Here is a 72089-nt window from a genome sequence, read left to right as displayed (position 1 = left end):
CGGAGCAGTTTGAGGTAGAGGGCCACTCTTGAACCGCTCCTGCAAACCCAGGCACCTGTGTGTTGTTACGTAGACGTCTATATCGGTCCCTTCAGACACATCCCGTACTGAGTTGCTGAGTACTAGGGGAGAGGGTGGTGCCATGTTGATGGAAAGACGGGAAGAACGGAGGGGGAGTGATGAAGTGCTAATGAGACTGGAGGGCTGAGGAGATGGTGTCCCAGGAGGCTGGGTTGATGTGAGCCTAGACTTGGTACCCAGAACCCGGTTCTGAGTCTCCTGATCACTCTGCCTCCGTATGTGGCCTTGTTCTAATCTACATAAAAGTATCAGAAGGCTAGAGTTCGTTGTGGTAGCGTCAGGCCGTATAAATGGGGCCAAAGAGGGGATGCCAAGGTGGGCAGGGTTCTTATCCAATTTATATTGGATTATGTTTTTCCAAAACTTGAAAGACATTTCTATTAAAGGGTCAGAAGTGACAGACTGCAAGAAATGTTTTGTCTGTTGTGGAAGGGAGAGATGGAGAGGATGATGAATGCAATTACGTTCGGGTTCTACTGTTTTCCCTGGAAACGGTGAAGAGACTTCCTCCTCTGCTGCAGCCATAGGCTCTAGGGATTGCTTTTGCAGCCAGTGTCCCTTCTCTAGGGACTCATAGAGGTGATGGGCCAAGGCTGTGTTCTGCATGTCAGGTAGATTAAAGGTTTTCTTCAGGCAGAAACTGGGAGAGACATGAGAGAGGGAAATTCTGGCAGGAGAGTGTGCACAGCAGAAGTGACGGACCATTTCTGATTTTCTTTGCAGCAGCAGTGGCTACGGTTTCGCCTCCTATACCTGGTCACTACCATGTCCTCTACCGAGTGTGTGGAGAAACGCAGTTGGGCCGGCATGGGGAGACATACTGCTCCGTTGGTGGCTACTGGGCCTACGGGGCTGTTCCTTTGGCCACGCCAGCAAAGGTGGAAGCAGAGAAGCCAGTCTGCAGACGTGCTCCCAAGACAAAGCGGACTCCGGAATGGGCGGAGAAAGACCTGGGTTGCTCCAGACTCCAAATCCGGCGATTGCAGCATTCAAGCAGCTCAGGAATACAAGGTGCTTTGATTCCCAAGCAGGGTGGCCCAACCTCTGGGCACATCCCCTCTGCAGCAGCCCCAGTAAACGAATGTCCCATCTTTGGTGTTTCAAGGTCGGCAACAGGGAGTCCCCTCCTAAAGAAGGTTCTCTCTCATTGGCACAGTATCAAAGGCTGCCCCAGGTGTGGTTCCTTCCTGTGGGCCTGATCAGGCTAAGGGCAGAGTTGTCTCTTTCCTTCTCTGAGTCGGACCAACTCGTCTTCGGAACACCTCTTCACCCTGTTGACCACGTTTCTCACGGGGGCTGCTGCTGAGCCTTTATCTCATCCTTTCATGGTGGAGAGCGAGAGCATTCTAATGATTTTTACGTCTCGGGGAGAGGGGAGTGTAGTGATTAGGTTGTCCTTTTGTATTATGTCCTTTTGTCATGAATTTGTTTTCAATTTCATGTTCAGATGGGCCCACCATTCCCACTTGGTGAGGTCAGTCAGCACCCTCGTTTTGCACCTTTAACTTCTCTCTCAGTATCACTTGGAAATGTTTGAAATGGCGTGAGCTTGTCCTCACATTCCTATCAGCTGTAAATCCGGAGCCCCGACATGAACGTAACCATTGAGCAGAACACCTCTCCACCACCTGTGTAACACTGGGTAGGCCCCCTAACGTCTTGTTTTTTTAAGTCCTCAATTGTAAAAGTGTGAGGGGGTTATGAATTTATATTTGGGGCAGGGCAAGGTCGAGACGATGGTGTCTTTTCTCTTATTCGTCCAAACTGGAATGTCTTCCCTGTCTTCCCCGTGGGTCCAAATCTCACTTGTCCTTCAGGCCCACCGCCAAGAAGCCTTCCCTGATTCCCCCGTCCACACAAATCTCTGCCTCTTAGGATCAGTGCCCTACAACCTAGCTGTCTCTTCTGTTAATCTTGCCTGTCAAGAAAATCTCAGAATGTGGGTCTCTCTTGCCCACCTGGTGCCCCTGGGGCTGGGCCAGCACACCGGCCCGCCACACGTGCGGTGTCTATTAGACTAGGGCATGGGCTGGAAGGCCCATGTGTGAGGGGCCGTGCAGAGTACCTCCGCCCCTACACTGTACTCCTCCACAAAACTGCCCCTCCTCCTGAAGCCTGCCCCTCAAGTCCCAGGTTCTTTACATGACCTCACTGTGTAGTGATGCCCTTACAGGCCTTCTCACAGTTCCATGGCAGGGTGACTATTGAAATGCGCTGCTCTCAGAGAAACTTCCCTACCAGTTCTCCACCAGATACCAATCTGTTTGGTTTTCTGAGAGAGAGTTTCTCAGCGGATAGTGGATATGTACTCTAATCTGTGCTCTGTTCCCTGGGTGGACAGTGCAGCACGTGCACCCAGACCGGGCATCTCTACAGGAGGTATGGTGTACACACAACCTCAGCTGGCTGGCACATGTTCCTGTGGGGCTTGCCCACCACCTACACCTGAGCACTTTCCCAGCTCTAAGTAATGCCAGTGACCTGGGACACCTTCAGTGACCCCCAGTGCTCACTGCTGAGGACAAGTCAAAGGTCATCCCTGGACAAATGTGCAGGAGAGTTCTGAGCTTTATAAATGTAGCCTTCCCCTTTGGGCTACAGGATGCTTCCATTCAGACCCTTTCGTGATTGGCCTCTTAGCTAAAGACGAGTACATTTTTATTGGCAAATGGTAAACGGAGCAGTTTGAGGTAGAGGGCCACTCTTGAACCGCTCCTGCAAACCCAGGCACCTGTGTGTTGTTACGTAGACGTCTATATCGGTCCCTTCAGACACATCCCGTACTGAGTTGCTGAGTACTAGGGGAGAGGGTGGTGCCATGTTGATGGAAAGACGGGAAGAACGGAGGGGGAGTGATGAAGTGCTAATGAGACTGGAGGGCTGAGGAGATGGTGTCCCAGGAGGCTGGGTTGATGTGAGCCTAGACTTGGTACCCAGAACCCGGTTCTGAGTCTCCTGATCACTCTGCCTCCGTATGTGGCCTTGTTCTAATCTACATAAAAGTATCAGAAGGCTAGAGTTCGTTGTGGTAGCGTCAGGCCGTATAAATGGGGCCAAAGAGGGGATGCCAAGGTGGGCAGGGTTCTTATCCAATTTATATTGGATTATGTTTTTCCAAAACTTGAAAGACATTTCTATTAAAGGGTCAGAAGTGACAGACTGCAAGAAATGTTTTGTCTGTTGTGGAAGGGAGAGATGGAGAGGATCATGAATGCAATTACGTTCGGGTTCTACTGTTTTCCCTGGAAACGGTGAAGAGACTTCCTCCTCTGCTGCAGCCATAGGCTCTAGGGATTGCTTTTGCAGCCAGTGTCCCTTCTCTAGGGACTCATAGAGGTGATGGGCCAAGGCTGTGTTCTGCATGTCAGGTAGATTAAAGGTTTTCTTCAGGCAGAAACTGGGAGAGACATGAGAGAGGGAAATTCTGGCAGGAGAGTGTGCACAGCAGAAGTGACGGACCATTTCTGATTTTCTTTGCAGCAGCAGTGGCTACGGTTTCGCCTCCTATACCTGGTCACTACCATGTCCTCTACCGGGTGTGTGGAGAAACGCAGTTGGGCCGGCATGGGGAGACATACTGCTCCGTTGGTGGCTACTGGGCCTACGGGGCTGTTCCTTTGGCCACGCCAGCAAAGGTGGAAGCAGAGAAGCCAGTCCGCAGACGTGCTCCCAAGACAAAGCGGACTCCGGAATGGGCGGAGAAAGACCTGGGTTGCTCCAGACTCCAAATCCGGCGATTGCAGCATTCAAGCAGCTCAGGAATACAAGGTGCTTTGATTCCCAAGCAGGGTGGCCCAACCTCTGGGCACATCCCCTCTGCAGCAGCCCCAGTAAACGAATGTCCCATCTTTGGTGTTTCAAGGTCGGCAACAGGGAGTCCCCTCCTAAAGAAGGTTCTCTCTCATTGGCACAGTATCAAAGGCTGCCCCAGGTGTGGTTCCTTCCTGTGGGCCTGATCAGGCTAAGGGCAGAGTTGTCTCTTTCCTTCTCTGAGTCGGACCAACTCGTCTTCGGAACACCTCTTCACCCTGTTGACCACGTTTCTCACGGGGGCTGCTGCTGAGCCTTTATCTCATCCTTTCATGGTGGAGAGCGAGAGCATTCTAATGATTTTTACGTCTCGGGGAGAGGGGAGTGTAGTGATTAGGTTGTCCTTTTGTATTATGTCCTTTTGTCATGAATTTGTTTTCAATTTCATGTTCAGATGGGCCCACCATTCCCACTTGGTGAGGTCAGTCAGCACCCTCGTTTTGCACCTTTAACTTCTCTCTCAGTATCACTTGGAAATGTTTGAAATGGCGTGAGCTTGTCCTCACATTCCTATCAGCTGTAAATCCGGAGCCCCGACATGAACGTAACCATTGAGCAGAACACCTCTCCACCACCTGTGTAACACTGGGTAGGCCCCCTAACGTCTTGTTTTTTTAAGTCCTCAATTGTAAAAGTGTGAGGGGGTTATGAATTTATATTTGGGGCAGGGCAAGGTCGAGACGATGGTGTCTTTTCTCTTATTCGTCCAAACTGGAATGTCTTCCCTGTCTTCCCCGTGGGTCCAAATCTCACTTGTCCTTCAGGCCCACCGCCAAGAAGCCTTCCCTGATTCCCCCGTCCACACAAATCTCTGCCTCTTAGGATCAGTGCCCTACAACCTAGCTGTCTCTTCTGTTAATCTTGCCTGTCAAGAAAATCTCAGAATGTGGGTCTCTCTTGCCCACCTGGTGCCCCTGGGGCTGGGCCAGCACACCGGCCCGCCACACGTGCGGTGTCTATTAGACTAGGGCATGGGCTGGAAGGCCCATGTGTGAGGGGCCGTGCAGAGTACCTCCGCCCCTACACTGTACTCCTCCACAAAACTGCCCCTCCTCCTGAAGCCTGCCCCTCAAGTCCCAGGTTCTTTACATGACCTCACTGTGTAGTGATGCCCTTACAGGCCTTCTCACAGTTCCATGGCAGGGTGACTATTGAAATGCGCTGCTCTCAGAGAAACTTCCCTACCAGTTCTCCACCAGATACCAATCTGTTTGGTTTTCTGAGAGAGAATTTCTCAGCGGATAGTGGATATGTACTCTAATCTGTGCTCTGTTCCCTGGGTGGACAGTGCAGCACGTGCACCCAGACCGGGCATCTCTACAGGAGGTATGGTGTACACACAACCTCAGCTGGCTGGCACATGTTCCTGTGGGGCTTGCCCACCACCTACACCTGAGCACTTTCCCAGCTCTAAGTAATGCCAGTGACCTGGGACACCTTCAGTGACCCCCAGTGCTCACTGCTGAGGACAAGTCAAAGGTCATCCCTGGACAAATGTGCAGGAGAGTTCTGAGCTTTATAAATGTAGCCTTCCCCTTTGGGCTACAGGATGCTTCCATTCAGACCCTTTCGTGATTGGCCTCTTAGCTAAAGACGAGTACATTTTTATTGGCAAATGGTAAACGGAGCAGTTTGAGGTAGAGGGCCACTCTTGAACCGCTCCTGCAAACCCAGGCACCTGTGTGTTGTTACGTAGACGTCTATATCGGTCCCTTCAGACACATCCCGTACTGAGTTGCTGAGTACTAGGGGAGAGGGTGGTGCCATGTTGATGGAAAGACGGGAAGAACGGAGGGGGAGTGATGAAGTGCTAATGAGACTGGAGGGCTGAGGAGATGGTGTCCCAGGAGGCTGGGTTGATGTGAGCCTAGACTTGGTACCCAGAACCCGGTTCTGAGTCTCCTGATCACTCTGCCTCCGTATGTGGCCTTGTTCTAATCTACATAAAAGTATCAGAAGGCTAGAGTTCGTTGTGGTAGCGTCAGGCCGTATAAATGGGGCCAAAGAGGGGATGCCAAGGTGGGCAGGGTTCTTATCCAATTTATATTGGATTATGTTTTTCCAAAACTTGAAAGACATTTCTATTAAAGGGTCAGAAGTGACAGACTGCAAGAAATGTTTTGTCTGTTGTGGAAGGGAGAGATGGAGAGGATGATGAATGCAATTACGTTCGGGTTCTACTGTTTTCCCTGGAAACGGTGAAGAGACTTCCTCCTCTGCTGCAGCCATAGGCTCTAGGGATTGCTTTTGCAGCCAGTGTCCCTTCTCTAGGGACTCATAGAGGTGATGGGCCAAGGCTGTGTTCTGCATGTCAGGTAGATTAAAGGTTTTCTTCAGGCAGAAACTGGGAGAGACATGAGAGAGGGAAATTCTGGCAGGAGAGTGTGCACAGCAGAAGTGACGGACCATTTCTGATTTTCTTTGCAGCAGCAGTGGCTACCGTTTCGCCTCCTATACCTGGTCACTACCATGTCCTCTACCGAGTGTGTGGAGAAACGCAGTTGGGCCGGCATGGGGAGACATACTGCTCCGTTGGTGGCTACTGGGCCTACGGGGCTGTTCCTTTGGCCACTCCAGCAAAGGTGGAAGCAGAGAAGCCAGTCCGCAGACGTGCTCCCAAGACAAAGCGGACTCCGGAATGGGCGGAGAAAGACCTGGGTTGCTCCAGACTCCAAATCCGGCGATTGCAGCATTCAAGCAGCTCAGGAATACAAGGTGCTTTGATTCCCAAGCAGGGTGGCCCAACCTCTGGGCACATCCCCTCTGCAGCAGCCCCAGTAAACGAATGTCCCATCTTTGGTGTTTCAAGGTCGGCAACAGGGAGTCCCCTCCTAAAGAAGGTTCTCTCTCATTGGCACAGTATCAAAGGCTGCCCCAGGTGTGGTTCCTTCCTGTGGGCCTGATCAGGCTAAGGGCAGAGTTGTCTCTTTCCTTCTCTGAGTCGGACCAACTCGTCTTCGGAACACCTCTTCACCCTGTTGACCACGTTTCTCACGGGGGCTGCTGCTGAGCCTTTATCTCATCCTTTCATGGTGGAGAGCGAGAGCATTCTAATGATTTTTACGTCTCGGGGAGAGGGGAGTGTAGTGATTAGGTTGTCCTTTTGTATTATGTCCTTTTGTCATGAATTTGTTTTCAATTTCATGTTCAGATGGGCCCACCATTCCCACTTGGTGAGGTCAGTCAGCACCCTCGTTTTGCACCTTTAACTTCTCTCTCAGTATCACTTGGAAATGTTTGAAATGGCATGAGCTTGTCCTCACATTCCTATCAGCTGTAAATCCGGAGCCCCGACATGAACGTAACCATTGAGCAGAACACCTCTCCACCACCTGTGTAACACTGGGTAGGCCCCCTAACGTCTTGTTTTTTTAAGTCCTCAATTGTAAAAGTGTGAGGGGGTTATGAATTTATATTTGGGGCAGGGCAAGGTCGAGACGATGGTGTCTTTTCTCTTATTCGTCCAAACTGGAATGTCTTCCCTGTCTTCCCCGTGGGTCCAAATCTCACTTGTCCTTCAGGCCCACCGCCAAGAAGCCTTCCCTGATTCCCCCGTCCACACAAATCTCTGCCTCTTAGGATCAGTGCCCTACAACCTAGCTGTCTCTTCTGTTAATCTTGCCTGTCAAGAAAATCTCAGAATGTGGGTCTCTCTTGCCCACCTGGTGCCCCTGGGGCTGGGCCAGCACACCGGCCCGCCACACGTGCGGTGTCTATTAGACTAGGGCATGGGCTGGAAGGCCCATGTGTGAGGGGCCGTGCAGAGTACCTCCGCCCCTACACTGTACTCCTCCACAAAACTGCCCCTCCTCCTGAAGCCTGCCCCTCAAGTCCCAGGTTCTTTACATGACCTCACTGTGTAGTGATGCCCTTACAGGCCTTCTCACAGTTCCATGGCAGGGTGACTATTGAAATGCGCTGCTCTCAGAGAAACTTCCCTACCAGTTCTCCACCAGATACCAATCTGTTTGGTTTTCTGAGAGAGAATTTCTCAGCGGATAGTGGATATGTACTCTAATCTGTGCTCTGTTCCCTGGGTGGACAGTGCAGCACGTGCACCCAGACCGGGCATCTCTACAGGAGGTATGGTGTACACACAACCTCAGCTGGCTGGCACATGTTCCTGTGGGGCTTGCCCACCACCTACACCTGAGCACTTTCCCAGCTCTAAGTAATGCCAGTGACCTGGGACACCTTCAGTGACCCCCAGTGCTCACTGCTGAGGACAAGTCAAAGGTCATCCCTGGACAAATGTGCAGGAGAGTTCTGAGCTTTATAAATGTAGCCTTCCCCTTTGGGCTACAGGATGCTTCCATTCAGACCCTTTCGTGATTGGCCTCTTAGCTAAAGACGAGTACATTTTTATTGGCAAATGGTAAACGGAGCAGTTTGAGGTAGAGGGCCACTCTTGAACCGCTCCTGCAAACCCAGGCACCTGTGTGTTGTTACGTAGACGTCTATATCGGTCCCTTCAGACACATCCCGTACTGAGTTGCTGAGTACTAGGGGAGAGGGTGGTGCCATGTTGATGGAAAGACGGGAAGAACGGAGGGGGAGTGATGAAGTGCTAATGAGACTGGAGGGCTGAGGAGATGGTGTCCCAGGAGGCTGGGTTGATGTGAGCCTAGACTTGGTACCCAGAACCCGGTTCTGAGTCTCCTGATCACTCTGCCTCCGTATGTGGCCTTGTTCTAATCTACATAAAAGTATCAGAAGGCTAGAGTTCGTTGTGGTAGCGTCAGGCCGTATAAATGGGGCCAAAGAGGGGATGCCAAGGTGGGCAGGGTTCTTATCCAATTTATATTGGATTATGTTTTTCCAAAACTTGAAAGACATTTCTATTAAAGGGTCAGAAGTGACAGACTGCAAGAAATGTTTTGTCTGTTGTGGAAGGGAGAGATGGAGAGGATGATGAATGCAATTACGTTCGGGTTCTACTGTTTTCCCTGGAAACGGTGAAGAGACTTCCTCCTCTGCTGCAGCCATAGGCTCTAGGGATTGCTTTTGCAGCCAGTGTCCCTTCTCTAGGGACTCATAGAGGTGATGGGCCAAGGCTGTGTTCTGCATGTCAGGTAGATTAAAGGTTTTCTTCAGGCAGAAACTGGGAGAGACATGAGAGAGGGAAATTCTGGCAGGAGAGTGTGCACAGCAGAAGTGACGGACCATTTCTGATTTTCTTTGCAGCAGCAGTGGCTACCGTTTCGCCTCCTATACCTGGTCACTACCATGTCCTCTACCGAGTGTGTGGAGAAACGCAGTTGGGCCGGCATGGGGAGACATACTGCTCCGTTGGTGGCTACTGGGCCTACGGGGCTGTTCCTTTGGCCACTCCAGCAAAGGTGGAAGCAGAGAAGCCAGTCCGCAGACGTGCTCCCAAGACAAAGCGGACTCCGGAATGGGCGGAGAAAGACCTGGGTTGCTCCAGACTCCAAATCCGGCGATTGCAGCATTCAAGCAGCTCAGGAATACAAGGTGCTTTGATTCCCAAGCAGGGTGGCCCAACCTCTGGGCACATCCCCTCTGCAGCAGCCCCAGTAAACGAATGTCCCATCTTTGGTGTTTCAAGGTCGGCAACAGGGAGTCCCCTCCTAAAGAAGGTTCTCTCTCATTGGCACAGTATCAAAGGCTGCCCCAGGTGTGGTTCCTTCCTGTGGGCCTGATCAGGCTAAGGGCAGAGTTGTCTCTTTCCTTCTCTGAGTCGGACCAACTCGTCTTCGGAACACCTCTTCACCCTGTTGACCACGTTTCTCACGGGGGCTGCTGCTGAGCCTTTATCTCATCCTTTCATGGTGGAGAGCGAGAGCATTCTAATGATTTTTACGTCTCGGGGAGAGGGGAGTGTAGTGATTAGGTTGTCCTTTTGTATTATGTCCTTTTGTCATGAATTTGTTTTCAATTTCATGTTCAGATGGGCCCACCATTCCCACTTGGTGAGGTCAGTCAGCACCCTCGTTTTGCACCTTTAACTTCTCTCTCAGTATCACTTGGAAATGTTTGAAATGGCGTGAGCTTGTCCTCACATTCCTATCAGCTGTAAATCCGGAGCCCCGACATGAACGTAACCATTGAGCAGAACACCTCTCCACCACCTGTGTAACACTGGGTAGGCCCCCTAACGTCTTGTTTTTTTAAGTCCTCAATTGTAAAAGTGTGAGGGGGTTATGAATTTATATTTGGGGCAGGGCAAGGTCGAGACGATGGTGTCTTTTCTCTTATTCGTCCAAACTGGAATGTCTTCCCTGTCTTCCCCGTGGGTCCAAATCTCACTTGTCCTTCAGGCCCACCGCCAAGAAGCCTTCCCTGATTCCCCCGTCCACACAAATCTCTGCCTCTTAGGATCAGTGCCCTACAACCTAGCTGTCTCTTCTGTTAATCTTGCCTGTCAAGAAAATCTCAGAATGTGGGTCTCTCTTGCCCACCTGGTGCCCCTGGGGCTGGGCCAGCACACCGGCCCGCCACACGTGCGGTGTCTATTAGACTAGGGCATGGGCTGGAAGGCCCATGTGTGAGGGGCCGTGCAGAGTACCTCCGCCCCTACACTGTACTCCTCCACAAAACTGCCCCTCCTCCTGAAGCCTGCCCCTCAAGTCCCAGGTTCTTTACATGACCTCACTGTGTAGTGATGCCCTTACAGGCCTTCTCACAGTTCCATGGCAGGGTGACTATTGAAATGCGCTGCTCTCAGAGAAACTTCCCTACCAGTTCTCCACCAGATACCAATCTGTTTGGTTTTCTGAGAGAGAATTTCTCAGCGGATAGTGGATATGTACTCTAATCTGTGCTCTGTTCCCTGGGTGGACAGTGCAGCACGTGCACCCAGACCGGGCATCTCTACAGGAGGTATGGTGTACACACAACCTCAGCTGGCTGGCACATGTTCCTGTGGGGCTTGCCCACCACCTACACCTGAGCACTTTCCCAGCTCTAAGTAATGCCAGTGACCTGGGACACCTTCAGTGACCCCCAGTGCTCACTGCTGAGGACAAGTCAAAGGTCATCCCTGGACAAATGTGCAGGAGAGTTCTGAGCTTTATAAATGTAGCCTTCCCCTTTGGGCTACAGGATGCTTCCATTCAGACCCTTTCGTGATTGGCCTCTTAGCTAAAGACGAGTACATTTTTATTGGCAAATGGTAAACGGAGCAGTTTGAGGTAGAGGGCCACTCTTGAACCGCTCCTGCAAACCCAGGCACCTGTGTGTTGTTACGTAGACGTCTATATCGGTCCCTTCAGACACATCCCGTACTGAGTTGCTGAGTACTAGGGGAGAGGGTGGTGCCATGTTGATGGAAAGACGGGAAGAACGGAGGGGGAGTGATGAAGTGCTAATGAGACTGGAGGGCTGAGGAGATGGTGTCCCAGGAGGCTGGGTTGATGTGAGCCTAGACTTGGTACCCAGAACCCAGTTCTGAGTCTCCTGATCACTCTGCCTCCGTATGTGGCCTTGTTCTAATCTACATAAAAGTATCAGAAGGCTAGAGTTCGTTGTGGTAGCGTCAGGCCATATAAATGGGGCCAAAGAGGGGATGCCAAGGTGGGCAGGGTTCTTATCCAATTTATATTGGATTATGTTTTTCCAAAACTTGAAAGACATTTCTATTAAAGGGTCAGAAGTGACAGACTGCAAGAAATGTTTTGTCTGTTGTGGAAGGGAGAGATGGAGAGGATGATGAATGCAATTACGTTCGGGTTCTACTGTTTTCCCTGGAAACGGTGAAGAGACTTCCTCCTCTGCTGCAGCCATAGGCTCTAGGGATTGCTTTTGCAGCCAGTGTCCCTTCTCTAGGGACTCATAGAGGTGATGGGCCAAGGCTGTGTTCTGCATGTCAGGTAGATTAAAGGTTTTCTTCAGGCAGAAACTGGGAGAGACATGAGAGAGGGAAATTCTGGCAGGAGAGTGTGCACAGCAGAAGTGACGGACCATTTCTGATTTTCTTTGCAGCAGCAGTGGCTACGGTTTCGCCTCCTATACCTGGTCACTACCATGTCCTCTACCGAGTGTGTGGAGAAACGCAGTTGGGCCGGCATGGGGAGACATACTGCTCCGTTGGTGGCTACTGGGCCTACGGGGCTGTTCCTTTGGCCACGCCAGCAAAGGTGGAAGCAGAGAAGCCAGTCCGCAGACGTGCTCCCAAGACAAAGCGGACTCCGGAATGGGCGGAGAAAGACCTGGGTTGCTCCAGACTCCAAATCCGGCGATTGCAGCATTCAAGCAGCTCAGGAATACAAGGTGCTTTGATTCCCAAGCAGGGTGGCCCAACCTCTGGGCACATCCCCTCTGCAGCAGCCCCAGTAAACGAATGTCCCATCTTTGGTGTTTCAAGGTCGGCAACAGGGAGTCCCCTCCTAAAGAAGGTTCTCTCTCATTGGCACAGTATCAAAGGCTGCCCCAGGTGTGGTTCCTTCCTGTGGGCCTGATCAGGCTAAGGGCAGAGTTGTCTCTTTCCTTCTCTGAGTCGGACCAACTCGTCTTCGGAACACCTCTTCACCCTGTTGACCACGTTTCTCACGGGGGCTGCTGCTGAGCCTTTATCTCATCCTTTCATGGTGGAGAGCGAGAGCATTCTAATGATTTTTACGTCCCGGGGAGAGGGGAGTGTAGTGATTAGGTTGTCCTTTTGTATTATGTCCTTTTGTCATGAATTTGTTTTCAATTTCATGTTCAGATGGGCCCACCATTCCCACTTGGTGAGGTCAGTCAGCACCCTCGTTTTGCACCTTTAACTTCTCTCTCAGTATCACTTGGAAATGTTTGAAATGGCGTGAGCTTGTCCTCACATTCCTATCAGCTGTAAATCCGGAGCCCCGACATGAACGTAACCATTGAGCAGAACACCTCTCCACCACCTGTGTAACACTGGGTAGGCCCCCTAACGTCTTGTTTTTTTAAGTCCTCAATTGTAAAAGTGTGAGGGGGTTATGAATTTATATTTGGGGCAGGGCAAGGTCGAGACGATGGTGTCTTTTCTCTTATTCGTCCAAACTGGAATGTCTTCCCTGTCTTCCCCGTGGGTCCAAATCTCACTTGTCCTTCAGGCCCACCGCCAAGAAGCCTTCCCTGATTCCCCCGTCCACACAAATCTCTGCCTCTTAGGATCAGTGCCCTACAACCTAGCTGTCTCTTCTGTTAATCTTGCCTGTCAAGAAAATCTCAGAATGTGGGTCTCTCTTGCCCACCTGGTGCCCCTGGGGCTGGGCCAGCACACCGGCCCGCCACATGTGCGGTGTCTGTTAGACTAGGGCATGGGCTGGAAGGCCCATGTGTGAGGGGCCGTGCAGAGTACCTCCGCCCCTACACTGTACTCCTCCACAAAACTGCCCCTCCTCCTGAAGCCTGCCCCTCAAGTCCCAGGTTCTTTACATGACCTCACTGTGTAGTGATGCCCTTACAGGCCTTCTCACAGTTCCATGGCAGGGTGACTATTGAAATGCGCTGCTCTCAGAGAAACTTCCCTACCAGTTCTCCACCAGATACCAATCTGTTTGGTTTTCTGAGAGAGAATTTCTCAGCGGATAGTGGATATGTACTCTAATCTGTGCTCTGTTCCCTGGGTGGACAGTGCAGCACGTGCACCCAGACCGGGCATCTCTACAGGAGGTATGGTGTACACACAACCTCAGCTGGCTGGCACATGTTCCTGTGGGGCTTGCCCACCACCTACACCTGAGCACTTTCCCAGCTCTAAGTAATGCCAGTGACCTGGGACACCTTCAGTGACCCCCAGTGCTCACTGCTGAGGACAAGTCAAAGGTCATCCCTGGACAAATGTGCAGGAGAGTTCTGAGCTTTATAAATGTAGCCTTCCCCTTTGGGCTACAGGATGCTTCCATTCAGACCCTTTCGTGATTGGCCTCTTAGCTATAGACGAGTACATTTTTATTGGCAAATGGTAAACGGAGCAGTTTGAGGTAGAGGGCCACTCTTGAACCGCTCCTGCAAACCCAGGCACCTGTGTGTTGTTACGTAGACGTCTATATCGGTCCCTTCAGACACATCCCGTACTGAGTTGCTGAGTACTAGGGGAGAGGGTGGTGCCATGTTGATGGAAAGACGGGAAGAACGGAGGGGGAGTGATGAAGTGCTAATGAGACTGGAGGGCTGAGGAGATGGTGTCCCAGGAGGCTGGGTTGATGTGAGCCTAGACTTGGTACCCAGAACCCGGTTCTGAGTCTCCTGATCACTCTGCCTCCGTTTGTGGCCTTGTTCTAATCTACATAAAAGTATCAGAAGGCTAGAGTTCGTTGTGGTAGCGTCAGGCCATATAAATGGGGCCAAAGAGGGGATGCCAAGGTGGGCAGGGTTCTTATCCAATTTATATTGGATTATGTTTTTCCAAAACTTGAAAGACATTTGTATTAAAGGGTCAGAAGTGACAGACTGCAAGAAATGTTTTGTCTGTTGTGGAAGGGAGAGATGGAGAGGATCATGAATGCAATTACGTTCGGGTTCTACTGTTTTCCCTGGAAACGGTGAAGAGACTTCCTCCTCTGCTGCAGCCATAGGCTCTAGGGATTGCTTTTGCAGCCAGTGTCCCTTCTCTAGGGACTCATAGAGGTGATGGGCCAAGGCTGTGTTCTGCATGTCAGGTAGATTAAAGGTTTTCTTCAGGCAGAAACTGGGAGAGACATGAGAGAGGGAAATTCTGGCAGGAGAGTGTGCACAGCAGAAGTGACGGACCATTTCTGATTTTCTTTGCAGCAGCAGTGGCTACCGTTTCGCCTCCTATACCTGGTCACTACCATGTCCTCTACCGAGTGTGTGGAGAAACGCAGTTGGGCCGGCATGGGGAGACATACTGCTCCGTTGGTGGCTACTGGGCCTACGGGGCTGTTCCTTTGGCCACGCCAGCAAAGGTGGAAGCAGAGAAGCCAGTCCGCAGACGTGCTCCCAAGACAAAGCGGACTCCGGAATGGGCGGAGAAAGACCTGGGTTGCTCCAGACTCCAAATCCGGCGATTGCAGCATTCAAGCAGCTCAGGAATACAAGGTGCTTTGATTCCCAAGCAGGGTGGCCCAACCTCTGGGCACATCCCCTCTGCAGCAGCCCCAGTAAACGAATGTCCCATCTTTGGTGTTTCAAGGTCGGCAACAGGGAGTCCCCTCCTAAAGAAGGTTCTCTCTCATTGGCACAGTATCAAAGGCTGCCCCAGGTGTGGTTCCTTCCTGTGGGCCTGATCAGGCTAAGGGCAGAGTTGTCTCTTTCCTTCTCTGAGTCGGACCAACTCGTCTTCGGAACACCTCTTCACCCTGTTGACCACGTTTCTCACGGGGGCTGCTGCTGAGCCTTTATCTCATCCTTTCATGGTGGAGAGCGAGAGCATTCTAATGATTTTTACGTCTCGGGGAGAGGGGAGTGTAGTGATTAGGTTGTCCTTTTGTATTATGTCCTTTTGTCATGAATTTGTTTTCAATTTCATGTTCAGATGGGCCCACCATTCCCACTTGGTGAGGTCAGTCAGCACCCTCGTTTTGCACCTTTAACTTCTCTCTCAGTATCACTTGGAAATGTTTGAAATGGCGTGAGCTTGTCCTCACATTCCTATCAGCTGTAAATCCGGAGCCCCGACATGAACGTAACCATTGAGCAGAACACCTCTCCACCACCTGTGTAACACTGGGTAGGCCCCCTAACGTCTTGTTTTTTTAAGTCCTCAATTGTAAAAGTGTGAGGGGGTTATGAATTTATATTTGGGACAGGGCAAGGTCGAGACGATGGTGTCTTTTCTCTTATTCGTCCAAACTGGAATGTCTTCCCTGTCTTCCCCGTGGGTCCAAATCTCACTTGTCCTTCAGGCCCACCGCCAAGAAGCCTTCCCTGATTCCCCCGTCCACACAAATCTCTGCCTCTTAGGATCAGTGCCCTACAACCTAGCTGTCTCTTCTGTTAATCTTGCCTGTCAAGAAAATCTCAGAATGTGGGTCTCTCTTGCCCACCTGGTGCCCCTGGGGCTGGGCCAGCACACCGGCCCGCCACACGTGCGGTGTCTGTTAGACTAGGGCATGGGCTGGAAGGCCCATGTGTGAGGGGCCGTGCAGAGTACCTCCGCCCCTACACTGTACTCCTCCACAAAACTGCCCCTCCTCCTGAAGCCTGCCCCTCAAGTCCCAGGTTCTTTACATGACCTCACTGTGTAGTGATGCCCTTACAGGCCTTCTCACAGTTCCATGGCAGGGTGACTATTGAAATGCGCTGCTGTCAGAGAAACTTCCCTACCAGTTCTCCACCAGATACCAATCTGTTTGGTTTTCTGAGAGAGAATTTCTCAGCGGATAGTGGATATGTACTCTAATCTGTGCTCTGTTCCCTGGGTGGACAGTGCAGCACGTGCACCCAGACCGGGCATCTCTACAGGAGGTATGGTGTACACACAACCTCAGCTGGCTGGCACATGTTCCTGTGGGGCTTGCCCACCACCTACACCTGAGCACTTTCCCAGCTCTAAGTAATGCCAGTGACCTGGGACACCTTCAGTGACCCCCAGTGCTCACTGCTGAGGACAAGTCAAAGGTCATCCCTGGACAAATGTGCAGGAGAGTTCTGAGCTTTATAAATGTAGCCTTCCCCTTTGGGCTACAGGATGCTTCCATTCAGACCCTTTCGTGATTGGCCTCTTAGCTAAAGACGAGTACATTTTTATTGGCAAATGGTAAACGGAGCAGTTTGAGGTAGAGGGCCACTCTTGAACCGCTCCTGCAAACCCAGGCACCTGTGTGTTGTTACGTAGACGTCTATATCGGTCCCTTCAGACACATCCCGTACTGAGTTGCTGAGTACTAGGGGAGAGGGTGGTGCCATGTTGATGGAAAGACGGGAAGAACGGAGGGGGAGTGATGAAGTGCTAATGAGACTGGAGGGCTGAGGAGATGGTGTCCCAGGAGGCTGGGTTGATGTGAGCCTAGACTTGGTACCCAGAACCCGGTTCTGAGTCTCCTGATCACTCTGCCTCCGTTTGTGGCCTTGTTCTAATCTACATAAAAGTATCAGAAGGCTAGAGTTCGTTGTGGTAGCGTCAGGCCGTATAAATGGGGCCAAAGAGGGGATGCCAAGGTGGGCAGGGTTCTTATCCAATTTATATTGGATTATGTTTTTCCAAAACTTGAAAGACATTTCTATTAAAGGGTCAGAAGTGACAGACTGCAAGAAATGTTTTGTCTGTTGTGGAAGGGAGAGATGGAGAGGATGATGAATGCAATTACGTTCGGGTTCTACTGTTTTCCCTGGAAACGGTGAAGAGACTTCCTCCTCTGCTGCAGCCATAGGCTCTAGGGATTGCTTTTGCAGCCAGTGTCCCTTCTCTAGGGACTCATAGAGGTGATGGGCCAAGGCTGTGTTCTGCATGTCAGGTAGATTAAAGGTTTTCTTCAGGCAGAAACTGGGAGAGACATGAGAGAGGGAAATTCTGGCAGGAGAGTGTGCACAGCAGAAGTGACGGACCATTTCTGATTTTCTTTGCAGCAGCAGTGGCTACCGTTTCGCCTCCTATACCTGGTCACTACCATGTCCTCTACCGAGTGTGTGGAGAAACGCAGTTGGGCCGGCATGGGGAGACATACTGCTCCGTTGGTGGCTACTGGGCCTACGGGGCTGTTCCTTTGGCCACGCCAGCAAAGGTGGAAGCAGAGAAGCCAGTCCGCAGACGTGCTCCCAAGACAAAGCGGACTCCGGAATGGGCGGAGAAAGACCTGGGTTGCTCCAGACTCCAAATCCGGCGATTGCAGCATTCAAGCAGCTCAGGAATACAAGGTGCTTTGATTCCCAAGCAGGGTGGCCCAACCTCTGGGCACATCCCCTCTGCAGCAGCCCCAGTAAACGAATGTCCCATCTTTGGTGTTTCAAGGTCGGCAACAGGGAGTCCCCTCCTAAAGAAGGTTCTCTCTCATTGGCACAGTATCAAAGGCTGCCCCAGGTGTGGTTCCTTCCTGTGGGCCTGATCAGGCTAAGGGCAGAGTTGTCTCTTTCCTTCTCTGAGTCGGACCAACTCGTCTTCGGAACACCTCTTCACCCTGTTGACCACGTTTCTCACGGGGGCTGCTGCTGAGCCTTTATCTCATCCTTTCATGGTGGAGAGCGAGAGCATTCTAATGATTTTTACGTCTCGGGGAGAGGGGAGTGTAGTGATTAGGTTGTCCTTTTGTATTATGTCCTTTTGTCATGAATTTGTTTTCAATTTCATGTTCAGATGGGCCCACCATTCCCACTTGGTGAGGTCAGTCAGCACCCTCGTTTTGCACCTTTAACTTCTCTCTCAGTATCACTTGGAAATGTTTGAAATGGCGTGAGCTTGTCCTCACATTCCTATCAGCTGTAAATCCGGAGCCCCGACATGAACGTAACCATTGAGCAGAACACCTCTCCACCACCTGTGTAACACTGGGTAGGCCCCCTAACGTCTTGTTTTTTTAAGTCCTCAATTGTAAAAGTGTGAGGGGGTTATGAATTTATATTTGGGACAGGGCAAGGTCGAGACGATGGTGTCTTTTCTCTTATTCGTCCAAACTGGAATGTCTTCCCTGTCTTCCCCGTGGGTCCAAATCTCACTTGTCCTTCAGGCCCACCGCCAAGAAGCCTTCCCTGATTCCCCCGTCCACACAAATCTCTGCCTCTTAGGATCAGTGCCCTACAACCTAGCTGTCTCTTCTGTTAATCTTGCCTGTCAAGAAAATCTCAGAATGTGGGTCTCTCTTGCCCACCTGGTGCCCCTGGGGCTGGGCCAGCACACCGGCCCGCCACACGTGCGGTGTCTGTTAGACTAGGGCATGGGCTGGAAGGCCCATGTGTGAGGGGCCGTGCAGAGTACCTCCGCCCCTACACTGTACTCCTCCACAAAACTGCCCCTCCTCCTGAAGCCTGCCCCTCAAGTCCCAGGTTCTTTACATGACCTCACTGTGTAGTGATGCCCTTACAGGCCTTCTCACAGTTCCATGGCAGGGTGACTATTGAAATGCGCTGCTCTCAGAGAAACTTCCCTACCAGTTCTCCACCAGATACCAATCTGTTTGGTTTTCTGAGAGAGAATTTCTCAGCGGATAGTGGATATGTACTCTAATCTGTGCTCTGTTCCCTGGGTGGACAGTGCAGCACGTGCACCCAGACCGGGCATCTCTACAGGAGGTATGGTGTACACACAACCTCAGCTGGCTGGCACATGTTCCTGTGGGGCTTGCCCACCACCTACACCTGAGCACTTTCCCAGCTCTAAGTAATGCCAGTGACCTGGGACACCTTCAGTGACCCCCAGTGCTCACTGCTGAGGACAAGTCAAAGGTCATCCCTGGACAAATGTGCAGGAGAGTTCTGAGCTTTATAAATGTAGCCTTCCCCTTTGGGCTACAGGATGCTTCCATTCAGACCCTTTCGTGATTGGCCTCTTAGCTAAAGACGAGTACATTTTTATTGGCAAATGGTAAACGGAGCAGTTTGAGGTAGAGGGCCACTCTTGAACCGCTCCTGCAAACCCAGGCACCTGTGTGTTGTTACGTAGACGTCTATATCGGTCCCTTCAGACACATCCCGTACTGAGTTGCTGAGTACTAGGGGAGAGGGTGGTGCCATGTTGATGGAAAGACGGGAAGAACGGAGGGGGAGTGATGAAGTGCTAATGAGACTGGAGGGCTGAGGAGATGGTGTCCCAGGAGGCTGGGTTGATGTGAGCCTAGACTTGGTACCCAGAACCCGGTTCTGAGTCTCCTGATCACTCTGCCTCCGTTTGTGGCCTTGTTCTAATCTACATAAAAGTATCAGAAGGCTAGAGTTCGTTGTGGTAGCGTCAGGCCGTATAAATGGGGCCAAAGAGGGGATGCCAAGGTGGGCAGGGTTCTTATCCAATTTATATTGGATTATGTTTTTCCAAAACTTGAAAGACATTTCTATTAAAGGGTCAGAAGTGACAGACTGCAAGAAATGTTTTGTCTGTTGTGGAAGGGAGAGATGGAGAGGATGATGAATGCAATTACGTTCGGGTTCTACTGTTTTCCCTGGAAACGGTGAAGAGACTTCCTCCTCTGCTGCAGCCATAGGCTCTAGGGATTGCTTTTGCAGCCAGTGTCCCTTCTCTAGGGACTCATAGAGGTGATGGGCCAAGGCTGTGTTCTGCATGTCAGGTAGATTAAAGGTTTTCTTCAGGCAGAAACTGGGAGAGACATGAGAGAGGGAAATTCTGGCAGGAGAGTGTGCACAGCAGAAGTGACGGACCATTTCTGATTTTCTTTGCAGCAGCAGTGGCTACCGTTTCGCCTCCTATACCTGGTCACTACCATGTCCTCTACCGAGTGTGTGGAGAAACGCAGTTGGGCCGGCATGGGGAGACATACTGCTCCGTTGGTGGCTACTGGGCCTACGGGGCTGTTCCTTTGGCCACGCCAGCAAAGGTGGAAGCAGAGAAGCCAGTCCGCAGACGTGCTCCCAAGACAAAGCGGACTCCGGAATGGGCGGAGAAAGACCTGGGTTGCTCCAGACTCCAAATCCGGCGATTGCAGCATTCAAGCAGCTCAGGAATACAAGGTGCTTTGATTCCCAAGCAGGGTGGCCCAACCTCTGGGCACATCCCCTCTGCAGCAGCCCCAGTAAACGAATGTCCCATCTTTGGTGTTTCAAGGTCGGCAACAGGGAGTCCCCTCCTAAAGAAGGTTCTCTCTCATTGGCACAGTATCAAAGGCTGCCCCAGGTGTGGTTCCTTCCTGTGGGCCTGATCAGGCTAAGGGCAGAGTTGTCTCTTTCCTTCTCTGAGTCGGACCAACTCGTCTTCGGAACACCTCTTCACCCTGTTGACCACGTTTCTCACGGGGGCTGCTGCTGAGCCTTTATCTCATCCTTTCATGGTGGAGAGCGAGAGCATTCTAATGATTTTTACGTCTCGGGGAGAGGGGAGTGTAGTGATTAGGTTGTCCTTTTGTATTATGTCCTTTTGTCATGAATTTGTTTTCAATTTCATGTTCAGATGGGCCCACCATTCCCACTTGGTGAGGTCAGTCAGCACCCTCGTTTTGCACCTTTAACTTCTCTCTCAGTATCACTTGGAAATGTTTGAAATGGCGTGAGCTTGTCCTCACATTCCTATCAGCTGTAAATCCGGAGCCCCGACATGAACGTAACCATTGAGCAGAACACCTCTCCACCACCTGTGTAACACTGGGTAGGCCCCCTAACGTCTTGTTTTTTTAAGTCCTCAATTGTAAAAGTGTGAGGGGGTTATGAATTTATATTTGGGACAGGGCAAGGTCGAGACGATGGTGTCTTTTCTCTTATTCGTCCAAACTGGAATGTCTTCCCTGTCTTCCCCGTGGGTCCAAATCTCACTTGTCCTTCAGGCCCACCGCCAAGAAGCCTTCCCTGATTCCCCCGTCCACACAAATCTCTGCCTCTTAGGATCAGTGCCCTACAACCTAGCTGTCTCTTCTGTTAATCTTGCCTGTCAAGAAAATCTCAGAATGTGGGTCTCTCTTGCCCACCTGGTGCCCCTGGGGCTGGGCCAGCACACCGGCCCGCCACACGTGCGGTGTCTGTTAGACTAGGGCATGGGCTGGAAGGCCCATGTGTGAGGGGCCGTGCAGAGTACCTCCGCCCCTACACTGTACTCCTCCACAAAACTGCCCCTCCTCCTGAAGCCTGCCCCTCAAGTCCCAGGTTCTTTACATGACCTCACTGTGTAGTGATGCCCTTACAGGCCTTCTCACAGTTCCATGGCAGGGTGACTATTGAAATGCGCTGCTCTCAGAGAAACTTCCCTACCAGTTCTCCACCAGATACCAATCTGTTTGGTTTTCTGAGAGAGAATTTCTCAGCGGATAGTGGATATGTACTCTAATCTGTGCTCTGTTCCCTGGGTGGACAGTGCAGCACGTGCACCCAGACCGGGCATCTCTACAGGAGGTATGGTGTACACACAACCTCAGCTGGCTGGCACATGTTCCTGTGGGGCTTGCCCACCACCTACACCTGAGCACTTTCCCAGCTCTAAGTAATGCCAGTGACCTGGGACACCTTCAGTGACCCCCAGTGCTCACTGCTGAGGACAAGTCAAAGGTCATCCCTGGACAAATGTGCAGGAGAGTTCTGAGCTTTATAAATGTAGCCTTCCCCTTTGGGCTACAGGATGCTTCCATTCAGACCCTTTCGTGATTGGCCTCTTAGCTAAAGACGAGTACATTTTTATTGGCAAATGGTAAACGGAGCAGTTTGAGGTAGAGGGCCACTCTTGAACCGCTCCTGCAAACCCAGGCACCTGTGTGTTGTTACGTAGACGTCTATATCGGTCCCTTCAGACACATCCCGTACTGAGTTGCTGAGTACTAGGGGAGAGGGTGGTGCCATGTTGATGGAAAGACGGGAAGAACGGAGGGGGAGTGATGAAGTGCTAATGAGACTGGAGGGCTGAGGAGATGGTGTCCCAGGAGGCTGGGTTGATGTGAGCCTAGACTTGGTACCCAGAACCCGGTTCTGAGTCTCCTGATCACTCTGCCTCCGTTTGTGGCCTTGTTCTAATCTACATAAAAGTATCAGAAGGCTAGAGTTCGTTGTGGTAGCGTCAGGCCGTATAAATGGGGCCAAAGAGGGGATGCCAAGGTGGGCAGGGTTCTTATCCAATTTATATTGGATTATGTTTTTCCAAAACTTGAAAGACATTTCTATTAAAGGGTCAGAAGTGACAGACTGCAAGAAATGTTTTGTCTGTTGTGGAAGGGAGAGATGGAGAGGATGATGAATGCAATTACGTTCGGGTTCTACTGTTTTCCCTGGAAACGGTGAAGAGACTTCCTCCTCTGCTGCAGCCATAGGCTCTAGGGATTGCTTTTGCAGCCAGTGTCCCTTCTCTAGGGACTCATAGAGGTGATGGGCCAAGGCTGTGTTCTGCATGTCAGGTAGATTAAAGGTTTTCTTCAGGCAGAAACTGGGAGAGACATGAGAGAGGGAAATTCTGGCAGGAGAGTGTGCACAGCAGAAGTGACGGACCATTTCTGATTTTCTTTGCAGCAGCAGTGGCTACCGTTTCGCCTCCTATACCTGGTCACTACCATGTCCTCTACCGAGTGTGTGGAGAAACGCAGTTGGGCCGGCATGGGGAGACATACTGCTCCGTTGGTGGCTACTGGGCCTACGGGGCTGTTCCTTTGGCCACGCCAGCAAAGGTGGAAGCAGAGAAGCCAGTCCGCAGACGTGCTCCCAAGACAAAGCGGACTCCGGAATGGGCGGAGAAAGACCTGGGTTGCTCCAGACTCCAAATCCGGCGATTGCAGCATTCAAGCAGCTCAGGAATACAAGGTGCTTTGATTCCCAAGCAGGGTGGCCCAACCTCTGGGCACATCCCCTCTGCAGCAGCCCCAGTAAACGAATGTCCCATCTTTGGTGTTTCAAGGTCGGCAACAGGGAGTCCCCTCCTAAAGAAGGTTCTCTCTCATTGGCACAGTATCAAAGGCTGCCCCAGGTGTGGTTCCTTCCTGTGGGCCTGATCAGGCTAAGGGCAGAGTTGTCTCTTTCCTTCTCTGAGTCGGACCAACTCGTCTTCGGAACACCTCTTCACCCTGTTGACCATGTTTCTCACGGGGGCTGCTGCTGAGCCTTTATCTCATCCTTTCATGGTGGAGAGCGAGAGCATTCTAATGATTTTTACGTCTCGGGGAGAGGGGAGTGTAGTGATTAGGTTGTCCTTTTGTATTATGTCCTTTTGTCATGAATTTGTTTTCAATTTCATGTTCAGATGGGCCCACCATTCCCACTTGGTGAGGTCAGTCAGCACCCTCGTTTTGCACCTTTAACTTCTCTCTCAGTATCACTTGGAAATGTTTGAAATGGCGTGAGCTTGTCCTCACATTCCTATCAGCTGTAAATCCGGAGCCCCGACATGAACGTAACCATTGAGCAGAACACCTCTCCACCACCTGTGTAACACTGGGTAGGCCCCCTAACGTCTTGTTTTTTTAAGTCCTCAATTGTAAAAGTGTGAGGGGGTTATGAATTTATATTTGGGACAGGGCAAGGTCGAGACGATGGTGTCTTTTCTCTTATTCGTCCAAACTGGAATGTCTTCCCTGTCTTCCCCGTGGGTCCAAATCTCACTTGTCCTTCAGGCCCACCGCCAAGAAGCCTTCCCTGATTCCCCCGTCCACACAAATCTCTGCCTCTTAGGATCAGTGCCCTACAACCTAGCTGTCTCTTCTGTTAATCTTGCCTGTCAAGAAAATCTCAGAATGTGGGTCTCTCTTGCCCACCTGGTGCCCCTGGGGCTGGGCCAGCACACCGGCCCGCCACACGTGCGGTGTCTATTAGACTAGGGCATGGGCTGGAAGGCCCATGTGTGAGGGGCCGTGCAGAGTACCTCCGCCCCTACACTGTACTCCTCCACAAAACTGCCCCTCCTCCTGAAGCCTGCCCCTCAAGTCCCAGGTTCTTTACATGACCTCACTGTGTAGTGATGCCCTTACAGGCCTTCTCACAGTTCCATGGCAGGGTGACTATTGAAATGCGCTGCTCTCAGAGAAACTTCCCTACCAGTTCTCCACCAGATACCAATCTGTTTGGTTTTCTGAGAGAGAATTTCTCAGCGGATAGTGGATATGTACTCTAATCTGTGCTCTGTTCCCTGGGTGGACAGTGCAGCACGTGCACCCAGACCGGGCATCTCTACAGGAGGTATGGTGTACACACAACCTCAGCTGGCTGGCACATGTTCCTGTGGGGCTTGCCCACCACCTACACCTGAGCACTTTCCCAGCTCTAAGTAATGCCAGTGACCTGGGACACCTTCAGTGACCCCCAGTGCTCACTGCTGAGGACAAGTCAAAGGTCATCCCTGGACAAATGTGCAGGAGAGTTCTGAGCTTTATAAATGTAGCCTTCCCCTTTGGGCTACAGGATGCTTCCATTCAGACCCTTTCGTGATTGGCCTCTTAGCTAAAGACGAGTACATTTTTATTGGCAAATGGTAAATGGAGCAGTTTGAGGTAGAGGGCCACTCTTGGACCGCTCCTGCAAACCCAGGCACCTGTGTGTTGTTATGTAGACGTCTATATCGGTCCCTTCAGACACATCCCGTACTGAGTTGCTGAGTACTAGGGGAGAGGGTGGTGCCATGTTGATGGAAAGACGGGAAGAATGGAGGGGGAGTGATGAAGTGCTAATGAGACTGGAGGGCTGAGGAGATGGTGTCCCAGGAGGCTGGGTTGATGTGAGCCTAGACTTGGTACCCAGAGCCCGGTTCTGTGTCTCCTGATCACTCTGCCTCTGTATTTACCCCTGTTGTAATCTACATAAATGTATCTGTGGGCTAGAGTTCAGTGTGGTTGCAACAGGCAGTATAAGTGGGGCCCTAGAGTGGGTGCCAAGGTGGGCGCGGTTCTTTACCAATTTATATTAGATTATTTTTTTCCAAAACTTGAAAGACATTTCCATTAAAGCATCAGAAGTGACAGACTGCCAGAAATGTTTTCTCTGTTGTGGAAGGGAGAGATGGAGAGGATCATGAATGCAATTACTTTTGGGTTCTCCTGTTTTCCCTGGAAACTGTGAAGACACTTCCTCATCTGCTGCAGCCTTACGCTCTAGGGACTGCTTTTGCTGACAGTGTCCCTCCTCTAGGGACTCATAGAGGTGATGGGCCAAGGCTGTGTTTTGCATGTCAAGTAGATTAAAGTTCTTCAGCCAGAAACTGGGAGAGATATGAGAGAGGGAAATTCTGGCAGGAGACTTTGCACAGCAGAAGTGACTGATCAGTTCTGATTTTCTTTTCAGCTGCAGTGGCTCCCATTTGTCCTCCTATAACTGGTCACTACCATGTCCTCTACCGAGGGTGTGGAGGAACGCAGTTGGGCCGGAATGGGGAGACATACTGCTCCGTTGGTGGCTACTGGGCCTACGGGGATGTTTCTTTGGTCCCGCCAGCAATGGTGGAAGCCGAGAAGCCAGTCCCAACATGTGCTCCCAAGAGAAAGCACTCTTCGAAATGTCCAGCAAAGACCTGATTAGCCCCAGATCCAAAATATGGTGATTGTAGCATGGTGCCAGGTGGTGGACCACACAGTGTCTTTCAGGTGGTCCATCCTGAAGAGAGGGCAACGGTTTAACTGCCTAAGGCAGCGAATGCCTCTTCCTGCAATGACCCCGCCTCCCAACTGCCAACTGCCACAGATTAGAACTTGAGTCGTTCTCTGTGGGCGTTTCCCAGCCAGGAACCTCTTTCTACACTAAGTGGCCATAAGCCAGGAGCCTCAGAAAGTGAGGTTTTAATGTGCATTTGTCCTGAACATCCCAGGGCTGAAGCTGGCCTGGAAGAAAACCTGACATTCCTCTGCTCAATCCTCAGGTGCCCCTTTGTGAGCTGAATTAGGAAAAGTCTACGCTCTGTGAGCCAAGGAGGATGCAGCAGCAGAGACAGGGTGCAGAGAAGCCTTAGCAAACTACACATGGGCTCCTGCCCTGAGCCATTGTCAGCGGCCACCACCAAAAACCAGGAGGGAGCTGGGCTTTTTGAAATGGAAAGCAACAATCTGTGGCTTCCCAAAGAGCCTCCTGCCTGGGGTCTCAGGAGGCAGGATAGAGAGCCCCAGGTAGACCTGCTCCCTGAAGCAAGAACAGGATAGAGAGTCAAGCAGCTCGCACCCTGCCCCGCGGTTCACATGCTCCTTTATTGCCAGCCCTTTCTGTCCCCAGTGGGGTCCCTTACTGCTCAATAAAATGTTTTTGTGTAACAGACTTCTACGGTCGCCAGTGTTCAGACTTAGGTCAGTACCCTGTGCTAGGCACTCCTGCCACCCGGGAAAGTTTCCAAAGATGGAACAGCTCCAGGGGGTGCCAGGGATCAGAGCAAAAATTTGAGAGGCTGGGGATGAAGGAGTTTGGGCACAGTCCCTAAAGCATCTCAGTGGTTGAGCTTCTGTGAGAAGGCACATCCCCAGTGTGTGTGTGTGTGTGTGTGTGTGTGTGTGTGTTGCGGGGAGGTGGTCCCTAGAGTTGGCAGCTAGCGGGAGAGCCTGAGGCTGGCAATGGGGAATGGCGTGCGGCCTCTGAGCAAGCACAGGCACTTAGCCCTTGAGGTGTCTGGGAAAGCTAGAGCCACAAGGGCCACGAGATAAGGCACGTGTAGCAACAGAACCCAGGTGCCAGGTCTTTCCTCAGAACTTATACTTCTCCACGAGGCTAGGGCTTCCACACTGAGGTAGGAGGGATCCTGGCCAGAAGGTCAGCCAGCAGCTCTGGGAGGAAGGTTGCTGCGGTGGGGCTCTGCTGCCATGGAAATGACTTCATTTCCTTCCACTCAAACAGCCTGCTGACTGGGTTCCTGCTCTGTTGAGTAAAAGGGTCGCTGACTCTCCCCAGAAGGTTGTTCAGTTCACATCCCAAGGGTCCCTCTATTTAGGCCCTGGGGAGGTGTAGCGACTCCTGAGGGCGCTCTTTCCTGAGGCTGCTGCCAGAAGTGGGGGAGGTTCCTCATAGTTCCCAGGCGCTGGTTGAAGTCCCCAGAGAATGGTCCTGCAGGCTGGGGAGTCAAGTAGGTGGAGAGAGCAGGTCGGGGGCAGAGGACCCCTTCCTGAATCCAGAGCTCACAAGGTTACCCCCCCCCATTTCCAGAAACTCTCTCTTCCCCCACTCCAGCCCCCATGGCCCAGTCCCGGGAAACCGGGAGCCCAGAGCACTTGTGGCCACAGAGGCGCTGGCAGGCAGCCCTCGGGGTGGGCGGGGCCGGCTGCAGGCAGATGGGGAGGAGGTGCGCTCCCGGGAGGCCTCGGGCTGAAGGTGGCCCTCTGAGAGAAGCACCCCAGCTTGGACAGGTAGGTTAGAGGCGGGGGAGAGCAACCTAGGGCGCCCCCTCGGAGCAGTGGGAGCGGGAAGAGGGGCAGGGGCGGCGGGAACCCGCGACGGGAGGCGAGTGGGCTCTCCGCAGAGGCCAGCTTAGCCCGCGGGAGCTGCCTCCGAGCAGGGGGCGGGAGGGCAGTGCCGCCCTGTGGCTGCCTGGCTTTGCGGATCGCGGCTTTCCGCACACGGGTCGCAGGGTTCTGTGACTCTGTATCCCCTCCGTCAACCCGTACCCCTCACGAGGCCGCGCCGCTGTGTGTCCTGTGTCGACGGACGGAACCCCATCGCCCGCCCCTCTCAGACCCGCCTCTGCCCGCCTGCCTGGCCCTGTGCAGCTTGTGGCCAGGGGGCCTGGAAGGTCCCCGCGCACTCAGCCAGCAGCCTCTGCTGTGTCTGCTGCTCCTGCTGGGTCTGCTGCTGTGAACCGTAACCCGTGCAGACCACGCCGGGCACCTCCAGCACCCCAAGTCCGCGGGAGCGCACGCGGGCCCTGATGTGGGACTTGCCGCTTGTGGACGGGTGGCTGCAGTGTGTGCGGGCTGCTGGGGGCCGGTGGGGGCCTAGCCTGGCCCTGGGCAGGGGAGGAGGTCCGGAGCATGCAGCGCTAGTGGGGAGGCTCCCTCACACCACCCCTGGGTGTCCTCTCCATCATCTAGGGATGACCTTTCCCTTCTCTGTCATCCCTTCCCTGGTGGGAACCCCTCAGCCCAGGCCTCAGATGCTCCTAGTATAGTCTGTGTGACAGTATGAGGTGGGGAACCCCCAGGCTGGCCCAGGCCAGGCAACGTGTCCTGCCTGATCCCAAGACCTAAGGAGCCCACCCATTTGCCTTGACCTCCCTCCAGCCACAACGACATGCCCCTGGTCCCGAGGCAGTTTTACCACCACGGGCTACAGGATGTTAATCTGTGCAATTTCAGCCATGGCCAGACTAGCTTGGACAGGCTGAAAGACGGTCTCATGGTTGCCCAGGTACCAAAGTGCCACCATGGCTGCTGGGGAATGTGGGGCAGTTTGGGGGCCTCAGAGAACACAGGTTAGTCACACTGGAAGTAAGTTACCATAGTGACCTAGAAAGTGCCATGCCATGGATGCTGGGGGCTACAGGGGTCACAGTGTGCCAACATGACGGGCATCCAAATACCACAGAAAAAGCAACGCATTACATGTTACTTCTGGGCACAGTGAGTGCTGTGCCAGCTGAGGAGGCTATGAGAAGCCCAAGGAGCTCCAAAGCCCAAACTAAGCCCTGGCCTTCCCTCAGTTCTGGTCAGCCTACGTCCCATGCCAGACCCACGAACGGGATGCGGTGCGCCTCACCCTGGAGCAAGTTCACTTCATCTGCCTCATGTGGGCCTCCTATTCTGAGCTGGAGCTTGTGACCTCAGTTAAAGGTAGACGGGGGACTTCCCTGGCAGTCCAGAGGTTAAGACTCCACGCTTCCCCTGCAGGGGGCTCGGGTTTGATCCCCGGTGGGGGGACTAAGACCCTCATGCTGAGCGGCACGGCCAAAAAACAAAAAAAATGTAAAGAGACTGGTGGTGGTATGTGTTAGGGACTTCAGTAAGCTACCCCTGCCTCTGAAAATGATCATCTGACCTACCTGCCCCCAGCTCTCAACAATACCCCGATGTTGGCTTGCCTCACTGGTGTGGAGGGAGGCCACTCACTGGACAGTAGACTCTCCATCTTGCGTACCTTTTTGTGCACTATGTGTCACTCACCCACACCTGCAACACGCCCTGGTGAGCACAGTGCAGATGGTAAGGGCCCAGTGAGGCAGGGATCTGCCCAAGATCACGCTGGGGCCCAGAGCAAGTTTACGCCTGGGATCTGGCCCTGAACCTGGGGTGGGGAGGGGAATGGAGGTTTGCAGAACAAGACAGAATCCCCAGAAGGGCGCTCCTACTGCCAGGCACAGCCCAGTTTGGGTCCCTCCTCTTGCACCAGGGAATTGCAGTTGTAGACGGTTCGACAGAACCTCTTTCTAGGCTCTTGTAGCCAAGTCACGGGCACCGGTCAGAATGCCTCCTGGCCATCCTGCAGTGCGCAGAGCTCAGCAAAGGGTATCCACCCCTTCTACAGCAATGTCAGTCGGCTGACCAGCTTTGGCGAGGTAAGGACCCGGCTTCCATACCCCGCCCCACATGAATGTACAGCCCCGCCTTTTCCCTACAGATAAATGCACACAAGATAAATGCAGGCCTGATGCCCTCTCCCCATCCTGTCCCTGCAGAAGGTGGTGGCAGAAATGAACCGCCTGGGCATGATGGTGGACTTGTCCCATGTCTCGGATGCTGTGGCACGGTGAGCCCTAGAATTGTCACAGGCACCTGTCATCTTCTCCCACTCACCTGCCCAGGGTATGTGCAAGAACACTCGGAATGTTCCTGATGATATCCTGCAGTATCTGGTGAGAGACTGCCCTGGCCATCAAACCTAAAGCAAGAGATTCAAACCAGGAGCCCTTGAACCTGAGCCTCTCCTCCCTCAATTTCCTCAAATGCCAGGTTAAATATCTTCTGCCCCCAAAACCCACAGTCCACAGCCCCTGAACTTTTGAGCCCTAGGTGGGGGTCTAGGTGGTAAGAGACTCCTCCAAACCTGGAAACCCAGGGCCAAGACACCACCCAGACCAGGGCTGCGGCTCCTCCATTCACACAAACCCAGAGAAGAGATGACTCTGACCTCAAAGCTAGGGCTGAATACCTTCCTCACAGTGACCGAGAGAGTGAACAGGCCGGAGGCTGTGCTGGGGGCCAAGCTGACTGTCCACCGGTCCGCCCCTGCAGAAGAAGAATGGTGGCACCGTGATGGTGTCCTTGTCCGTGCGGGTGCTGCAGCGCAACCCGTTAGCCAACGTGTCTACTGTGGCAGGTGAGCCTCACCCTGTGCTCTCTGAAAACTCTGATTTGGAGCTAAAGCTGGGTCCAAACTTGGGGAGGACTTCAGAAGAGCCCCAGTGGTTTGACCCACCTGTTGGCAATAGGTACAGCTCCCCAAAACCAAAGAATGGACAGTACACATCACCTTGGTGCCAGGTGGAACTGGAGCCACAGGATCAAACTGTGATACTGATGGGTATCAGGGAGGTTGTCAGACATTGCTTTATGTCAAAAACATAAAGAAAATGTCCACTATGAGAACTGTGGTTTGACTGACTTTTTTTCACATCTTTCTGACAAAATTCGTGAAGTTGTGAGTACCACAAGCGTCATTACACTTCTGTTCAAGACGTAATCTCTGGCTCACAATCATTGTTTAACTTCTGTATATTGCAGTGTACATGAAGGTCTGTATTAGTCTGGTTGGGCTGTTATAGTGAAATACTCTAGACTGAATGACTTAAACAGCAGAAATTTATTTTCTCACAGTTCTGGAGGGTGGAAGTCCAAGATTAAGATATTGAATACCATAAGAATTGGTTTCTGTTGAGAACAATCTTCCTGGTTTGCTGATGCCTGTCTTCTTGCGGTGTCCTCACCGGGCCTTTCCTCTATGAGCATAGGGAGAGAGATCTCTGTAATCTATTCCTCTTCTTATAAGGACACCATCAGTCCCTGTCAGATTATTTCCCCACGCTTATGACTTCAGTTAACTTCAGTTACCTCCCTAAAGGACTTAACTCCATCTTCTACAGTAAAATTGAGAGGGGTTTCAACATATAATTTTTGGGGGGACAAAATTCAGTCCATAACAACAACTTAAGATAACTTTCTCTGATTTTCAGTCTCTCACTAATACCTTCCTCTTTGTCTACGACTTATTCAAGTTTCCTTAATTAAATTTTGTTTTTAATTTTCTTACATTATCCCTTTCCTTTAAATGCTCTCTTCATATCTTAGTTGGTATTTCTTGGAAATGAAGGCACCTTTCCTCACAACGTATTGATTACTCTCCCCACTGTAACACAGCGTCTTCTCCCATGACTTTCCTGAAATGGTTCCATTTTTGTTCATAAAAGTTTAGTCATCAAATCAGATGGTTTATTTTCAGTTCCCATAGGATTTTACCTTTGGGAAACAACTGACTCCATTAAATGGCGCTTCTTTTAAATCTACCTTCCTTTGTGTTTTATAGCTATCTTATGATTTCTGTTGGCATACCACCTAGCTTCTTTCTGATCATTTTTTTAATTTTATTTTTTTCCGTTGTTTCTCTCCTCACTCCTTAGCACTAGATACTACATACATTTGGTCTTCTTCTCATCTCTTATATACTCTCTCTTACTCCAGCAGCTTTGTTTACCATTTAATATATTATCTGCCAGGCACCTTCCATCTGTTACCAACATCTCTCCCTCTGTCTTTGTCATTTCAGCCTTCGCTATGTTCTCTGTGCTCTCACAGGGAGATCTATTTAACACAGGAATCTCAGTGGAAAATACGAGTAACTTATTTCTCTACTAAGTAAAGCCCTTACAGATCATATGCTCCAGATCCATCTTGCAGCCACGTCATCTGGACTATGTGACCTCCAATGTCACAACAGCAGAGGACCAGACAAGAGGGACGTTGTCTCCTAATGACCTCAGCTCAGAAGTGATACACTTTATTCTGCTTCTTTGCCACTGGCCACAACTAATCAAAGGAAAACAGTCTAACTACAAAAGAGGATGAAAACTGTAGATAAGCACATAGGATATTTGATGAGCGCTATCTCGAGGGGACATCACCTACCATCAAACTTTTATTTCACAGAGAAAACACAGACTATAAAGCAAAAACACCACTAACTAACTTTTTCTCTTTACGTACAAGGATGGCTTTTCTACATAGTTTATAAATACCTATTCTCACTTCCTCAGTATTTTCCATTCATTTTCCCATCTCATTGGTATTGTTAAGGTTTTCCTCTTTAGCGACTTTATTTTGGCCCCCTCCCATTAAAAAGCTGCCCCCTTCCCATTAACAATTATTCTTGCTTGATGGCAAGTAATTCTCTAGCTACCTTTTCTCTCTTCCTAATTTCACAGTACACTTTATCAAAAATTGTATTTATTCTCATTGTCTGTATTTTCTTATCTTTATGTACCTCGTGACTCACACAATTTTGCTATTTTCTTTTTACTTATCTGCACTGGAATTGCATCCACCAACATTTAATTTGTGATTAAATTGAATGAATATTGTTTGGTCATTATGTCACGTTTCAGCAATATTTGATTTTGTTGATCAAACTTGTCATCTCAGAAAAATCTTTCACCTTATCAACAGTAGCATCTTAACCTGCTACTTCTTCCTCCTGCCTCTGGACATCCTTATCTTTTTCATTGGGCACTCTCACTTTGCCCTCTGCCAAGAGATGTGTATTTCTCAGAAGCTCTCTTCTGCCCTTGATAGATGGTCTCATCTACTCTTGTGATTCCAGCCACCATATATATCACAGATCTTGACCTAAAACTTACATATCTCCCTCCTGAGTCTCTTACAAACCTAAATAATTGCCAACTGAAAAACTCTGCCCAAATGTAACATGGACACTTAAAATTAATTATGTGATTTTACTGAACGATTAATTTTACCTTCAATACTTACTTCCACTATTCATCTCTCTACATCATTTATACCACCACTATTTGTACAGTTGTCCAAGTTGGATCCTGGGGAAACACTGAAGACTCTGGAATCTGACAACCCTCAGAATGGGAGAAAATATTTGCAAACGAGGGCAACTGACAAGGGATTAATCTCCAAAATATGTAAACATAAATAAATTTGTAAAATACATAAGCAACTCATGCAGATCAATATCAAAAAAAAACCCAATGAAAAAGTGGACGGAAGACCTAAATAGACGTTTCTCCAAAGATGGCCAACAAACACATGAAAAGATGCTCAACCTCACTAATTATGAGAGAAATGACAATCAAAACTACAAGGAGGTATCATCTCACACCAGTCAGAATGTCCATCATCAAAAACTCTACAAACAATAAATGCTGGAGAGCATGTGGAGAAAACGGAACCCTCCTACACTGTTGGTGGGTATGTAAATTGGTACAGCCACTATGGAGAACAGTGTGGAGGTTCCTTAAAAAACTAAACATAGAACTACCATGTAACCCAGCAATCTCACTCCTGGGCATATACCTGGAGAAAAGCAGAATTCAAAAAGATGCATGCATCCTAATATTCATTGCAGTACTATTTACAATAGCCAGGACATTGAAGCAACCTAAATGTTCGTCAACAGAGAAATGAATAAAGAAAATGTGGTACATATATACAGTGGAATATTACTCAGCCATAATAAGGAATGAAATAGTGCAATTTGCAGAGACATGGTTGGACCTAGAGACTGTCATACAGAGTGAAGTAAGTCAGAAAGAGAAAAACAAATATCGTATATCACTTATATTTTGAATCGAGAAAATTGGTACAGATGAACTTATTTGCAAAGCAGAAGTAGAGACAGATGTAGAGAACAAACACATGGATAACAAGGGGGGAAAGTGGGGTTGGATGAATTGGGAGATTTGGATTGACATATATACACCACTATGTATAAAATAGATAACTAATGAGAAACTATGGTATAGCACAGGGAACTCTACTCAATACTCTCTGGTGACCTAAATGGGTAGAAATATAGAAAAGAGGGAATATGTGTATAGGTATAACTGATTCACTTTTCTGTACAGCAGAAACTAACACAACATTGTAAAGCAAATATACTCTAATAAAAATTAATTTAAAAAAATAATAAAACCCTGGACTCTGTATAATCATCCCTCACCTTCACAATTAATTCAGTAACCAAGTACTGTCTAACCTAAATTCCATCTATCTCTCAATATTGTCTGCTTTTATTCAAGCCTCTTGCCACTACTTGGTTCTGAGCTACATTTTCTCTTATTTATGGAATATATACAGTCTCTTAACTTTTAACAGAATAAATCTTTTAATAGTATAAATATTCATTGAGTACCTACAACACTGGTAAATAAGGACTTTGTTCACATGGAGTTTACAGTGTAGTAGGGGAAATGAACTATGAAATATAACTATAACTCTCATAGGTAACTGGACAGCCAAGTTTTATAAGAGCACATGGAAAGAGAATGTAATCTCTAATGGAAGTCATAAAAAGCCAGATATTCGATGTTTATTTTGAAACTTATATGATGAGAGTGCATTCACCAAGGATTGAATGAATAAAGAATGATGCAAATTGATGACATAACCTGGAGAAAGTTCAGCATTAAGAGAAGTCTAACCCTGAAGTCTATTGAGTATTGCTGAAAATTTATGGAAGAAGGAGATGCTAAGTAAGGAGAGAGAAACCAGATAAGGGTGGACTAGTAGGCAAGAGCACAGTGCTTGAAGCTTTTTCCCCAAAATTAAAGAGAAGCTATCGGAGAGCTCTAAGCTGTTGAGTGAAATTTAGGTTACAATGCAGAGACTAAACAAGACAGAAATAATACTGTAGTCAGGGAAAAAGTGAACTTGGATGTTACATCAGAGTAAGATATATAAAATATATGACAATGGACATAGGGAAGAATGGACATATGTGTGTGTGTGTGTGTGTGTGTGTGTGTGTGTGTGTGTGTGTGTGTGTGTGTATATATATATATATATATATATATATATATATATATATATATATATATAGTATAATTATGACAACTCTTAGGGATTGTTCCAGAGTTTAAGGGAGGGGAGAAGAGTAAAGAATGACTCTCAGTTTCTTGCTTGGTTAATTGGGGTTAAAAGAGTTTGCAATAAAAAAGAATTAGCTTAAGTCATTTAGTCATTTTAAGTGCATTCTGAATCCTATACAAATAAGTTTGAGAAATTTAAAAAATTGTGTTTCCTTAAGTTTTGCATATCTTTTGTTATGCCATGAAAATTCCCTTCTTTTTCATATGATTAAAGAAAAGTTATGAAAAAAATGAGATGAGAGAAAATAAGATCTTATGAAAAATTATGAATGATCTTTATCTGTTTTTGTGCTTAGTGTAATTTCCTATTGTTTATCTCTCTCTATATATATTCTGAGATATCTTCTCAGACCTGCTGAATCAATCTGTGAGGATTAAGTTTAACTAATCACTCAGATGAAGCTAAAATTGTTTCATCTACAGGAATAACCAACATAAGAGAGCAGTCATGGTAGTCTCAAAATTAGAGAAGACTTCCCAATTATTCCCATTATGTCAAAGAGAGAATATGAGCAGGTACTTCAAGTATCCGAACTTCATATGATTAGATTCTGCAAAAGCATTTTAAGTAGAAAAAATACATAGAAGAAAGGTTAAGACAGAACTTTCCTGGGATAAAATGGATGATATAGTTTCACCAGATGCCTTTACTTAGGAAAAAGAAATGTTAAAGAATTTTAACAGTATCCAACCTGGAAAACAAAATACAGAAATTTTCACCACTAAGCCTGAGCTCAGTACAACTCTGATTTAGTGTTTTTTCAAGACTTACACAGCAGTCTCTATTTTAAAAATATTTATAAGTAACCCATTTTGTAGGAAAACACCTATCTTTCATCATAAGAATTAAGACATTTTATTCCAGCCTAACTTTTATACTCCATTTTCTACCATTTGGCAAATTATACCCTACGCTCTAGTCCAAAAAATCTCATTTACAATCATTTAAATACATTGTGTTGGTTCTCAAGTCCAGGATGTTCCTTCTGCCTGGTATGCTCCTGACCTTCTCTCCACGTGAAAAATTCCTACTGACATTCAAAACCTAATTCCAAGATCCCCTCATTGTTGACATCCTCTTCAATATCCCCTAGCAGGGTTATTGACTCCAAGTTCTATTTTAGAAAGTTACATTTTTATGATCTATTTATTTAATAGCCTATCCCTATTAGATTGTAATGAGTTGTTTATGCATCTCTCACACTCTCTTTTGAGTTCCTCTGGCCTTTATTTTTTCTTTTATCTCTTACCCATAAGCACAGTGCTTGCCCCATAGTATGTGCTCAGTGTGTTGGCTGAGTGAAAAAAGACACATTTTAGCTCTTTAATCTCTTTAATATCTTTAAGCCCTTTAAGCTCTTCACCTTTAATCATTTGTGAAATTTCATTTAAAATGACCTCAGCTTACACTTTGTTTCCTAAGTTAATTTCTAGTACTATAGAATGTACACTCAGAACACCGTCAGTGGCCTACTGAAAGAGTGTTCTCACTGGACTTCATGCAAATAGTCAACCCCTTATAACTTTCTCTGGCATACAACTGCCAGACATGTTCTTAAAAAAAAAAAAAGTACCAACCCCTCACCTATTGGAAAACTTCCAGAAGCTCTCCATTCCTTATTGCATCTTTTCTACTTGATTTTTCAAATACCTCTGTCTTACTTCATCTATTCAGAACTGCTTTTTCTACCTTTGGCTTTCATTTTCAATTTCATTCATATCATTATCTGCATTTACCCATAAGAACTAAGCATATTTCAGTTTCTTATGCAAATTTCCTCACTAGAGGTCAAAGGGGCAAGGACTATTGTGACAAAACATTAAATAAATAGACGATAGGACTTTGTTCTATTGGTCTGGGAAAATTACTACCTGAAACAAAATAATTCTGGGAACTGAAGTGATCGAGCGGTCAGCTTTGTTTACTTCAGACTCAAATCAATGTCTTGTCTTTACCTGACCTCTGGTTACATTTAGAAAAAAGTACTGTAAATACAGTGAATGAGCAAGACCACTATCTGAGATGTGTCTGGATCCTTAGTATAGTAACTGGGGGAATGATAAGCATAGATCAATATTTGCTGATTGATGACTCAATAGATCTGGTTAAACCTCACCATCAGAATTCCAGATTTTTTAACAAGCTTCTCAGTCTTTTCATCCCAAAGAAGAAACTAAAGAAACCAGATGACAAGAATTTCAAATTGTAAAATATCCTGGTTGTCAAATTTAAATAGGGATATCCTGTGCAATGGAGAGGCTGGCTGGTGCCAATTTCACATTTTGATCTCTAGTGTCTGGGCGAAGCCTGCTCTGCCAGTGAGCTGACAGGTCGAGAGCACTCCAGCTTCCACAGACACCCGAGAACTTTCTATTTTTCATGGTGTTCCTCCCTTATCTAAGAGAAGGACTATATTCACAATGAAAAAAGTTATGATTAATCACCAGTAGAGAGATTCTTCCACGTTTTGGGTGCCCATGTTAAGAGTCTGGTATAGTCAACACTCCCTCTAACATAGATCATGTATTGAAATGAGAAATCTATCACCTAATACGGCCAGAGAGATTAAGGGAGTTGGCCCAGCTGAGCCCAGGAGACACCTCTAATTCAATATCTCAAACATTAACAGTGATTGTGATCAAGGAGACTTACAGCACATAAGAGATTCAAAAAACATATTAATCCACCTCCGGCAACACTGCCAGTTTAAAAGAATGATTAACCTTCTCTCCCACTTGATTCAACCTAGCTATGTATTATACCACTCTAAATGCTAGCAGACTCTATGCTTATGGCTTCCATTTGGTAGCACTTAGTATACACGAAAACTTTCTCCAAAAAGGAATTACTTTTGAAACCATAAACATTTCAGTTGGGAAAAGAGAAAAAGAAAGGAGGTGCAAGTAAAGGGAACTAGGAAAAAATAAGAAAATACCCTCAGATATAAACATGTTGATTCAAAAAATAACTTAAAGGGGATTTAAACGTTACTAGGTGAGCATTTATTCTGTTTCTGCTTTAAATAAAGCATTCTGTTCTATTTGTAGGTGTTGAACTTGTTTATTATCTAATGTCTGTTAAAAACCTCTTGGAAAAGATGTATTCATTCTGGTATCCTAAGCACCTATCTGGATGAACAGCACAAGCAATGGGAAGTCATGGGGCATAATGGACCTTGCAAAGGCTCTGGAATCCATGTCTTACTTATGGTCTTTGAGACTCAGGCTCCTCCTCTATGTAGTGTTCATAAAACTTAGTGGAGATAGAACACTAGGGACACAGAAGGTCAAAGTAGGTATTTACTACTACTTTTCAAATATCTTCCTTTAGGAAAACAAATATATTTTATTTGCAATGAGGCTTTCTTGTGAATTTTATTCTTCTAAAGAAGAATATTTTTAGTGAACAATTTATTCATTTGCCTCCCTGTGCTACTTTATTGACAATACTCAGGTAGGGGTGGTTTTCTCTCAAACAGTTACCTTCATGTGATTTGTATCTCAGACCTTCCTAAACGCATGTTTTCCTGCTCTTTCTTTCCACCCCATACCAACTCTACATAAAATATTGTGATCCTCTATTAAAATGCACAGAACCCTGGGAAAATAAGGAGAAGCAAAATGTTTGTCACTGCCAGCTCTGTTATGCATATATCAGAGGCTAAATGATAACTGATGAAGACAGAAATGGGAACCATATCTGTCTGACTTCATAAATCAGAAGTGTAGCTACTACAAGCTGATGAATTGGAACTCAGATCAAGGCCTAGAGTGGAGAGGAGTCTTCTGATCAGAAGGGGAAAGTAAACAAAGGGCAGCGTTTAATTATTTAATAATAAGTAAGAGAATGACTATGGTGTTTTTACAGAACAAGATATAATATTGAAATAAAACCCCGCAATGTGACACAGAAACATAATGCAATCCTCTGAAGCTACAACCCTTCCTAAACAAAACCATACCATTCTTTTCACACAAACTGGAAAGTAAAAAGAAAGGGGATACTGATCTTCATCACACTGGCATTAGAAGCAGATCTAGTTTTAATGAAGTTTTATTTCATGGACTGAAGTCTCCCCCAAAAAAGGGTAAGCTTTTTTCTCAAGAAACATCACTGTGTAATAATCAAGGAGCCAGGGATGGTGGTATTAATTGCTCTAAGTACGGGGATTTGTTTTGCAGAAAGAAGTACCAATCAGAAAGAGAATTGACCAATAATTACTTAACAAAACTGCTTCCGAAGTAGATTTCTAAATCTACTTTTAGACTAATTGATAGTTAGAAAAATCTTACTAAGTTTATTCATTTAGAGGAAATCTGTGCAAGCCTCTGAAACCAAGAGGTATTATATCAAAAGAGATAAGGTCACTAGACACTTATTTTTTTTTTTTAATTTTTTTTTTAAACCCACATTTGTTTATTTATTTATTTTTGGCTATGTTGGTTCTTCACTTCTGTGCGAGGGCTTTCTCTAGTTGTGGCAAGCGAGGGGTCACTCTTCATCGCGGTGTGCAGGCCTCTCACTATCGAGGCCTCTTTTGTTGCTGGAGCACAGGCTCCAGATGCGCAGGCTCAGTAGCTGTGGCTCACAGGCCCAGTTGTTCCGCGGCATGTGGGATCCTCCCAGACCAGGGCTCGAACCCGTGTCCCCTGCATTAGCAGGCAGACTCTCAACCACTGCGCCACCAGGGAAGCCCCACTAGACACTTATGTAAGAGCCACTTCTTCCTCAAATGGCCACCATATAGTCATTTCTGACTATTACATTACCAAGAAGTAGCAATGCATCTTTAGGAAACTAGTATGAAAGAAAAACATAATAAAATTTTTTGCAGGTGACTCTTTGATCTCATAGGTGTGTGTTAATTTTCCAAAGTTGGGACTGGATCCTGTCTTTAGAAAATGCTCCTTGAAATATCGCATTGAAAATCTTCTCTTTTACTCCTTATTGTAAATACTGTATATGTTTTTAAGAAGACCAATAAAAAACATGGACTATGAGACTATTTTTCCAGTAGTGAAATTGTGGAGAATACAGCTTGCATTTCCACTGTATTCCCGCAAAAGGAGGAAGTTCTTTTCCACAAAGACTCTCATCAATGTTAACTCTGGGAGAGAAGAATTTGTAGTTGTTGCATGCTTTGTGGTGAGAGACTCACACTTTTTCCCCTGCCTCTATCGTTGGAAACAGGGCACACTTTGGGCTGAGAATTCACGCTGTGGTCGGAAAAAAAGAAACGAAAAATACCCTCATTCACACTGCTCTTTAACAAGTTCAGTGAATGGGCTTCAGGCATTCTAAACAGCAGCGATTAAAAAATAACTTTAAGTTTCCTACATTTCTTCCAGTAGGATGAAAAGCTGAAGTATGTTAACTTTAATTTTATGGTTTGGGTGAATACTCCTTGTCAAAGCAGAAATCAGCCTCTTACAGGGAATGAGTGCTAATTAAGAAAAACAGAGTAAGCATGTTATATGAAGTATACTTGTTTCTTTCCTGTGCACTTTGGCTGCACAAGCTCTAACCACAGTTTTCGGAGCAACCATCAGTGCTCCCTAAGAATGCCAATGCAGTGTTCCTTCCAGTTAGTGGGGTGCAGAGACCAATCAGAATGCTGATGCTTTCCACAAAGGAGATGGGGCTAGGGAGCCAAATGCAATCAGGGAATATTATATCTGTCTTGTGTGCCTCCTACAAAACAGTGTCCTCTCAAGACTACTCTATCTCTTCTTTGCTTTATACGTGTATGTGTAAGTTTGTATATGTAAGCTTTACAAGTCTCTAATAAGAGAAAACTGAAAATGCCCAGGAAAAACGCAAAAGTGCTTCAACAGAGAAAGGTCTCTCTGTTCCTGTTGAAGAGGATATAGAGTTAATAACAGGAAATATACATCCCCTGAAACTGTATGAAACATGGATGCTTCCAAAATTTACTCAAAGTCTCACTGACCAGGCTATAAGTAATTTTAATTATTATTTCTTATGATTATGGTAAATAAAAAGTCTCAGTGGTATGCTAAAAATCTTTAACACTTGTTGACTTTTTTGTTGATAGCTTTCCTCCTCCCAGGCTCCAGCCAACAGTAGCAGTAACAGATATCCAGATCTTAATAGGATAGAAGTATAATGGTGCACTGAATATGGAAAGGAAGAACCAGTAATGGTTCCTATATATTCATAACGTGAATCAGAATCCAACTAAGGAATAAACTTGCCCAAGAAGAAGTTGACAGCAAATAGTTTCTCCTCTTAATGAATTGAGGAAACAACTTTGAAGTTATCTGTAGCCACCGCTTCTGAAGCAACCAATCGCTTTGTAACTCTTAGTTTACTTGTATTAGATTAATTTATATTAGAGTTTATTTAATGCAATTGCTCACAAATTTTAAACCATTTTGTAGAGTAGTGTTCGGTATCTGTTTAAATGAAATGTTTTCCTAAGCTCAAGATCTGTGTTTTTATGTTGTGTAAATTATGAAATTACTGTGGAATATCTGGTAAACTTGATAGGAAACCCCAGATGTCAGCACTTTGCTGGACAAGATTTAAAATGGCCCACACCATTAACTCTTATCAGGAGGAGTATCAGTGGGCTAAGTGATAAGGGCATGCCCATCCATTACATTCACCCAGGGTAATGTGAGAAAGAATCAAAGGGCAGTCAGACAGGTACCTCTATGCTCAGATTCCACTGCCAAGAAATGGCCTAAGTCAGCTCTTGTTGTTGAAGAAAATAACCCTTTAGGAATCAGACTGAATCCTATTTTAAGTTTTAGAGGAGGAAGGATACTATTTTAACATTGATGAAATGTGCCTCTTTTTTTTTATCAGCATAGAAATTTATTTGAATTCAAAACAATATGGTTATATTTAGCATAGTGTAATAATTATCTAAAGCACATATCATCTTTGTCTCTGCAACAGTTCTAAAGATGTCATTCTTTTGAAGTCAAAAAATATGCAGTAAAAATGTACAAGGAAGCAAAAATATGAAAAAAACAAGTTTGCTGAGTACGGGAAGTTGTTACACGAGGGACACACCAAGATAATGTAACAGAGTACAAATTACATAACATGCAGCAAGGAGTTATCTTGCTTTAACAACTCCTAGAAAATAAACCAGTAATCTCAATGCAAGAATATCACCACTGGGTTAACAGGACAAATTTTCTGAGGGACACAGGTAGTAATTCACTGTACTTCCCCTTTCTCTCATACCTTTTCTCACACCAACTTCTTTTCTTTCCTCGAGGATAGATTTTATCTTATTGAAAAAATAATGTAGTTTTATTTGTAAAGTGGAGTAAATAATATCCTGAGTGAAGTAGGCAGCATGTTAGCTGAAGATGCTCAGGAATACAGCTTTTGAAAAAGACCAATCAGTTAGTTAGCTAGCAGTTACCATCAGTGGCTTGCAGAAAAAAAAAAAAAATTACAGATGATATGTTTGCTAAATCGATAAAAAGAATAAGCAGTTTAAAATGGGTTAAAAATCCCAGGATTTATTGTGACCTAGACCAGAGGTCCCTAAACTTTTAGGAACCAGGGACAGGTTTCCTGGAAGCAAATTTTTCCAGGGAGGGGGGGTGGGGTGTGTGAGGTTCAGGTGGTAATGTGAGCCATAGGGAGCTGCAGATGAAGCTTAGCTGGCTTGCTTGGGACTCACCTGCTGCTGTGAAGCCTGGTTCCTAAGAGGCTGATGACTGGTACCCGTCCGAGGCCAAGGGGTTGGGGACCCCTGACCTAGAAACTCAAAAGCAGACAGTTGACTTTGATTAAGCCCATTTTCCTGTGAAGTGAGCCATAAGGGGCTCCAAGACACAATTTTGTTTCAACAGTGTTCACAAGCAGAGGGCAAACTCAGAAGGTCTCCTCCTCTTGCAGAAACTGGGCCACGGATGAGAAGTCTTTTTTTGAGTAGCCCTTCCCGCACATCATCCCTGCAGATCTGATGGGCTTGACTGCCCAGAAGGATTGGGCTCTTCGTGCTGGTAGCAGAGCCTCATGCTAATCCCAGATCCTTAGCCATGAGTGTTGCTCCAAATCTGCCTTGATAGTAATTAGCCGAGGGAACTCCATCCATCACCCCAGTTACAGGATTATAAGTGTCACTTGACCAACATCGTCCTGAGCTCGTATTTAGGATTTTAGCCAAGAGTTTTGGGTCAAGCCCTAACCTGAGTCCCAGATTCATACCTTCAGCAGCTCCAATACTACTAATAGTTAACAGCAAGTTTTTGCAGATCTTCGAAGCCTGGCCAGTCCCAACAGCTCCACGATGCACCACATGGGAGCCCATGCACCACAGCAGCTCAATCCCTCCCATCCTAAATGTGAGGTTGCCAGACAGAGCCGTTCCCACACCACCAGAAACAGGAGCATCCGTGAAAACTGCTCCCATTTTCTCAACTTCTTTGGCCAATTCTCTCAAAACCATAGGATCAACAGTACTGGAATCTATTAATAGTGAGTCTTTCTTCACTTTTTTTTGAATTCCATTTGCTCCAGAATAAGCTTCTAGCGCACTGATGCATTGTAATAATTCTGTCAGCTTTTTCAGCTACATCTGCTGCGGAAGACACTACCGGGTTCACCTGCATCTAGAAGCTCTTTGCATGCATCAGGGAACACATCATCAATAATGAGTGGCTAGCCATGTTTCATGAGCTATTTTGCCATTGGATTCCCCACGTTGCCTACTCCAATGAATCCAACTGGAGTTTTGGAAGCTATTGACCTAGAACACAGCGCTGCAAGGCGGGCCACCGCCGGCTGCTGTGGACGACTCCTGTACTAGAGGCCAGAGGTGGCTCCACGGAGACGGAAGGAGGCTGCCACACTGCCCGCACCCCTCCTTCCCACGGTGACCTCCTCGACTCCCGGCTCACCCACTGGCTGCTATAGGGTGCGTGGTGCGGAGGGCCGGCTCGGCTGTGGCGATTCTTAATACCCCTTTGTTACTAGGTTACACATACAATTTTACCTAGTGAGCGATTTAACAGAAGGAATTTTTTTCTACGGCATTTTTGTGGCACACAGGATAGAAGCGAGGTCACTATTTCTTTGAAAAACTGAATTAACAATTTATAGAAAGTCATGATTCATTCTAAAAATATGCTGAGTCAAAGAAACGTGAAAATTGATGCGATGGAGGAAGAGCGTTAGACTTCCCTGATGCTCAAATGGGACCTTTCTTCTGGTGTCAGAACATGGTTGTGTAACTCCTTTAATCCCAGTGGATTTTCCAAAAATTCCAGAATCTTCAGATTTTGGTAACCCCTGTTTAATGTCTTTGCCCCTCCCATGCCAAACCCCCACCCCACCCCGCACACATTTATTTTTTACCAGTTGTCTTCCAGGGTGTGTTTTTTTTTTTTTTTTTTTTTTTTTTCTTTTTGCGGTATGCGGGCCTCTCACTGTTGTGGCTTCTCCCGTTGCGGAGCACAGGCTCCGGATGCGCAGGCCCAGCGGCCATGGCTCACGGGCCCAGCCGCTCCGCGGCATATGGGATCCTCCCAGACCGGGGCATGAACCCGTATCCCCTGCATCGGCAGGCGGACTCTTAACCACTGCGCCACCAGGGAGGCCCAGGGTGTTTTTCTTTATATAGTTATTGCCGCAGTTTGTTAGACTACTGACCCCCAGTGCAAATGCCCCTCCCCCCCGTTTTCTCACCCTGTGTAGTTTTGTTCCACCTTGACCTGGGCTTGGTCACGTGACTTGCTTTGGCCCAATGGCATATCCAGTGCTGAAGCTTGGAGAGTACTCGTGCTTTAGGGCTTGTCCTCATGGAAACCTGACATGTTAGGAAGCCTGGCTAACCTAGTGGAGACTAGGCACAGGCCACAGCCAGCACCAATGGCTAGACATGTGAAAGCAACCAGCCCCAGTCCAGCAACCAGATGATGGCAGCCTCAGTAGTCACCTCAGGTGAAAGCAAGATAGATCTACCCAGGAGATTGTAGCCATTCTGCTGATTCACAAATTGTGAGGAGATAAAGTGCCTGCTGTTTTAAACCACCAAGCTTAGGAGTAGTTCATCACACAGGAAGAGATATAACTATCTTCACTGTTAGATTATTTTTCCATTTTATACCATGTTTCCCCTCAAACAATTGTTCCTTTACCCAAGATTCTAGAAAAGAAATAACAACTGATGAGGCTGATAGAGCCTTAACATATTTTAAAAGTTTTATAAACTTTTAAAATAACTATGTTAATAAAATCAATATTTATTTTATCACAAAATTATTTTCTTCAGTTACCTTAAGAAGTAATGCAGAATTGTACTAAGTTTATAAATTTGGGGGCTCTAAAAATGTGTTATTCCTTGGACTCAAGTCCTAGTGTACTTTATGTGGGCATTCACGTTTGCAAAATGATTCCAGGAAATTTGCAATTTCATTTTACAACTTTGGCCTCAGGAGTCTTATGATATTTTACCTGAGAAAAATAATACATTAATTCCACTTTCAGCTAATAAACCAATGGCTTCCTGTATTTTCTAAATTCCCTATTGGTAAAGAAGACTATGTATAGCGTACAAGACTGTCATGATTAGGAGGAAGGTAATACAGAAAGAGCCCGTCAAATTAGGCATTGCCCAGTCATGTCAGTATACTAACGTGGGGAGCCACAGGCAGCTTGAAGCCTGGAAAAAAGACAGATACAATGTAATGATTATCCTAAGGATCCGGATAATGATTCCTATGATTTTGTTTTAAATATTAATGGCAGAGGATTCTGGGGAAATGATGATGGCTACAGAGAAGATTTTTATCCCTGAATATGCCACCCCTCCCCTAAATACACAACCACCCAACCCCCCAAAAAAGAAAGAAAAGCATCTAGAATAGCAAGATCAAAAACCTACAGGCAACATCTACAACAAGGTGTCCACATGAAATGCAATATACAGCCAGGTAGGAACAAATCAACAATAGGAAAAAGACCTACATATGTGTATCCCAAGGTGTGTGGGAGGAAGACGAGGGAAGGACTCTCTCTCTCTTTCAGGAGAGCCAAAGGTTACTATGATTCAAGAACTCCCTGAGATTGAAAAACTCACTGAGAACAGTGGCAGAAACCGGGAGTGAACGTTACAGGCTCCACTTTGCAGCTGAGTGCAAGAACTTTGAAATGTTCTGAGGATGTCAAGTGTTCTGGGGTCTGTGAAACCTTGACACCTATCAAACCAAAGCACCATTCTAGAACAAATCCCCATACTCAACAAGGACAGCAAAGAGGAGGCCTGGGTAAATGGGCATAGGAGGGCCGAGGAGGAAGATTTTAGAAATTTTAACGTCGTTTTTTAAATTGTGTTGTGAAAATAATAGAAGATAGTGAGCCCTGGAGTTCTGAAGCTAGAAATTGTATTCTGATCTATGTTTCTCTCCTAAAGTGGAAACTTATTTCATTTAAAATGAGTGATAGAAGAGTATTCCATTCACATCCTGTAGAAAATCAGTGAGAAAAAATAAGGGTGAAAAGAAAGTTCCAGAAAATCCTGAAAGCATGACAGAAAGACACGTCCACAGAAGAAATGAAATTTATCCCCTGATATTGCGGAAAAAGTAAAAGAAATTTTAAAAGGAATAGAAACTGGTTTTAAGAAAAACATAAAATAAATTAGAAAAATTCAGAAATGAAGTGATTGGAGAATAGCAAGATTTGAAAAGATGAAAGAATTCAGTAAGTAATTTGTTTTAAAAAAAATCATGTCTCGAGAGAAGGTTAAACTAGAAGGAACACAAGTTTGAATAAACACAGTGGATAATGTCTCCTTGGAGAAATAGCTGATTTCAAATCCAGCATGAGAAACGAACAAGATGTTCCTGTTACATCTTTTCATACAAGAGAGCTGGGAAGACTTCAAAGACTATTGTGGTTGTGTGGAAAGGACTCAGGAGCCAACTTGAACAGGATCCGTGAACCTAAGAGGAGACAATCTCTGCAACGATATTTATAACAACCTCACTGAAAACAACAGCACAGAAAGAAAATACCTCATTAGTCATCTTCGGAAGCTACTTTGGAGTCAACCTTTCTCTCTCTTTTTTTTTTCTTTTTTTGTAAAACTGGTAAATAAAATAAAAGAAACATTTATTCTTCCTTTCCTAATTAAACTGTAACTCAGGGCAACCAAATAGTTGACGAAATAATGTTCAAGCTAGTAAATGAATAATAATCTAATTAGTAGAATATCACCATTTGGTACCCTTAATAAATAATGGATCTAGACATTGATCATTAATGGCTGCAACGTCACAGTAAGACAGACACTTTTTAGTTCCTTTTGGAATTAATCAATATTATCTATGAAGTAAACTTGCCAAAAAATCACACCTGAATTATGTCAGTGCTCTAGATCTATCTACCAACTGACAGTAAATACATGGGCCAAAGGAGCATAATAAATATATAAGCATAAAGGAGATGCAATCAGCATAATCCAGACAGTTGGGAACCCTACTGGATGAATGTTTTGAATTCAGTGACAAATACTTGCAAGAAAAATGAGCAAATTTAGTTCTTTTAAACTTATACTTTAAAAGAAATTGTGTTTGGATCAGCAATCAAATAAATAATGGTTATTAACATAAAAATACATTTATAGGACAATCAAGGAAACATGAACTGACTGGCTATTTGTTGATATTAAGGAATTATTATTATTTGGGGATGTGTGATAATGACATAGTTGAGCTTAAAAAGGACAGTTCTTGCATTTTAGAAATATGTATACTGACGTTTTCACTGAGAAAAAGAAATCTGGAATTTGCTTTAAAATTGCTGGGGATTATGGTGGTAGTATTAAGAGAGGGTATAGAGAAAATATATTGGCCTGAAATTGATATATATATATATATATATATATATATATATATATATATATATATATATATATATATATATATTTTGCCATACGCAGGCCTCTCACTGCTGTGGCCTCTCCCGTTGCGGAGCACAGGCTCTGGACGCGCAGGTTCAGCGGCCATGGCTCACGGGCCCAGCCGCTCTGCGGCATGTGGGATCCTCCCGGACAGGGGCACGAACCCATGTCCCCTGCATCGGCAGGCGGACTCTCAACCACTGCGCCACCAGGGAAGCCCTGAAATTGATATTTGATGAGAACAATTGATGAAAGTTTCTACTTCTTTCTTTTTACTTCTGTAGATGTTTGAAATTTTCCATACTAAAACATGTTTTATAAATGTAGATGGCTTGCAATTTGCTCTTCTGAGCTCTCAGAAGGCAAAAAGCCATTCTTAAATTAGGAGCTTTCTTCTCTAGCCAAGAATTCTAATGATAATTTTGTCCCAACTGGCCAGTGCACTCAGATTGCTCTGAGATCTGTTGGTGGAAAAAAAAATCAGCACAACAATAAAGAGGCTCTTTAGTCTTAGAAGAAAACAACAAAGAGTAAAGGCTGGTTCTAGGTCTAGGACAATAGTGTAATATCAGTATGAGACAAAATATTAGTTTCTTCCAAAATCCACTTGTTACTACTGTGTATACTTTTGCAGCAAAATGTCTTTTCTGCATTGTCAGCATTAAAGTAAATTTACTATTTAGGTAGCATTTAAATTATCATATACTCAAAGCCTAGAAATAATCCCCTAGGCTGAAATGACATTAACTCTTATTTTGGCCATTGTAGTGTATTCTCCAGTCCTACTTGCTTTGTCTATAACTGTCCTAAAAAGGTGTGAGGAGATCTGCCAATATTAATGCCAGGATTCAAAATGAGTTCTTTGTAGCTTGCTTCCTTCAGGATCTTCTGCCCTCAGACCCATGTATTTACTTAATGCCTCAGATTATTGTATATGTCATATCTTTCCAACTAGAAGACAAGCTCCTTTAAGGGCAGTGACTAATAATAGTGCCTAATAATAATAATTAGTCACTAATATTAGTGACTAATAATAATTTGTCACTGCCCTTTAAGGGCAGTGACTAATAAAGAAGAAAAGCTCCTTTAAGGGCAGTGACTAATCAACAACGAATTTACTCCAACACCAGTGCTTTCAAAATGTGTGTTGCTTAGTATATGTTTGACTGTAAGAAGTTATAGAAACAATTCTATTCTAACTAAATAATAATGATACTACTACTACTATTTCTACTACTACTGCTAATAAAATGTATGAAATAGAGTATAACTGGGACAACAAATATAACACTGGAAATCCCAGACTATAAAATGAATTATCCGAAAGCCACTGTCCAATCCATCGACTATAAACAGTTACTTGTGAATTGGTAAACATTTAAATGCATAATTGAGAGAAAGGTTAAAACAAATTTTCTTACCAAAAAACACAATTTTTATACCTACAATTTTTGAGCTCAACTAACCTGTAGTTTTAACAGAAATAGATGAGATTCAAAGTATTCATTCAGTTTCCTAAATGATCCATTCCCTATCTTTCCTTATGAAACAATCAGTTATAACTCTAATAATTTGTCAAGGACTCAACAATCTCTACTTCTTTTATTTTCCAAGGTTTGGTATCATTACAAAATCAAGTCCTTTGGTGGAATTTGATAGTTTCAAAATCCCTCATCAATATTATTCACTGGGATAAAATAATATGAAAATTTAAAAAACACTGGCTATGTGCTGAGAAATGATCCTTCAGTGATTCACTCAAGGTGGACTAGCACTCAGGCTACACCTGAGGTAGAACTTGAATTCCAAAGTGGACCTTTAAACCACAGCTCATCTTCTCTTTTTAAAACCGTTAGAAATAAGCCTGTTGCGTGACCTTTGAGATTCTGCAAAGAGACTATATTTAGATCTTTTGTCTCTTTTAACTTCCCTAGTCCCCTTCTCTACTTTCAGAATAGTGATTCCCAGATAAGTACAACGAGTTCAAACAGTGTGGTTAAAGGGGTAGTTAGTCTGCTCTGCAGCCAAGTTACTCACAGAATAAATAAGTTGGCTTTCACAGTTGTTAGTTTCTTCATGGGCTTTGCTTAGAGGGGTCTCAGCCCAAGCAAGCAGCCTATCAGCAGCCTGAAATAACTCTGTGGAAATCTAATGGCATATATGTAAAATATGTCTGTGAAACCTTTTATTCAATCTTAGGTGCATAACTTTACTACTTCTTTAGGCCTGGAAAAGTATATTCAGCTACAAAAGGACGGAAAAGAAAATGTGTATAATACCTCATGCCTTCCTCACACCCTAGAACCTTATTTTACCCCTGTTTCATCAGAAAATGATGTATACTGTAAGAAACATTTTTCAAATTATTTGATCAAATATTTAAGTACACTGTCTCTGTATTTATTAAAGCAAATATAGTTACCTTTCTGTCCCTTTCTAAAAGAAAGCAAAAGATACAGTTCTTTTTTCTTAAGACTCAGGGTTTATGGATATTAATTATTACACTATATTGACACCCAGACATGTTTATAGGAGGCTTTTGAGACACACAGAGCTATTTATTCCCATACCAAATGGCACTTCTTTTTCCTCTGCCTTCTGCTTGTATTTTTTCTGTTGCGACTATATCCTACTGAGGCTGCTACATGTCTTTGTTTGATTTGAGGTTCTAAAGGTAAGACTGTATATTCTCCTTTTTACAGAATAATAATGGGTTTTATGACTGTTTGCCTTCAGAAGCCTCCTTTCCCACTCATTCTCATTTCATATCTATGGTGAGGTGTCTAAAACAGATGAGTTAGTTCTGAACTGGTGATATATAAATCAATTATTATTTGATTCATATTCAAAGCAGCTCCTCCTAAAATAGTGACCTTCCTGCCTGTGGGCTGTAGTCTAATCTACTGCCTGGATCTACACCCACCAACATCCATATTTTGTCTATTGTTACCTTGGACACTTGTAGGAACTGAGTGAGTTTCTGTTTCTATAGTGTCCGTTGACAGACAAATGAATAAAGAAAATATGGCACATATGTAGAATGGATTGTTATTCAGCCTTAAAAAATAAGGGAATCTTGCCATTTGCAACAACTTGGATGAACCTTGAGGGCATTATGCTAAGTGAAATAAGTCAGAGAGAGAAAGACAAATGCTGCATAATCTCACTTTTACGTGTAATCTAAAAAAGCTGCACTCACAGAAACCGAGTAGAATAGTGGCTGTCAAGGGCTGGGGAGTGGAGGAAATGGGGAGCTGTTGGTCAAAGGGTATAACCTTCCAGTTATAAGATGAATAAATCCTGGGAGTCTGATGTACAGCATGGTGACTATAGTTAACAACACTCTATTGCATACTCAAAAGCTTCTGAGATAGTAGATCTTACACATTCTCATCACACAAACACACGCACACAAAAGGTAATTAATTGTGTAAGGTCATGGATGTGTTAACTAACCTTATTGTGGTAATCATTTTGCAATATATACATGTATCAAATTATGATGTTGTACACCTTAAACTTATACAGTGTTATATGTCAATAATATCTCAATAAAATTGGAAAGAAGAAAAAGATTCAAATGGAGAAGGGTGAGGCTGGTAGAAAAAAGCCACTGCATTGAGCAGTACCGAGGTGGGAGAAAAGCCATGGGCCTCTATTAGCACTGCTGGGGAGGCTCTGTTCCCACGTGTGGGGAGGGGGTAGGACAGCACAGCTGTGATCCTTATCGCAGACCCTAGGCAGCCTCAGGCAACTTTTCAAAGTTAGATGCGGAAAACCAATAAATGAAATTATAAGGAAGAATTACATAAATGCCTTTATTCTACTTCTGGTCCTCTTGGCAACTTTTTCCACCTACAGGAACATGAACATGGATCAGAAGTTTCCAAACTTTTCATCATCAACCCCTACACCAAAAGAAAAGTTGAAATTTTATGACCCCTAGTATATGAAATATCTTGTCTGTTTTTAATATTTATCAAGAGAACATTTAACAGTTACCTACTATGTGCCAAGAGAAAATAAAAATAAGACACAGACTTTAAATGCAGACTTTGTTCCAGTATTATTCTTCCTTTTGACTTCAGTATAAGAGCTATTGAGCTATTTGCTGTCCCAGTAAGGGGATAAGCAGACGATTACAGAATCCTGTGATCTCTTCCCAAAGTTTGCAACTATAAGGTTGGTCCTAGAATTGCTCAATAACTTTGTATTTTGATTTAAGGGGAAAATAAAAGACCTTCCTGTCCCAAAGTAACTCTGCTTTGTGGAGACTGGAGGTGCCCTGCAATTGACTCAAGATACTGTTTATTTGTTTAAACAGTTAAATGAGTAGTTTCTACTAAACAAGTGAGCACAACTTTTCACAACAGTACCTACCCCATGACATAGCTCAGATGAAAACTCTGAGGGAAAGGAAAACTATATGGGCAAAAAGTCCAGGTTCCATCCACTGTACATGGGATATTGATAGGCTTGTAAAACTTACAGAGGTACCCGGGGGTACCCAGGAACCCTGGGTATTTAGTATACAGATCAGTAAAGGATGGTGGAAAATAAGACGACACCAGGTCAGGGGACAAATTAAGCAGGTGAAGCTGGTCCTTTATATTATTTTCCCTTCTGATATACCACTGCTCTTTCATGTCCAGAATATGTTCTGTATCCTCAGTAGACCTACACACACACACACACACACACACACACACACACACACACACACACACACACAGAGACGTGTGTAGCACACAAACATGCACGCATGCATGCATGTACGCATGCATGCATGTACACTTACATGGAGTCCCCAGTCTTCTCAGTTAAAATTCAGCTTTTAGTAACTAAAGAAAATTTATAATGCCCTATATTTTATAGATTTTAAAAATACTTGCACTTTAATAGAAACCTTTTAATGTCTGAAAATCCTTTCTGACAAAGGAAGTTATTTCTGATATTGGAGGTTGACAGTTTCACAGAGAAAACTTCAGGAGCACAGAGACATGCCTGACCCTCTCCCCACACACCATCTGGGGAGAATTCACTAACACATAGGCTCAATCCCTCTGCTAAGTCAAAATCAAGTTTACCAACATCATTATTTCACAGAGAATACCCTACCTCATGTTAAGCATTCACATGTATTTTATTTGTTGAAGAGAGGAAGAAGATATAAAGGAGGGAATCATCTGAAATTACAGAGTACAGCATTTAAGTCAATATAGATATTTAAATTTAAGGTAAACTTAAATTATAATTTGAAATTATATGTGGAGTTTTATTTCCTGAAGAATATTTTGGAAGGTTCAACTCCTAATTTAACTTATATTTTCAGAGAAGGTATTTGGTCCAAATGAAGAATATCTTCAATTATTGTTCTTTTATTGCAAGCAAAAAAGGATTTATACTTCTTTTCATGAAATATGGTTGTTTGACAACAGAAGAATAAATATTTTATATTTTTAGAAACAACAGTCAAGCTACTGATACTCTTAATCAGTTTTAATAAATCTGAATGCTGCTTATCATGTACTCTTTATCTTGTACCTGAGGAGTTGTATACCTCCAGGAAGATATGTGCTCCAGACCCGTAAATATGCAGTTCACAGAGCCCACCACCAGAGGGCAATAAAGAAGTAAAATCTTGAAACCATGTAGTGAAAATAGTGGGAGTTCAAATAAAAGCAACATTTCACAGTATGCTTTTCTGACCAATGTTATATCTAATAACTTAATGGATTATATGTACATGGATTCTGAAAATTCAGCAGCACACTTCACTGGTCAATTTCTATGATAAGGGGAACGTAATTTGAGTATAGAAAAACAGTATACTTAGATCTTAAAATTCCACCCCTACAGAATCTACTCACTATTGAAAAATGGTAAGAATAATAGCTTTCTGTGTCTCAGTGACCAGTTAACATTTTCAAGAGTAGAATTTATCTTCCTATGATGCTCAAATACACAGGAAAAATGCAAATCTAGGACAATGGATAAACTCTATATGACATGTGAAAATAATTATTCAAATGGAAAAAGTATAAGATCTACAAGGAACAGTTTTATAAGCATTAGTGTGGATATATACATAAAGAGGCTCTAAGAAACATAAAAATCACTTCCAGAAAGTAATTTTAGGTAGAAGAGAATTAACAGGGATGACGAAGAAAAGAGAGTTTGTCTTAAAATAGTTTCATTTTGGGCTTCCCTGGTGGCGCAGTGGTTGAGAGTCCACCTGCCGATGCAGGGGACATGGGTTCGTGTCCCGGTCCAGGAAGATCCCACATGCCACGGAGCAGCTGGGCCCGTGAGCCATGGCTGCTGAGCCTGCGTGTCAAAGTAGTTTCATTTACTTGTTTTTTGTTTGTTTGTTTATTTATTTGGTCTTTGGAATATAAGGAAACAGTGGCTTTCAGATCAGTATCCCAGTGGAACAAAGGGACCGAGGTCTATACTGGAGCTCAGCCATTGTTTGACTATCTTGTAGTAATACTGGTGAAATACAGCCAAATCATTTGAACAACAAGTATCCTCTCTGACAATAATCTTAAGGCATCAACATTATATATTAAAGAAAGTAAAGAGAGAATACTGTTTTCCTTAGAGAGAAAATACAGATTCTGGATCAAATCGATAATGTCAGCAAACCTCATGGGTATAAAATATTCTGCTGCCTATCATTTAGATCATGCCTCTAGAAGAGGGAAACTGGATGATAATTTCCCCATAATTTGAATTATATATATAATTTGAATTATATTTAATTCAAATACTTTAGATAAGAGGCATCTCTAGTAAAACATTGTATCATTGATTTTTTCCAATATGATAGCTCACAGGAGTTCCTCTTTCCTTCTCAAATACATATGGGGAAATGGAGGTGGGTGTGAGTTTGAGGAACTATCTAAATAGAGCATAGTAATCGACAGTTTGTTTTTTAAAAATAGAAATTTCTATTTAAATTGTTTCCAGAGACAGAAACACACAGAGACAATTCCACGTGACAACAGTGGAAGAGACCAGAGTGATGCAGCTGCAAATCAAAAAATGCCAACACCAGTGATTGATGGCCACCACCAGAACCTGGTTAAGACAAAGAAGGATCCTCCCCTTGAGGCGTCAGAAAGAACATGGCCCTCTCAACACTCTGAGTTTGAACTTCTGGCCTCTAGAGCTGTGATAAAATAAATTTCTGTTCTTTTAAGCTAACAAGTTTGTGGTATCTTGTTATGCTAGCCCTAGAGATGACAGTATTTGATTCCTGAGGTGGCAACTGTATTTTGACTATGTAATGACTATTCCAAGATAATCAACAGACACAAAGATAAAGGCGAAACTGAGACTAAGACCAGTTCTTTTTATTCCCAGAATAATAAATGGTTTTTTAATTAATTTAGATCTCTTTGTCTAACCCCTCTGCTTTTCAAAAGACTATGTGCAACCAATCAAGTATTAATATGTTATACTTTCATTTTAATTCATCTCAAATTATTTCTAATTCCCCTTATGAGTTCTTACTTGACCCATGAATTATTTAGGAATATATTGTTTAATTTCCATTTGTGATTTTCAACAAATTTCTTTCTGTTAACGATTTCTTATTGTGTTCTGTTGTCATCTGGGAGCACTCTTTGTATTGGTTATATCCTTTAAAATGTAGTGAAATTTGTTTTATAGCCTAGCATATAGTATATCCATGTGCATTTGAAAAGAATGTATATTCTGATGCTGTTGGGTGGAATGTTTTATAGATGGCTGTTAGGTCTAGTTGATTGATAATATTCAAGTTTTTTATTTTCTTATTGATTTTCTGTCTGTTCTGCTATTGAAAGAAGGGTATTAAAGTATCTAACTATTATTGTAGAACTGTCTGTTTCTCTTTTCCGTTGTGTCAATTTTCCTTCATTATATTTTGAAGTTCTGTTGTTAGGTGCATATAAGTTTATAATTATTATACATTCTAGATGGAATAATCATTTTATCATTTTAAAATGTCTTTGTCTCTAGTAAAAATTTTAATCTTAAAATATATTTTTTATGATATTTTCTTAGCCACTCCAGTTTTCTTGTTGTTGTTTTGTTTTGTTTTGTCTTGTTGTTACTGTTATGGTATATCTATTCCAACCCTTTTACTCTTCACCTATATATTTTCTTGACACTTAAGTGGGTCACTGGTAGGCAGCATATGTTTGGATCATGTTTTTCATTTTTTTATCCAGTCTGAAATTTCTGTCTTTAGATGGAATGTTTAACCTTTTTATATTAAATGTAATTAATATTTAATTTTGTAATTTTTATATTAAATGTAATTCACGTAGGATTTATGTCCAACATTTGTGATTTATTTTCCAATAGTCACATTATTTTTCCTAATTCCTTTTCCTCTATTACTGACTCATTTGTTGTTGTTGTTGTTAAAGAGATATTTTTTTAGTGTACAATTTCAATCCCTTTATCTTTTACTATATTTTTGAATTATATTCTTAATGCTTGCTCTAAGGATTACAAATAACATCTTTAGTATAAGCATCTAGTTTTGATTAATACCAACTTAATTTCAATAGTATAAAAAACTTTTTTCCTCCTTTACATTGCCCTCCTTTGTGCTGTTACTGATATAAAAATTACATCTTTATACATTATATGCCTATAAACATTTATAATTATTACTTTATGTTGGTGCCTTTTAAATCAGATAGAAAAAAAGTTAGAATAAAATACATTTTTATTATTTTTTATATTTACCTCTGTGGTTATCTTTCTTGATGTTCTTTATTTCTTCATATGGATTTAAGTTACTGACTTATGCTTTTATTTTTGTCTGAAGGGCTCACTTTAGTAGTTCTTATAACACAAGTCTGATAGAAAAAAATTCTCTTAAGTTTTTAATAAAAATATTGAAATTTTCATGTCATCCTTCTGCAATGGCCATGGAATCTCTGCATCATTCCAACTCTAGTAGATATGTTGTCAAAGTGAGCACTTAGTATCTACTCTTATATGGTACATAATTTAAACTGTTAAAGATTATGAAGTTATAGACACACGTTTACTTGTTTAGAGACCATTTCAAGAGCATATTGGGCAATGCTAATATTGGCATTTCAAATTCAGTGCTACCATGTAGCAAGATAAAATAGATGAACCTCAAGTCATGATATTTTTTCCTGATAACATAAGGTTAAGGTTAATTATCAGTTGTCACAATTTTTCCAGTATTTTTTAGTTAGCTTTTAAATTAGCATAAGTGAAATGAAAGGATGGTAAGCTTTGCATTAATTCCTTACCCAAAACAGAACTTTTGAAGATGAAAGTCCATTAGCAGAACTCTGTGTTTTCTCTGAAAAATAAATGTGTCCCATCCCCTGAAAAATTCATGAATATTTTACAAATTGTATGTTCAGGAAGATATTTTAGCCTTTTATTTTTTAAAAAAATGCCCACTAATTAGAAATATTTATTTCCTTCATGTAGTAGCAATATACATGTTATTTAGAAAATTTATAGCGAATTTTAGTTTGCTCATCTTCTGAAAAACTCCTAAGAAAACACATACGTCTGAGAATTTCATCCTTATTTCTACATAAGTTATCTAATCTATAAAACATTATGCATGCTTTGGATAATCATCTAAATAATTACTATTCTAGCCTTTTAAATGGTTTCAGTGCACACATAATTTTCTCTACCCACACCCCCATTTTTTCCAGTTAAATTGATTAAGTGATATTTCTTCTTTAGTCACTTATTATATTTAGGTATGTTTAGGCCTCCTCTTCTGAACTCATTTCCTGGTAACACAGAAGTAAGGCATAGATGCTGATTCTGACTCCCAGGGAAGTTTAGGCTCTGGCATGCTGGACTAGGCAGGGCCTAGCATCACCCCGTTTATGTGGAATATGTGGAACTGGTGAGCTTCTAAACATCTCAAAGAGACATTTAACAAGACTGAAGGTTCTGGAGTCAGAATGTATTTTATTGCCATCATTTTAATTTCACCATGTGTCTAGATAATTCATGCTTTTGGTGCAAAATTCAAAAGTAACAGTAGTGAATGAAAAGTAATTCTTTTATACAGTTTTCCTGAAGCCACCCATTTCCCCCTCCTAGAGGTAATCATTTTTACCAGTTTCTTTTATATTTTTCAGGAGCAGTTTAGGCATATATTAACGTGCTATATAGAGGATAATTCCTCTTATTAGGGTAAATTTGTGTGCCTTTCTTTTTTTTTTCTGAATTGTACTATGCAGGAATCTGAAGTCTCTGGTAAGAGGAGAGTTAAAAAGAGAGAAGCTAGCTTCAGTATGATCTTTATTATCTCCTCATTCTCTCTTATCCAAATATCATCTTTGCATCTCATCAGTAAAAGTGAGATTCATTGGTTTTGACTGTGCTGATCTGCTCATTCAGGGAAAAGGATGGTGTGTCTCTGGGGTTCTGAACGCTATGGATCTATACATTCAGGAACATGCTGAAATCCTGTCTTGGTTTTTCTATGCTTTGGGTACAGCAGTCATGCTGTTCTCTGCCTTTTAATATCATCTTGGGGATTCACTTTACCTCTCTCCTTAACTGAATCTCTTGTTTTCTGTGTCCCATATTTTCCTCATTTCATACAGTACAGTTGCTTTGTGAGAAACAGTATGTAGTAAGCATATTTTTTGAGATTGTGCACATCTCCAAGTCTTTATTCTAACTTTTGCTTAAATAATAGTTTAAGCAAGCATAGAACTCTAGGTTAGATATCATTTTCCTTCAGAATATTGAATACATGAATCCATCAATCTACTTTTCAGCATTGCTGTTGAGTATTCTGAAGTAATTATGACTCTTAATGATATATGTATGTGTCCTTTTTAAAATTTCTCTCTTATTGTGAATAAATGGAACCGTATATTTGTTCCTAAGTGTTGTTCCTAACTTCACAATGATATGCTTAATTTAATCTGTTATCTTGGGTGTTTGGTAGATCCTTTCCATTAAGAAATTTATGTTCCTTGTGTTAGGAAATCCACTTCCAAAATTCCTCCTTCTAAAATTTTTCTCTGATATGTCCTTCTGGAACTCATATTATTCAGATATTACATCTCTGCGGGCCTCTCACTGTTGTGGCCTCTCCTGTTGCGGAGCACAGGCTCTGGACGCGCAGGCTCAATGGCCATGGCTCACGGGTCCAGCCGCTCCACGGCATGTGGGATCTTCCCGGACCGGGGCACGAACCTGTGTTCCCTGCATTGGCAGACGGACTCTCAACCACTGCGCCACCAGGGAAGCCCTCAGATATTGCATCTCTTGAATGGGCTTTCCAATTTTCTCTCTTTTTTCCCACCTATCTGTCTTTTTGTTCTATTCCTTATAGATTTTCCAAATTAATCTTCCAGATCTTCCATTTTTTTCTCCTTATTCTCTAATGTGTTTATAATGCTTTCAGAAAGAAGCTTAAGGGTTGAAATAGGGATGCCTAGAAGCACTAGCACATAAAGCAAAGGGCTGGGAACGGTGATGCACATTCATCTATATTTCTTTAGATTTCATGAAAGGTGCTTGGCACATAACAGACTTTCAATAAATAAATGGTTGTGGAATAAATAAGTAGATAAATAAGTAATAAATCCTAGATTCCACTCCCAGCATATATTTCTTTCCCACTTCACATTGACATGGTAGTGTCCTCTCTTGGTTTCCTTTTCTAACTAGCAATTTCAGACTACATTTTCTCTCTGCCACTGACAGCATTAACATTATTTGATTCTAACAATCTTATATATATCTATAAATATATATAGATAGATAGATAGATAGATAGATATATGCACACATACAAATTTTAGTTAACTGAAATTTTTAAATCATCTCATATATAGAACTTGCTATACAGGTAAAGAGTGATTTAAGATGGGAAAAGAATTGAGCTCTTTAGTACTTGAAATCCACTAAAAATCTCTTCCAATTTATTTTATCTTTTGCTAGACCTGAATTATTTACCTTTAGTAGATAAACCAGAAAAAGCATCAGTACTACAATTGGTAAACTAAGTTATTTGAATACATTTCAAAATGATTTCTATATCATGTACTATACAGAGATCCAGCCATCCACATTGGTTCATTAAAATGTAAAACAGTTTCCTACAATTCTGCTCATTAAGCAGGGGTCACACAAAGAATTCTCCTGTGATGTGGAACAGCGCGAAAGTTTTATGTATCTTGATACTGATTAAAGGGAGGCTATCAGGCTTTGTCTTACAGTAATTTCATATTTTTAAAAAAGTTTAAAAATGAGTCTTTCAAATTCTAGACATCTATGCCTTTAAATCAGTCAGGCAACAGCTAGATCTTTTAAAATGCGAGATCCATTTGCCAAACCACTTGTTTAAAAAGCATACTTTTCATTCCTCTTTTTAAATAAAAGCGTTGTCTGCACTGATTCCATAATTACCATTGAAAATGTTTATCTGCCAAATGAAAAAGGACAGTACAAATTAGAAACACTGATACATCTTCTGACATTATTCATTTAGAAGCTAGTTCTCAAATTGTCATTTCATTTACCACATAAAAATTACAAATGATTTGTTTGGAGACCTACAGCTATTTCTAAATTCAAGATGTTTGGACAACTGTAGATAAAGTTTCATTATCAGACTGAACTAAATATGCTGTAATTATGAATAAATCAGGATGATTTCTGCTCTGTGAACTTAAGTTATTAATGTACTCAGGCCAAGCATCAGGAAACATTATTTTTCAAACTTATACAAATGTGTTTCTCAGCCAAAAATGTAAAAAATAATGTTTGAAAATCAAGGTCAAGGATTGGTTGGATGATGCTTATGTTTCTATCATCTGATTGTTTCCATCTTTATTCTGTTCTATGAAATGCAAACTAGGCTTGTACTTCCACAAGACCTGTGTTTCCCCATTTATTAGCACTTATCACACTTGAAATTATTAGTTAAATATTTATTTTCTCCAATAAACAATATGTTCATTAGGCCAGGGACCTCTGCTGTCTTATTTTCTTCTGTAGGTCTACACTATCATATTAGGTGCCAAAGAATATTTGTTGAATGACTGAGTTAATTAATGATAAATGAATGGAGAAGTTTACTTTATCAGGCTGGCAATGGAACTAGATAATGGAAGTTGGAAAATTTGAATTGAATTTCCACAATTTTTATATAGTGATAATTTGTTTAAAATTTGGTATGCAAAATGTTATATACAATAGAGTTAACAAATAGTAGAGAAAAGTGATGGCAGAGGGAGCTGAAGATGTAGATTTCAAGTTACCTGAGTCCTAGGAAAAGTGAGAACCAAAAGAAATTTATATTCTCTATTTAAGTATTTAAGAAACAGAACTTAAGAATTTATTAGTAAACTGAATTATTAAGATTTCTAGACTAATCATAATTCATTAAAATGACATATGAGATGCTGCCTTCTCAGAATATTTACCATGTTAATCAAATGAAGAATTACACTGAAATTTGAGTTTACTTTTCCACTATAACAAAATTTTGTACTTAGGTAAAGATGAGATTGACAATTTGGAGAACTGTTTTCTCAGTACAGAAAACTATTGCTTATTTTACATTTTGTGTTCTTAAAGTGATTTTCTAATATTTTCTTTTTATATAGTGATATTTTATTTGTAAAGAATATGTAAAGTTTCCCTGTAGGCATGACGAACATGACTAGAATGCTACATAGCAGTGCTTTAGATATAATCTAAAAATTGTCCTTATGTGCAACAGCAGAGACCAATGATTCATGAAATTGCTCAGTGTTGGGCATAGTCCTTCTTATAGAACTAACAGTTTATATGAGACATTTTTCTTCAAACACTGAAATCAAAATATAAACTCTACTCAGTATGTCAACGTTTACATTAAGATGAATTTTTTACTCATGGGAAAAGCTTTAATTAAGTGTATTTAAAAGTTTGGAAATCAGCAGGACGTCCATCATAATGAACAATTTAAATGTTTCTTTCCTTACTTGGTTTGGAATAAAATAAGAAATGGGGAAAAAAAATACTCAACCCAGGAGGGAGGTCCTTCTTTTGCCTACCAACAAAGCTATTAACTTATCTGCCGCTGTACCAGTATACTCAGCTCCCCTTCTCTGAAAGGGAAGAAATGTCCATTTCCTACCAAAGGCTATTGCTCTCTTTGTGTTCAGGGTCCCATCCCATTTCACCACTCAAGAGTCCACTTTTGAAACTAGCTCTTTTTGTCCTGCATCATCAGTTTCTTCCTTTATGCTTGATTATTCTCCAAAATACATAAGTATATCCTAATATCTCACATTTTATTTATTTTTAAAGCATATATTAGTACCTTTCATTCTGCCAAAAAAGTTTCCTTTGTTTAAAATCTCTGTCCATAAAATCTATGTCTCTTCTAACAATCCCTGTGAGATACAAGAAAACCATTTCATATCTCCTTAGATGAGGTTTTCCTTGAGTACCCAAGGTAACAGCCCTCCATGGCTTTCTATAAGGCCTCATTGTTAATTTCTTTTATTTTACCAATTACAATCTGAACATATTATAATCATTTTATAACTTGTTCATTTAATCTTTCTCCTCAAAGTAGCATGTCGACTCTTTGAGGCAGATCCTTTAACTCTCTTGTTCATCCCTATATCTTAAACTCAAAACAAAGCTCAGAACATAGTGGTTACCTAATATGTGTGTATAGAATGAATGAAAGACCTATACCACTTCCTTGAGAAGAATTAACGGTCAACCCTAAGTAACTGTGCAAAAGAGGCAAAATGTCCTGTTGCCACTTGCATTTCTCTATCCTTCCTCCTTTCCTTCTTATACATACCTTATACCCTCTTGCTTTTTAGTGTAATATTCTACCCAGTATTTTGCCCTTTAGACAGACTTTATTCTCCAAATTAATCACTTATTTCAATAATTACTCAACTCAAGTAGTCCATGTACTTTAGAGAATGTTATTTAATTAATTCATAATGAAGCAGAAATTAAGATTTGTATTTTTTTCCCTGCCTGATTTTCCAAGTACATCTTAAGTTATTCAAAGGAGCAATCATTTTGTGGTTGGCAGGAAATCAGGCTCTGTCTGATTCTCCAAACATGTTCACTAATTCCCAGAGAAATCTGTGTAACTGTTCCCCAAACAACTTTTACTACTTCTTCCACTATCATGTAATATTGATTTGGAGAATAGATACTAAGTTTTCTAAAACTACTTTCATCATCTTTACCCTTCCAAACCTTATTTTTCTCCTGCTTTTCTCATCTTTATTAATTGGACCATCATCTATCTTGATGATATAAATGACCATCATGATATGACTTTATTGCTCAAGGCATAAAAATGTTACCAACTTCTTTCACCGCCTACATATTTAGTCACCAAGCGCAGTCAGTCGTACCCGAAAAATAACATGAAATCCATCCATGTTTTTCTTATTTACATTTCTACTTGTTCTTTCTTAGTTGAGGACGTTGAACTGTGCCGGTGAGATAAGCCCTCCTCCACACAATCCCTTCTCCAAACAGCTAGTATGATCTTGTTGAAATGCCAATTTTCAAGCTATTTCTACATATAACAAGAAAATAATTCCTTAAGGATCTAGCCCTCACCTTCCTTCTCAAAGTGAACTCTCAACTTTGCCATGTAGAGAATATGGTAATTATAACTAAAACATCAACTTTATTGAGGATTTACTCTGTTCCACATGGCATTCTAAATATTCTACCTGAATCATCTCATCTATTTCTTATAATAACACACTAAGATAAAGTGCTATCATTAAAATAAATTTTAAAAGGAATAAAGTGAAGCCTAGAGAGGTTAAATAATTTTCCCACACTGGTCAAGGGAGCCAGGATTCAAATCCAGTCTAGTCTGCCTCCAGAGCTCACATTCTTGTTAAAAAAATTTTTTAATTGAAATATATTCTACATATAACACTGTAATTTCAAGGTGTGTGACATGTTGATTTGATACATTTATATACTGCAGTATGATTGCCATTGTAGCTTTAGCTAGCACCCCTTTGACATCAAATAATTATCATTTCTTAGCGACCACACTCTACAGTGTCTTGCTATTTCCACATTAAACAAACAAAAAGGCTGTGTTTTCTCTTGTCTCTATCATCATTGCCGTGCAAAGAATCTGAGGCTTACAGAGGGTAGAAAAATTTCTCAAGTTTGCAAGTCAAGTAAAATTATAAGTTGACCCTGAACCCAGGCTACTCTGAATCCACCTTGCTGTCCCTCTTCTGCCGTTGGACTCTCTGGCCCCTAAGATGAGATGGAGAGCCCCACAAACACTCCATCTTCCAACATATTTTTGATCACAGACTGCAATTAAGGACTCTGTTAAATGCCTTGAGGCTATACATGACAATGTTCAAGAAAGGAACGATGCTGTAGGAGGATGCTGGCTATTTCCTTCTCTCCAAATGCCATCTCTATCAGCAGTTTAAAGTCAATCTGGGAGAACATGAAATCTATGCAATTTTCTTTTGAACTATGAAGAGAAAACTTTAATTTGTATGAACTAAAGCATGTGATTAAAGCATGAAATTCTTTCCAGTCGTGACGATGAGAAATGTTTGAAATGAATTAGTCTCCATACCACATTAATGCAGTCATCCCAAGGGCCAATAGCAAGGAACACTTCAATGGTTCAAGTGCACTCATGAGTGGTTACCCAAACTGCATGTAGATTCAGAAACAGCCTCTGTTTTGAGTGACGATCAAGAGGTGATGAAATTCGATAGGACATTGTCATTATAAGTCAGATCTGGCAAATGCTTTAGTACCCAACACAAACGACAACTCTAAAATTCTTTTACTTTTTTCCGCCAAGGCATAGAGTGTCAGAAGATATTTTAGACATCCCTTACACTGAATAAAAAGTAAACACATCTGAACATATCTGTGGGCTAAAAAATTAGCCTACAGATTTTTTGCTGTTGTTGATCACAGACAATATAATTTCAAATAAACAATAATAAAAACAGTATGCAATAGTTCTAACCCATGATCTACATTAAAAATCAGTGAATTTTGAAAGCATATTTATTACAAGAGGTATGAATCATAAATATCCTTTGACACAATAGATAAATATATACTTTTATAGTATCTAAACCTCCTCTATCTTGGTAGAAAGACAAGCTTAACTATTGTAATTGGTAGGGACAGACGTTCATTCTATAAACATTTAGGCTCTGACATTCGAAGTATGTAACTGAGAAGAGCAAAACCCAGTCCTGTTGATGAACTGAATAAACTGAGGAAGACATAAACATAAGCAAGGCAGTTTCTTTACTGTATTATGTTTTATTTACTTTTAGACACTATGTATGAATAAAGCCACAGGTGTCCTGTCTCCCACTATGCTTTCACTGGAGAGTATGTCTTTCTGGCTCTTCTGTTTCTACAATAACATTGTTCAAAAGATAAACCTACTTCACTTTTATTAACTAGGGAGTAATTTAATATGGGCAATTTGAATAATTCTTTATGAAAATATATCTTTTATGACAAATATGTTGCTTGAAGTGTTAGGGTCTGAGACGTGACAATCTAAACCGTTATTACTCATTGCAAAATGGTCAAAGGCAAGTTCTAGCTCTATCAAGCTGAAACCTTCCTTACTCCCAATAATTCTCTCATTAAGATACAAACATAATCATGCCAATTCCAGAGGCAGAACATATGAACAGAGCCATCTGTTTAAAGCAGTACTACTGCTGGGAAAACACAAGAACATAACAAAAAATCTCTACTGGAAGGAAAAGGCAAATAGCAAAAATAATGAACTTTACAGTTAGAGACAGAGAAAAACTCTCTTCAAACATGATATAGAGGGCTTCCCTGGTGGTGCAATGGTTAAGAATCTGCCTTCCAGTGCAGGGGACATGGCTTCGAGCCCTGGTCCGGGAAGATCCCACATGCGGCGGAGCAACTAAGCCTGTGCACCACAACTACTGAGCTTTCGCTCTAGATCCCGTGAGCCACAACTCCTGAACCCGTGTGCCACAACTACCGAAGCCCATGTGCCTAGAGCCCGTGCTCCGCAATAAGGGAGGCCACCACAATGAGACGTCTGTGCACCACAACGAAGATAGCCCCTGCTAGCTGCAACTAGAGAAAGCCCACGCACAGCAACAAAGACACAACACAGCCAAAAATAAATAAATAAAATAAATAATTTTTTAAATAATCAGTTTTAAAAAAAGATGATATAGACAACTATGTATGTATAGCATTGGTGGAAAAGAATTCAGAATAAAACACTCAAGAAAAATCATAATTACTGTATTTATTGTCAGTGATAATAAAAAAGCCTTCTTTTCCAAAATAAAATCTTGGAACATCCGTTTACTGATATGGATGGCATGTTGTGTTTCACTGGATGTTTCTTTGTTATAAGTGTTATCAATATGATCAAAAAATAATTGGAGCAAATATAAACTTAAATGAACTAGGCTAAATGTCACGTGTGTTGGCAAGCTACTTCCATTATGACTGACAGCAGATCTGATGCTTTCTCATGCTACAGCATTCAGGGCCCAGGTTGATTCTGTCAAGCACAGTGTTTTTCTCTCACAGTTCCACATTTCCACAATTTTTTTTTAATTTTATTTATTTATTTTTGCTGTGTTGGGTCTTCGTTTCTGCACAAGGTCTTTCTCCAGTTGCGGCGAGTAGGTGCCACTCCCCATCGCGGCGCGCCGGCCCCTCACCGTCGCTGCCTCTCTTGTTGTGGAGCGCAGGCTCCAGACGCGCAGGCTCAACAGTTGTGGCTCACGGGACCAGTTGCTCTGCGGCACGTGGGATCCTCCCAAACCAGGGCCCGAACCCGTGTTCCCCGCACTGGCAAGCAGACTCTCAGCCACTGCGCCACCAGGGAAGCCCCACATTTCCACAACTTAACACCTTCCAAGGTAGATGAGGTCAAAGGATACATGAGTAACATCACCACCATCACCAACATTATTTTTCTTCTGCAGCTTTTATACTCAACTTGCGTGTAAGCCTCCTGCAGGCAGGAACAGGGACTATTTTGTAGAGGTTCCCTGTTCCATGTCCATTACCTAATACAGTGCTTGGTATAGGACAGGTGCTGAATAAAGATTTGTTGAATGGTCAGATGAATGAGTGAATACTTTTACAAGTTGATAACATCTAATTCCTTTCAAATACTTATAATATTGTTTCAATAAAATAATAAAAAAACAGAGAACTGAAAGCCCCTTAATAAACTTTTATTCCAATTTTTCACTCAAATGAAAATCTCCATAGCAACAGCAACCTCTTTTCTGTCAGTACTATGCTAACTGCTATGCATACAGTCGAACTGTTTTTTAAATTAATTTTTATTGGAGTATAGTTGCTTTACAATGTGTTAGTTTCTGCTGTACAGTAAAGTGAATCAGCTATATATATATATATATATATATATATATATATATATATATATATATATATATATATATATCTCCCCTCTATTTTGGATTTCCTTCCCATTTAGAACTTTTAATACCAGTATTGAAGAGGTAGATATGATTATTTCCTTTTACAAATGGGGAAATGAGGCATATAAAGTTTAAGACACATGTGGATGGCCCACAGCTAGCAAGTGGTAAAGCCAAAATTCTAACCACTGGTGGAAAAGCTCAAATATCAAGTCAAATTAAGTTTGTCTGAGAGTAAAAGAAACCCAAGGCTGGCTTGGCAGCTGTGCTGTACAAAGTTTTTAGGAACCAAGATTCCAATCACATTACTGCTCTAACATACCTGGGCTCTCTCTTTTATCCTCAGATTCTGAGCAATATCTCTCTTCCAGGGAGCAAGATGGAGGAAGAATCAGAAAGAGTAGTAAGGAATACCTGACAACCACATCTTAAGGAAGACTCCTGGAAACTGACACATTTTCTTATATCTCCTTGACCAGAAGTTAGTCACTATTATGAGTTGAACTGTGTCCTTCAAAATTCATGTCGAAGTCCTAATCCTAGGTACCTCAGAATATGACTTCACTTAAAAGTAGAGCCATTAAAGATGTAATTAGTTAAGATGAGGTCATACTGCAGTAGGGTGGGTCCCTGATCCAATATGACTGGTGACTTTATAAAAAGAATGCCATGCACAGAGCCAGGCATGAACACAGGAAGGGCACCATGTGAAGACTGGAATTAAGCTGCATAAGCCGAGGAACTACCAGAGGCTAGGAGAGAGGCCTGGAACAGATCTTTTCCTGGCAACTTCAGTAGGAGCATGGCTTAGCTGACACCTTCATCTTGGACCGCTAGCCTCTAGAACTGTGAGACAATATATTTCTGTTGTTTAAGCCACTCAGTTTGTAGTATTTTGTTAAGGTAACCTTAGCAAACCAATACAGTAACCTTTAAGGTGGTCTGGAAAAATTTAGGTTTTTTTGCGCTATGTTTAGTTAAAATTTTGAAAGAAAAGAAAATGATTATTGTAGGACAACAGGCAGTCTCTGCCAAACTATGCAACACCCTGAGAGGTGGTCTCAGCATTTCAATGAACCTGTCACTATTAATTGTGAAAGGTATATTACTACATTATATTTTGAACTACTTAGAAATAAAAAATGCTAGCAATTTAACTATGATAGGTCACCTACTATAAGGTGCATCCTTATTTCAGAGATGTTAAATGTGAAAAAAAGAAATGGGCATCTTAGAATCAATGAAATACAGTAAATGTTCTATAGACAATTTAGTTATGACAGTAAACACAGAAAAGAAATTGTTTACATGGGCTATAATTCAATATTTTACATTCTAGCTTATATTAAACAAAATGACTTGTCTTACTACAGGAATTTTTTAAGTTTATGTAAGATAATAAGATACAAAGGATATAAAAATATCCAAATGGATATTGATATAGATATAAATATATAAAAATAAACCTGTTCTTTGATTAACTTTGTTCAAAATACTTCCACTAGATTAGTGGAATGTAGTATTAGTGGTATCATATATTCCCTTTAAATCAAAGTAACATTGGTATTAGTTATTCTTATTCTACAAAGAAAGAATAATTTGGGGTGGTGGTTTCATGAAAGAAATGTAATGCCCCTTTTTCTAGCAAATAAAAAATAATAGTACTGCTTTAATTGAGAATAATATAAAGAGGCTCTAATAAGTGAGATAAAAACTGTAAAATCAAATGCAGTAATAATTTCCTTGTTTAAACATTTTGCTTTTATTTTCCTTTTCTCTATGAAACTCAGTCCCATTTACTTGAATTATTCTTCTCATTATGTATTGGCTAAACTTCTTTAGAAGTAACTGGGATTTTTCATTTTAGTCCCAAAGGAAAATGTTAATTGCATGTCGCCATGACAAGTTGAATTATTAAGACATATATTACTAGATAATTCTACAACTCTCTAATTTTAGAGAATCTGATCAAGAAATCCACTTTCCTAGATGTAGCTGAGATCTAAAAAAATGCAAAGCATCTGTTTCACAATTAGCAAGGAACAATGTAAGGATGAGTTAACTTGCTAAACCAGGGGCAGAGAAAAGAAACCATAGTCTCCCACTGTGCAAGCTTTGATGATTTTACATTTGTGAACCCATAACTGAGTTTAATTCAGCAACTGACCTGTGAAACAGCACCAGTTATTAATATTAATAACTATTACAGTATTTAGAATATCCCCACAGTATACAGAACACAGTAAAACCAATTTGAGATTCAATTACATCAATAAACAGCTAAAACATTAGTGAAGATATTTGCTAACACAAAGAAGGAAATTCTTAGAGTCTAAAGAGAGCATTTGCAAGGCAAGGAGCTGGGCTGCCCATAAGGCTTGCTGGACACTGTTGCTTTAAGCAAAGCAGCCTCTGGCCAGATATATTTGGGGAGAGGTAGAGTCAAGTGGCCATAATAATTTCAATAAAGGGAGGGGACAGGGGAACAGTCAAACGTGTTTAGCAAAATGGAGGTGATAAGTAATTCATTCTAATAATTTAAATTAGGTATTTGTAAAATGAAAAGAAGACAGGATAAAAACAAGGACACTGGAAGTATAAAACAACTTAAGAGCTCTAGACAGCAAGAGATTCACCTTCAGCAGAAATTCATTTTATATAAAAAATTTAAATCATAAGATTATTATAAAAGTGTTTGTCCTGAAGATTTTGAGTCAAGAAAAGTAAAAAAGGACTTATCTCCCATTTTAATAAGTAAATTCAGTTCTTAAAATACCTAACAAAGAACAAATTCAGCAAAATTTCTTTTGGCACCTGGCCTGTTAGTGAACCTCTTCCTACTTTCTGAGCAGCTCAATCCTAACTCCATTTTCTTTAAAGATCATCTAAAATGTTAAATGTTTTGTGTGGTCTTTCCTGATCTCCATGAGGAAATACACGCTCTCTAGATGGTATTTTTCCATTTGTACTTCATCTCCAAGATCACTTAAATGCTTGACTTATCTACATTCTAGATCAGGAGTTGGCATAGTTTTTCTATGAAGCCTAAATATTTTAGGCTTCACTGGCCATTTGGTCTCTTTCACGGTTACTCAGCTCTGTTATTTTAAGGTGAAAGCAACCATAGACAATACACAAGTGAAGAAGCACGGCTGTGTTCCGATAAAACTTTATTTATGGACACTGAAATCTGAATTTCATATAATTTTCACATGCCACAAGTATTATTCTTCTTTTGATTTCATTCTCAACCATATAAAAATGTAAAAATCCTTTACTCATCGACCATACAAAAACAGGTGGCAGACAAGATTTGGCCCACAAACCGTGGCTTGCCAAACTGTGTTCTAGATTATGGGTTTTGTAAGAAAAGGTATCTCCTAAACTCATCTTTACCACCCCTGCACTACTTAATAAGTACTTCTGTAAGTACCTGTCAAAGTGAATATTAGCATTATAGAGACAAGTGGCAGTGAATAAAAACAAAATGTAAAGCAAGTTCACCATTTTGTCTACCTCCTCAAAATGTCTTTAAGCAGATATCCTATTATTATCTTTCATACTGCCCTGTTCTTTCCCATTAAGCAGTTACCACAATAGTTAATAATGTATTTATTTGTGAGTTTTCATGTTTATTACTATATTAATTTCTGTCACTAATGTGATAAATTACTATAAACGTAGTGGTTTAAAGCAATACATATTTTGATATCACAGTTTCCACAGGTCAGTAGTCAGATGGGATTGGCTGGGTCTCTGCTTAGAGTGCCACAAGGCTAAAATCAAGATGTCTACAGGACTATGTTCCTTTATTAAAACTCTAAGGAGCGTCTGTAAGGGAGAATCTGCTTCTAGGCTCATGTTAGCTGAATTGAGTTCCACGCAGTTATAGGACTGAGGTCCCCATTTCCTTGATGACTGTTGGCTGTTACCCTCAGCTTCGAAAGTCCACTGCACTCCTTGACTCATGTCACCTTTGCCTTTAAAACCAGTAACTGCAGATCAAGTCCTTTTCATGCTTCATCTCTCCTGTCTTTTCTTCTGCTCCTCATCTCTCTCACTTAAGCCAGGAAAGATTCTCCGGCTTTTAAAATTTCATGAGATTAGATGTTCTTACCCACATAGTCTAAGGTAATGTCCCCAAGGTCAGTAACCTTAATCACGTCTGCAAAGTCCCTTTGCCATGTAACATAACATTGTCATAGGTTTCAGGGCTTAGGGCATAGACATCTTTGGAGGGAGGCATTATTCAACATACCACAATTACCATCTATCCTGTTAGATTGCTAGTTGCATGATCAAAGGCCCTATCTCTTTTATCAGTGCTGTTTACCCAATGTCTGACATGCTTGCCAGACACATAGCAATTGCTCAATAAAT

The 72089-nt window shown here is 43.1% G+C and overlaps 1 protein-coding gene and 1 pseudogene across 1 annotated transcript; one reads left to right on the top strand and one right to left on the bottom strand.

Annotated features, from left to right (window-relative positions):
- Nucleotides 1–26871: 26871 nt before the first annotated feature.
- Nucleotides 26872–43121, top strand: LOC132500609 (dipeptidase 2-like). The gene is given in 11 exon segments (XM_060115722.1): nucleotides 26872–26876; nucleotides 27475–27586; nucleotides 28115–28194; nucleotides 28521–28647; nucleotides 28940–29069; nucleotides 29289–29375; nucleotides 29378–29429; nucleotides 29722–29791; nucleotides 29912–30088; nucleotides 30468–30552; nucleotides 43036–43121. Coding segments are annotated over 11 exon segments (1011 nt in total).
- An 81-nt stretch (nucleotides 43122–43202) lies between these two features.
- LOC132500608 (3-hydroxyisobutyrate dehydrogenase, mitochondrial-like) lies at nucleotides 43203–47359 on the bottom strand (annotated as a pseudogene).
- Nucleotides 47360–72089: the final 24730 nt, after the last annotated feature.

Source organism: Mesoplodon densirostris, chromosome 13 (assembly GCF_025265405.1).
Source record: "Mesoplodon densirostris isolate mMesDen1 chromosome 13, mMesDen1 primary haplotype, whole genome shotgun sequence".
NCBI lineage: Eukaryota > Metazoa > Chordata > Mammalia > Artiodactyla > Ziphiidae > Mesoplodon > Mesoplodon densirostris.
Note: the sequence above shows the minus strand (reverse complement) of the source record. Positions and strands in the feature narration are given on the sequence as shown.